Genomic DNA, 60,948 nt, shown 5'->3' on the forward strand with positions numbered 1-60,948 from the left:
TCGGAGTCATGTGAGGGTAGATTTTTCTCTCCCCAATAAATATTTTTAAATTGTTTTGTACAACTGTTTGCACAGACTCTTTAAAGAAAAGGTTAAGGTGCCCTGATAATTCTCAGAGAGAATCTCGAGGAGTGGCCTATTGAAACCCCCCTGTGGGGTATACTTGTTCTATCCTTGAGGGCCTTGTGGCCCAGGTCCTTTCTAAGATGGAAGGGTCGCCCAAGTGCTCTGCTATCTCATTCGTGCTCTTCTTATCTCTCCATACAGTTATCTAACTTTAGAATTAAGAAGACTTATCTAAGATATTTGAACTATTTTAACAATCGCTCTGGGTGATTCTGACGCTAGGAATTTGTAGACCACATTTTCTCAAAATCACTAAATCCAAGGTCCCTTCTCATTCTCTGTTTTACTAAACCATTTGGTATTGTTTACTCTGTTTATCTTGAAATTCTCTGCTCTCAGGGTTCAAAAAATTGTCTCAGTGTTCATGATGCCCAAGTTTACATCCCTGGCCTCAACTTCTAGCCCGTAGTACTAATTGCCAGTTCCGCTAGAGCATAACATTATCATTTCAACATCAACATATGGCAACAAGACTCAATCATAAACTTTGTCTTCTTTCTCCAACCCCACAAACTACACAACAATTCCCTCTCCGAACACTGATGAAATTGGAAGCCTTTTCCACATTTCTTTTTATAGAGAGGCAATTTTGTAGCTAGCTTGTCCAAGAAAAGAGTCTGGGATACCATAAACATAGGTTATAAAATAAACTCTAGGCTAATACACTATTTGTTCTGAGTTTGAGAAGAGGATAAGTGTAATTTCTTACCCAAAAAGTAGAATTGCAGAACTTCTCCAGCATGATTCCTGGAGCACTTCTGGATCAAAGACTCTCCTATGACTGTGTTGTTTCTTGTTTACCTCTTTCCTGAGAGAAGGTGGAAGGTGAATAGCAATGTGTCATCTCCCATTCTGATATTCCAATTAAAGGCAGGTCTCCTGACCTTTCATCCCAACAATTTAATCGTTAACCTTGCTCGAATGTATGTTTACATGATCCTAGGAGATGGACATGTGACTGAGGAGACCCAGGCACCGGTAGACTAACCAGTTCCCACAAGTACCAGAAAACTCTGTAGGTGTGAGCATATCTTAAAAGAACCAATGAAAGATGTCAGCAGAGCTGGCTGACAAATCAGGAATGGAGGAGCCTTCACTTTCCTGGGGGCACATGACTTAAAGAGAGAAGCATCAATAGAGAGACACGCACCCTCAGTGTGCAGTTTCACTTCCATTTAAGGCCTTAGAGTCAGTAGAAATGTGACTACTCCTCTAGATTTTTAATTAAGAACATAGAACTTGAAGCCTGGTTAAAAATAGTGTAAACTCTGAAAAAGTAAGGTTATAAAATAGCATATTCAATGAGAACCTACACATATATAATTATGCATTTATGCAACAAAATGTTAACCTTAGCTGTAGGATTGTGGGTGATTTTTATTTTCCTTTTTGCTTGTCTATATTTTCTGATTTTTCCATAATTATCAGGTATTTTTTATCTAATATTTTAAAGCAAAATTTTTGTATTACAGTAAAAAATGTGTGATGTAAAATTTGTCATCCTAACCATTTCTAAGTGTAGAGTTCAGTAGTGCTAAGCATATGTACATTGCTGCACAACCAATCTCCAGAACTCTTCATCTTGCAAAACTGAAACTCTATACCCATTAGACAACAACGCCTTAGTACCCCCATCCCCTAGTAAAGCAAATGTTCTTTAAAAATCATGGCACCCTAAATTAACAGCAGCCAGACATACTGGCCAACATATTAAAGGGCAAACATCATCTTTTGGAGGATCACGTGGAACCATGTTGGTCATCAACACACACACACACACACACACACACACAGGTCTTTGTTTTGTGGGTATATACAGATAGTATCTACAGAGATTAATTAACAATAAAGTAATGTATATTTTAGCGTATACATACATATATATATATTCTAATGTATACTTTAATGTCTGGCCTAAGGTTAACTATATATTTGTTTACCTTAAATTTACAAATAATAAAAATATTTACCAATAATACCAGGGAATATATTCTGGATTACTAACTTCTGAAAGATATAAGAATTTTACTAGGACATTCATTCAGTTAACATCTTATCAGAAGACAACCATAAGATGGACTTCCACACTTTCTTGTGTGTCTGTAAGAGTGTTAAAATGATTTAGGCCTTGGGATGAGGTCAGACCCAGGGGCCGATAGAGACATGATATTAGTATACTGGCGTTGGTACAAACCTCTGATCACACTAACAGAAGCAAGCTGGAAAGATGATGTAATCACAGATTTTTTTAAGTCCATCAGTGAAGACACAAAGAATCCTAAGTGAACTAAACTGGGGTTAGTTTGGCTCGTGGGCCAAATCCAACTGACCCTTGGTTTTGGGAGACCCTGGTTTTTACATTTTTAACTATAAAATGTGTGAAACATTATTCAGCATGAACAATCTTTCAATAAGAACTGTTCAATCTTGCCTCAGCCCACAAAACATTTACTATTTGAGTCTTTAAAGGAAACCTTTGCTAATCCCTGAATTATGCTCTAGAAATGACAAGACCTTTATAAGACAGAAGAGAGCCGCAGTGGCTTTCATTTCTGCCTGAAACAGAACAAGGAGGGGAAATCGACCATAAATGGGGTTCAGAAGAAACCAGCGTAACTTCTAACCAACTTTTCCAGGCCATGTGTGGGGCTGGCATAACAGCTTAGAATCTAGAGGAGCAACAGAAACAGACTGTACTACCCCCAACTCTTTTGGTCACACTGGTCTTCACCAAGTACTGAGATTAATACTACAAAATGGGAGGGAACAGTTAGGAGAGCTGGGAGAAAACCTCTAGGCACTCGAAGCTTTCCCCTGTGGGAGACCAGAAGGGTTGACACAAATCCCTCCAATGTCGTTCCACCTTCGCAGAGAGTAAGGCAGCCCTGGTCATTCTTGAAATGGCTAAGGGAAGCAGCAGGCAGATGGGCTGATTGAAATCCCCCAAGAGAAAAGAAAGCAGGGGTTAGAACTGACAACAAAGAGATCGCCACAACAACCCAGAGAATTTCGCCAAGCTTTTCCCACCTGAGTCCTACCATCAGAATCAAGAGAAATATGTAGCCTGAAGGTGCAACTTGTCCTTCACTTAAATCCCATCGGTCTACAGCTCATCTTTCCTGGTTCACCTGGTGAGTGTACAGAGAGGGATTGAGATTGCTAGCTCTTACAAGCCAAACCATTTATTCAGATTTGCATTTTTCCAAATAGTTTCCCCCTCTGGTGTCAGTAATGTGGGATTTGGGTTGTCTAACGATTGGTGATGATTTCTGTCAGTTGACATTCAACAGGAATCCATTCTGCGGCACGTGGTAGTCAACAGGAAAAAATACCTTTGTTAACATTGTTTGTTTGTTTTTGTCTGTTTATTATGAAGATTCTGGTGTTTTCTGGCATTATGACTGTAAGTTTGAGAAGTTAATATCATGTGCTTCTGATCAGCGATAGAATGCCCAGTGTATATTTGTTTTGTATGTACACCAATATAGGTTTCTGTAATTCTAAAAATTAGAGCCTTCTTTCTCCCTCTAAACCTCTAGTTTTTTTCTATGATTACCCATTAATTGTCAATATAAAAAAAATGGAATTCCTGTACTAGGGATGATAAAAATATACAGTAGGTCCCGATAGGAACTTTTTATTTTAATAAAGGACAATAATATATTAGGGGAGCCTTAAAACACACAGGAGCAAAATCTTTAACACACATGGGTCAGCTTTTTTGATTAGCGTACTAAAGTCTCTAAACTAATCCAAGGAACATCAAAAAAGACAGGAACATGAGGCAAGCAGTAGTCCAATTGTTTTCTCATATAATTATGTTTTATGATTTGTCTAGATCCACCCAGGGTATTTGTCCTCTATAATTAGATCTACTAAATTTGGACAGATTTGTTTATCATAAACAACTTTTCCTAGTTCCTTAATATGCACACTTTAAACTTATGTAATCAAATGGACTTTCCATACTAACCACATAAATGTACAAATGCATAAATAAAACCCAGTCCTCATTAGTCTTAAGGATCCCTCACAGTTTCCCCACCCTCTAAGGCCTGAGGCAAGGGCTGGGCTTCAGTCTATAATTTCTAAGTTTCTCTCTTATGGGCTACTTAAACCCCTGAGTTCCCCTTGTAACACTCCTGTATTAGCGAACAGGAAAAAGGACAAGTCCTATAGACTAGTAATCCACCACCGCCTATCACAGAAAATGGATGAATCATTAAATAAAACAGTGGAAACGCTTAGGCACTCCAAGAATAACTGGACTCATTAGCTGGAGTCGCCCTCCAAAATCGAAGGGCATTAGAACTCCTTAGAGCCTCAGCTGGGGGAACATGCCTATATCTTAAGGAACAGTGTTGCTTCTATGTTAACAAATCAGGACAAGTCCAACAGAACATTCAGAGCATCCTTGAATCTGCATCTAGGATCAAGACCTCAGCCTCATTCTGGGATTCAAATTCATGGCTCATGTCTTTACTTCTTCCCTTTGCAGCTCCACTATTAATCATACTAGTGTTATTACTATTCAGACTAATGATAATCAGCTTACTAACTAAATTGATATCTTCTAGAATAGAGGCTATAAAGCTACAAATGATCGTCATGAACAACTATCAACCCCTGGGACCCCAAGCTCCAGACACCTACCATGGAACGATGGATGGACACTTCCCTCCACATCCTCCAATCAACAGTTAGCAAGCAGATGGAACCCAAAGAAATCTCAACGTCCCTTTACAGCAGGAAGCAGCCAGAGCGGTCATCACCCCAATGTCCCCAAAGATTTGGATTCCTAATGCTTGAGGGGGGAAAATGTTATGTAGATGTTAGGAAAGGGAGGAGGAGGAGGGATGGAGGGGGTCCGTAGTGCCCACAGAAAAAGCTCATAACTAGCTTTGATTAACTGTCTCCGGCCACGTATTTGATTTTACAACAACAGATGACAAGAGGTGGTCTGGAGCAAGATAAGGATCTGACTCAACAGACCTCCATCCATCTTAGGAGGTCATGCCCTCCCATGAAAGAGCATGCACCACCTTTCCCGCCAAATCAATACGTAACTCCCTCACTCCCCCCAGCAAACTATAAGTCCTCGAGACAAGAACTCTCTCGCCTTTTTTTTTTTGCGCCAGCTCTCTCGCCCACATGCTCTCTCTCTCTCTCTCCCTCTCTCTCTTGCTCCCTCTCCCTCCCTCTCTCACACACTCTCTCTCTCTCCGACCTCAGTTAGGCCCATTCTCTTCCCTGAGAATGTATCACTAATACCAGGGACCTAGGCTTCTCTCTCTCTCTCTCTCTCTCTCTCTCTCTCTCTCACTCTTTCTCTCTCCCCCTCTCCTCCACCTCAACTAAGCCTGTTCTCTTCCCTGACAATGTATCACTAATAAACCTTGCTTGCATATTAAAACACACACACACACACACACACACACACACAAGATAGAAAAAGAGTGGAATACAAAAGTGGGAACAAAGAACAAGAGCAACAAATATAAAACAGTAACAAATATTGTAGATATCAATCCAATTATATCAATAATCACTTTAAACATCAGTGGTCTAAATATATCAATTAAAAGACAGAGACAGATTATGTCACAGAAATGGCATAATTTCTGTGGAATTTACAACAAATTGAACAGCTATAATTTCACAAAGGACTCCCTGCACAGCAAGACTAAGAGACGTGCAACTGAAATCATCCAAAGGTGGGCAAATTTGGCGAGCCGGGGAGGAGGGAAGCAGGAAGTGCGCAGATGGGGGCCGCGTGGGCACAGGAAGCAGACCACAGCTTGGAGCTCTAAGCTCCCTGCAGTATGGAACTACCACAGTCATGGGAAAGGGAAGAATTTGGACTGCTGGCGCTCCCACATTCCCACCTGAGGGATCAGCATATAACATGGCTGAACCCAACACTCATGGCAGAGACCTTGGAGCAAAGACTGAGGGAAGAAGGGTGAGAATGGTGGTTTAAGCCCTCACTGCCAAGCAGAGGATGGATGGCTTAGGCATGGAGCCTAGCCGACCCTTCCCACCCTCCCAGAGCTCGCCTTATGCCCACCCTCCCAGTGCTAGAAGTGGAACAGTAGCAGTGTCAGATCAAAAGAACAGAATATTTGCAGTTCTGAGAACTGTGGCCCTGCAGCCACAGACTCAAAGCCCAATGAATGCTCGCAAAAGGGAAGGAACCGTAGGTGCAAGATTAACTGTGCTGGTAATCTCCACTATTGCTCAGAGCCACTTCTCACAAGCCTCCCCACCCCTGCCCACACCTATCTGGGTGGATCCCTGCAGGGGTAAACAAAGCTCTGAAACTGGTGCAAGAAGAGCTTTGGACTCAGAAGCTCTCCACATCTCCCCACAGAGGTGGTGCCCTGAGACCAATGCAACCTGCTCACAGAGGAGAAGACCACCTTCCAGGGAACCTCCCCATCGTGTGAGAAGCAGGAACAGTGCAAGAGAAAATATAATGCTACCGCATGAGAGAGAATAAAAGGCTGCAGCAGGAGAGAAAATAAAACATTCCACCAATACCTACTGGAAAGCAAAAGAAAGACCTCTTCTTATCAACCCGTTGCAGAACCCACTCATGTAGATGCCCAGGAAGAGAAATAATGGTTCATTAATTGCCATGAATAACTAAGGTAACAAGGCAGCTCAGAAAGAAAACAAAAAGTCTCCAGAAAATGAATTTAAATACATGGAAATATGTGACTCAAATGACAGAGAATTCAAGATTGCAGTTCTGAAAAAAGTCAAAGAGATGCAAGAAAATACAGACAGGCAGTTTAATGAACTCAGAAACACAATCAAAGGACAAAATGAACATTTTACCAAAAAGATTGATATTTTTAAAAAAGAACCAAATAGAATTTCTGGAGATTAAGAACTCAATAAAAGAAATGAAGAATGAAATATCCAGCGTAGGTAATAGCGCTGACCAGGTGGAGGAATGGATCAATGACATTGAAGATAGAAATCTGGAAATGACACAGATGGAAGAAGAGAGAGACTTGAGAGTTAAAAGAAATGAAAGAACTCTATAAGAACTTTCTGACTCCATCAGAAAGATCAATATAAAAATAATGGGCATACCAGAAGGAGAAGAAAGGGAGAAGGGAACAGAGAGTATATTCAAACAAATAGTCGACAAGAACTTCCCAGACTTGTGGAAAGAACTGGATCCTCGAAATCCAAAAAGCAAATAGAACACCTAATTACCTCAATCCCAACAGGCCTTCTCCAAGGCACATTGTATTAAAGCTGTCAAAAATTAACAACAAAGAAAGAATCCTCAAGGCAGCCAGGGAAAAGAAGACAGTAACCTACAAAGGAAAGTCCATTAGATTATCATCAGATTTTTCAGCAGAAACTCTACAAGACAGGAGAGAGTGGAATCAGATATTCAAACTATTAAAAGAGAGAAATTATGAGCCAAGAATAACATATCCAGCAAAGACATCCTTTAGATATGAAAGAGGAATAAAGACCTTTCCAGACATACAGAAGCTGAAGGAATTTTCTAACACACAACCTGCACTACAAGAAATACTGAAGGAGGCTATTCGACTTGAAACAAAAAAGAAAAAGAATACAAAACCATGAGTAGTATTATGAACAGACAGAAAGAAGAAGGAAATGGCAACCCCTACACCAAACAGGACACTATACACTTAAATATAACATACAGGATAAGGAAGAGAAAAAAAAAACTTAAAAAAAAAAGAGGAAAAAGACAACTTGCTATCACAGCATAGAAATCAACTCACAGCATAAAGAGGGATAATTTGTAACAACAAAAACATAAAAGGGGAGAGAATAAAGGTCTGAACTGGCAAAGGGGGATGGAGAAAGGAAGCATGATGAAGAAAATGGAATACTCTAAATACGAAGCTTTCTTTTACATAAACTTAATGGTAACCACTCAAAAAATCCAGAACTGAAATATATAACATAAAAAAGGAAGAAACAGAGGGGAAAAAATCATAGAATACAACCACACTGAAATAACAGACGGCAACAAAAAGGCAAAGAAACACCAGAGATGCCGTCCTACCAGAAAGCCAAAGATAGAATGCTAGGAAATCCTCATATATCAATAATCACCCTAAATGTAAGTGGATTAAACTCATCAATAAAAAGGTACAGAGTAGTAGATTGGATAGAAAAAACTAAACCCAACCATATGCTGACTCCAAGAGACACATCTCAGTGACAAAGACAAATATAAACTCAAAGTTAAAGGGTGGAAATTGACACTCCAATTAAATGGTATCCAGGGAAAATCAGGTGTAGCTATACTTATATCAGTTGAAACAGACTTCAGGATAAAACAGGTAACAAGAGAAAAAGATGGACTTTTCATAATGATAAAGGGGACTATACAACAAGAAGACATAACGGTCATCAATATTTATGCCCCCAATCAGGGAGCACCAAAACATACAAAGCAACTATTAACAGAACTAAAGGGAGAAATCGACCAAAACACAATTATAGTAGAGAACCTATATACATCATTGACAGCTATGGATAGATTATCCAAACAAAAAAATAAATAAATATCAGCCCTAAATGACACTTCAGATGAAATGGACATAATTGAAATTTATAGAGCACTTCACCCATAAACATCAGACTATACATTCTTTTCTAGTGTACATGGAACATTCTCAAGGATAGACCACATATTGGGACATAAAACTAGCCTCAGCAAATTTAAGAAGATTGAAATCAAACCAAGAAAATTTTCTGACCACAAGACTTTGAAATTGGATATCAACTGCAAAAAGAAAGCAGGAAAGGCCAAAAATATGTGGAGATTAAACAACATACTTTTAAAGAATGATTGGGTCAAAGAAGAAATAAGAGGAGAGATCAAAAGATACATAGAAACGAATGAGAATGAAAATACATCCCACCAAAATTTGGGGGATGCAGCAAAAGCAGTGTTAAGAGGGAAATTTATATCATTACAGGCCTATTTCAAGAAAGAAGAAAAATACCAGATAAACAGCCTCACATTACACCTTAAATAACCAGAAAAAGAAGAACAAATGAAGCCCAAAGTCAGCAGAAAGAAGGAAATAATAAAAATCAGAGTATAATTAAATGAAATAGAGAACAAAAAGACAATAGAAAAAATTAATATGATAAAGAGCTAGTTCTTTGAAAAGATTAATAAAATTGACAAACCCTTGGCTAGACTCACTAAGATAAAAAGAGAAAAGACACAAATAAAATCAGAAATGAAAGAGGGGAAGTTACCACAGATGCCACAGAAATACAAAGGATCATCCAAAAATACTGTGAAAGACTATAAGCCACCAAATTCAACAACCTAGAAGAAATGGACAAGTTCTTAGGAACACATAGACTTCCTAGGCTGAATCATGAAGAACTAGAAAATATAAATAGACCAATCAACAGTAAGGAATTGAATCAGTCATCTAAAATCTTCCCAAAAGCAAAAGTCCAGGACCAGATGGCTTCACTAGTGAATTCTACCAAACATTCAAAGAGGATCTAATACCTGTCCTACTCTAACTCTTCCAAAAAATTGAAGAAAAGACAATACTTCCTAATTCGTTTTATGAGGCCAACATTACCCTGATACCAAAACATGGTAAGGATAACACACAAAAAGAAAATTACAGACCAATATCTCTGATGAATACAGATGCAAAAATCCTAAACAAAATTCTAGCAAATCGAATACAACAATGCATTAAAAAGATTATCCATCACGACCAAATAGGGTTCATCCCAGGGGCACAAGAATGAATCAATATATGCAAATCCATCAATGTGATACACCACATAAACAAATTAAAGGACAAAAATCACATGATTATATCAATAGATGCAGAAAAAGCGTTTGACAAGATACAAAATCCATTTATGATTACAACACTTAACAAAATGAGTATAGAAGGAAAATACCTTAACATAATAAAGGACATATATGACAAACCCTCAGCTAATATCATAAATAATGGTGACTGAAGCCCTTTGCTCTATGTTCAGGAATAAGACATAGCTGTCCCCTATCACCACTGCTTTTCAACATAGTATTGGAAGTCCTAGCCAGAGCAATCAGGCAAGAGAAAGAAATAAAAGGCATCCAAATTGGGAATGAAGAAGTTAAATTGTCACTTTTTGCAGATGACATGATGCTATATATAGAAAACTGCAAAGACTCCACCAAAAAGTTATTAGAGAAAAAAAAAAAGAGAGAGAAACAAAAAGTTATTAGAAACAATAAACAAATACAGTAAAATTGCTGCTACAAAATCAATGTACAAAAGTCCATTGCATTCCTATATACTAACAATGAAATCTCAGAAAAAGAAATTAAGAAAAAAAAAAAACCTTTTGCAATTGCAACAAAAAGAATAAAATACCTAGGAATAAACTTAACCAAGGATGTGAAAGACCTTTACACTGAAAACTATAAGATATTTTTAACAGAAATTGAAGAAGACACAAAGAAATGGAAAGACATTCCATGTTCACGGATTGGAAGAATCAACATAGTTAAAATGGCCATATTACTCAAAGCAATATACAGATTTAATTCAATCCCCATCAAAATCCCAATGGCATTATTTAAATAAACAAAACAGAAAATCATCAAATTTGTATAGAACCACAAAAGACCTTGAATAGCCAAAGCAATCCTAAGAAAAAAGAACAATGCTGGAGGTATCACACTCCCTGACTTCAGCTTGTATTACAGAGCAACAATAATCAAAACTGCATGGTACTGGCAGAAAAACAGACACACAGACCAACAGAATAGAACTGAAAACCCAGAAATAAACCCACATAAATATGGACAGATAATTTTCAACAAAGAAGCCAAAAACATACAATGGAGAAAAGAGAGCCTCTTCAATAAATGGTGCTGGGAGAATTGAAAGCCACGTGCAAAAGAATGAAACTAGACTGCTCTGTCATCGTGTACCAAAATTAACTCAAAATGAACCAAAGACCTAAACATAAGACCTGAAACAATAAACTGCATAGAAAAAAACATAAGTATTAAACTTATGGACCTTGGGCTCAAAGAGGATTTTATGAATTTGACTTCAAAGGCAGGAGAAATAAAGGTTAAAATAAATAAATGGAACTATATCAAACTCTAAACCTTCTGCACAGCAAAAGAAACCATTGACAAAATAAAGAGGCAACCAACGGAATGGGAGAAGAGTTTTACAAACAGTGCCTCCGATAAGGGGCTAATATCCAAGATGTAGAAGGAACTCATACAACCCAACAACAAAAAAACGACCAATCCAAGTAAAAAATGGGTAGAGGACCTACATAGACATTTCTCCAAGGAGGACATACAGATGGCCAATAGACATATGAAAAAATGCTCAATATCACTAATCACCAGAGAAATGCAAATAAAAACCACAATGAGATATCAGCTCACCCCAGTCAGAATGGCTATCATCAACAAGACAAATAATAACAAGCGTTGGAGAGGCTGTGGAGAAACAGGAACCCTCATCCACTGTTGGTGGGAATGCAGACTGGTGCAGCTGCTATAGAAGGCAGTGTGGAGGTTCCTCAAAAAATTAAAAATAGATTTACCATATGACCTAGGAATCCCTCTCTTGGGTATCTACCTCCAAAACCTGAAAACATTTATCCATAAAGATATATGTACTCTGATGTTCATTGCAGCTTTATTTATGGTGGCCAAGACATGGAAACAAAGTGTCCTTCAATAGATGATTGGATAAAGAAGATGTGGTATATATACGCAATGGAATACTATTCTGCTATAAGAGAAAATAGTGTCATTTGGGACAACATGGGTGGATCTTGAGATTGTTATGCTAAGCAAAATAAGTCAGACAGAAAAAGTAGAGAACCATATGATTTCAGTGACATGTGGTATATAAAACTGAAAACAACAAAAGAACAAGACAAATGAAGAAACAAAAACTCATAGACACAGACAATAGTTTAGTGGTTACCAGAGGGTAAGGAGGGAAGGGGGTCGCAGATGAGAGTAAAAGGGATCAAATATATGGTGATGGAAGGAGAACTAACTCTGGGTGGTGAACACACAACATGATATATAGATGATGTATTACAGAATTGTACACTTGAAACCTATGTAACTTTACTAACAATTGCCATCCCAATAAACTTTAATTAAAAAAAGAAAAGAAAAAATAACGATAATGTGGTATTGATGAAAGGATAGACAAATAGATCAGTGGACCAGAACAAAGAGCCCAGAAATAGACCTATATAAATATAGTTAACTGATCTTTAACAAAAGATCAAAGGCAATACAGTGGAGAAAAAATAGGCTTTTTAATATATGGTGTTGGAACAACTGGACATCCACATGTAAAAAAAATGAATCTAGATACAGATCTTTTACCCCTCACAAATATTAATAATTCAAAATGGATCATACACCTAAATGTAAAACACAAAACTATAAAACTAGAAGATAACAGAGGAGAAAAATCTATACAACCTTGAGTTTGGCAATTACTTTTTAGATATAACACCAAAGGCACAATCCATGAAAGAAAAAAATAATTGATAAGCTGGACTTCATTAAAATTTAAAACAAGACACTGTCAAGAGAATGAAAACTGAAACCACATATCAGAGAAAATACTTGCAAAAGACGTATCTGATAAATATACAAAAGACACTGAAAACTCAACAGTGAGAAAATGAATGATCCAATTAAAAAGTGAGTCAAAGACTTTAATAGACAGCTCACCAAAAAAGATACACAGAAGCAAGTAAGCATATAAAAGCTGTTCCATTTCTTGTCATTAGGGCTATGCAAATGAAAACAATGAGATATCACCACACACATATTAGAATGGCCAAAATCCACAACATTGACACAGCAAATACTAACAAAGATGGGGAACAACAGGAACTCTCCTTCATTGCTGGCAGGAGTGCAAAAATGATACAGCCATTTTGGAAGAAAGTTTGGCAGTTTCTTACAAAACTCAACGTATTTTTACCATACGATCTACTAAGCACACTTCTTGGTGTTTACACAAAGGAGTTGCAGCCTTATTCATAATTGCCCAAACTTGGAAATTAAATTAGGTTGCCTTGTTTGTTCTTTTTGATGTGATTATTACATTGGCAGTGGGTATAGTGTATCCTGAACTCAGCAAGGCCTTTACTTGTTTGAACAACTATATATCTAAAGGACTTAAATGAATGCTGTAACCTGAGGAAGATCTCTACTGGCAATCCAAAAGGGTCAGCAGTGGCTTCAGCACCTTCAACAATTTCATCAGTGACTTACAGGCATTACGGAAGCTCACATTTAGTTAATGGATCTTTATTACATGTTAATCTCACACATTAAATAATGAAAGCATTTCTATGTTAGGCACTCTAAAAATTCCGTCTCATTTAATCCTCACAAGAGTCCAATGAGGTAACTACTTTTATTACAATTTTACCAATAGGAAAACTGAGGTCCAGAAAAGTTAAGAAAATTGTCCTACATCCAACAACTTACAAAGATAATGCTCCATATCTGTATGACAGAAACATCAACAGATGTCCTCCCACGTCTTTATGTGGTAGGGAAAAAGAATGTATGCTCCAGGGAGTTCTGATTAAAGAGCTCAAAAATTTTATGATTTGATGTATATATTTATACAAAAGACAAAATAGTGTGATGATTCCCTTTACCTAAGGATACACCACAGAATTTCCTCAAACCATAAGCTCTCCTAGTGCCATGAAAATGTGATCTGAATGTCAAATATATGCAAGTTTTCAGGGATGCTCCTATGCCATTTGATGAGGCTTTCTGTGAACTCTGCCCTTTTAAGTGTTATCATCGCTATTTAAAGACTGCACTAAGAAAGACTGCAAGATGTAAGGAGTCTGGAAAGCTGGAGGCTGGCCTCAGCTCTGCCGGTCTTATGTGAAACGATTTCCCCCAAATCTCTTCTTACTGGTCTCCAAAAAAAATCTCTTCTTAATGGCTCAGTGTCTGTGTGCTATAAATAATTGACTGCATAGAAATAATTCAGTAGGAAGGAAATATTTGATCACAATGACTCAGGAGAAAATATGCTGTATCATTTCTACTTAGTAAGCAAATGTTAATAAGTGGTTGCATTTCAATAACTTTAAAAGTCTACAAAGGTTCAATGTTCAAGATAACCAAAGAGTTGTATACTTTTAGTTAATGGTTACAGATAAACTTAAAAAAGTTTTTCTCTCTTGTGTAATACCTTCATCCAGATTTAGGTGGTAACAGTAAAAAGGTTGTTTTACCCTTACATTTTTTTTTCCTCATTAAACTTTGTTTTAATGAGTCTCAAAATTCTGTGGCAGATTTTTGGTCAAGTTGTTTTTATTAAAAAAGTATTGATTTTAAAAACTAACTTAAAAACTGCCACACTCAAAAAACCAAAATGATCCACAAACATTCTCCTTTCCTTCTGAAGGTTTTGCGATGCATTATTATTAATCAATCTTTTACTATTAAACTAACATGGCCAGTTGACACAGATAGGTCTGAGACTGTTCTTCCACCACTGATTAAGACTGGGGTGGCAGGTATTGGGGATTATATTCATTTAGGCTTCTGAGCTTTCTGGACAGACTCGGTGACTTTGCCAGCTCCAGCTGCCTTCTTGTCCACAACTTTGATGACACCAACAACTGTCTGTCTCATGTTGTGAACAGCAAAACAGCCCAGAGGAGGATAGTTGGAGAAGCTCTCAACACACATGGGCTTGCCAGGAACCATATCAATGATGGCAGCATCACCAGATTTCAAAACCTTCCGGCCATCTTCCAGCTTTTTCCCAGAACGATGATCAATCTTCTCTTTTAGTTCAGGAAATTTGCAAGCAATGTGAGCTGTGTGACAACCCACAGGTGCATATCCAGCACTGATTTGGCCTGGATGGTTCCGGATAATCATCTGAGCCATGAAGCCAGCTGCTTCCATTGGTGGGTCATTTTTGCTGTCACCAACCACAAGGCCTTTATGTACATCTTTGACAGACACATTCCTGACACTGAAACCCACATTGTCCTCAGGAAGAGCTTCACTTAAAGCTTCCTGGGGCATTCCACAGACTTTACTTTAGTTGTAACGTTGACTGGAACAAAGGTGACAACTATGCCGAGTTTGAGAACACCAGTGTCCACTCGGCCCACAGGGACAGTACCAATACCACCAACTGTGTAGATGTCCTGGAGGGGGAAACACAAGGGCCTGTCAGTGGGATGAGTTGGTGGCAGGATGCAATCCAGAGCTTCAAGTAGCGTAGTTCCACTGGCACTGCCATCCTTACGGGTGACTTTCCCTCCCTTGAACCAAGGCACGTTAGCACTTCTGGCTGTGGGGTGTCTCAGTGGAATGTATTTTGTTAACACCAACAATAAGTTGTTTCACACCCAGCGTGTCAGCCAGAAGGCCTTGGTCACAGGTCCGCCCGTTCCTGGAGAGGCCTGCTTCAAATTCACCAACACCAGCAGCAACAATCCGAACAGCACAGTCTTGTGAGATGTTCCTGTAAACATGTATTTAAAAACAATTTTTTAAATTAAATTTATTGGGGTGACATTGGTTAGTAAAACTATATAGGTTTCAAGTGTATATTTCTATAATACATCATCCATATATTTCATTGCGAGTTCACCACTCAGTCAGTTCTCCTTCCATCACCATATATTTGACTCCCTTTACCCTCTTCTACCACCCCCACTCTCCCCTTACCTTCTGGTAACACTAAACTGTTGTCTGTGTCTATGAGTTTTTGTGTGTTTTTGTTTCTTGCTTCCAGTTTTATATCTCACATATGAGTGAAATCATATGGCTCTCAACTTTTTCTGTCTTATTTCATTTAGCCTGTAATCATGTTTTTCATAAAGTCTCTGTGTTCTGAGACATCAGTGATGGTCACGTAAAACTTGCTGGTCCCAAATTTCCACAGGGAGGTATCAATGGTGATAGAACGCTCACGTTCAGCTTTCAGTTTATCCAAGACCGAGGAGGCATACTCGAAGGAGGCCTTTCCCTTATCAGCAGCCTCCTTTTCAAAATGCTCAATGGTTCTTTTGCTGATCCCACCACATGTGTAGATGAGATGGCCAGTAGTGGTAGACTTGTCTGAATCTGCCTGCCAATGATGATGGCGTTGATATGAGTCTTTTCTTTTCCCGCTTTGGCTTAGGTTTAGAGGCGGTTTTCATGACACCTGTGTTCTGGCGGCAAACCCCTTGTGAAAAATCTTCCTTTATACATTGGGCCTATTAATTCATGCTCCTATAGAAAAAACTAAAAACTATAAATATGAAGTAATAATTACTCCCAAATGCCCCCACCAAAGATAATCCATATATATTTGTGTGTACTTCTAAAACAAACAATAAAAAATGTTTTTAGAGTAAACAGTGACCAAAAAGAATGTAAAATAATTAACACTAATTTTTAAATATTTTTTTATTTGTTGTAAACCTATTCTCCCTTTAATTATTAAAACCTGAAATACAACAAAATTCTTCTGGAAGAATAAACAAAAAATTGCAGAGAATAGATTTACATAATGAATGAATTCATTGAATTAGGTTTAAAGCCTACCAAAAAAGAGTCAACTACTAAAAGTTTTATGTAATTTTTAAAAAAGAGCATACTGTATACTTAAAAAAAATAGTATAAGTTATCAATGGCACAGAACAATTTTCCTAACTGAGTCAAAGGATAAGCTTTTTTTTTTTTTTTATTAGTTTCAGGTGCACAAGACAAAGTAATACTTAGACGTTTATCATTTATATCCCTCACACTGTGTGAACCCCCTCCCCCATCCACTATCCCTCTGACATCGCACACAGCCATTACATTTCCACTGTCTCTATTCCTAATGCTGTACTCTGCTTCTTGTAAGTATATACATACATATATACATATATATATATATATATATGTAAAATTATAGTTGGCATTCATTATTGTTCAGCTTTAGCTTCAGGTGTACAGTGCAGTGATCAGGCATCTACATCACCCCTGAGATGGTCTCCCAAATGGGACAAGTGTCCATCAGATACCCTACAAAATCTTTATAACGTTATTGATTACATTCCCCAAATTGATTTTCAAAACCCTGTGGCCATCTTGTGGTTACTGACTGTTTTCTAATCCCCTCACCTTTCCCCTTATCCCCACCCCCCCTCCCATCTAGCAACCCTCAGTTTTTCCTCTATGTCTCTGAGACTGTTTCTGATTAGTACATTCACTTATTCTTTTCTTTAGATTCCACATATAAGTGAGATCATATGGTATTTATCTTTCTCTATCTGACTTATTTCACTTAACATAATGTTCTCTAGGTCCATCCATGTTGTTGCAAATGGTAAGATTTCTTTCTTCTTTATGGCTGCGTAATACTCCATTGTATAAATGTACCACAGTTTCTTAATCCAGTCGTCTACTGATGGGCATTTCAGTTGTTTCCATGTCTTGGCTATTGCGTATAGTGCTGCAATAAACATAGGAGCGCATAAAGATTTTTGAATTAGAGTTTTGGATTTTTCCGGATAAAAGGATAAACTTTTAACTTTTTTTTTTTAACTAGAGAGAGTGGGATGAACTGTTCAATGTTTTTTGGACAGCAGCATATCAGCATAGAAAAAAGTAATTGATTTAGGGCTTTACTTCACATCGTCTCATAAAATATGTTCTTGATAGGTCATAAAACAACAGAAGAAAATGGATTAGCATAAAAAGAATGAGCTGGAGAGAAAACTACTCTTCTGAGTCCTGGGATGCGGGGTGAGAAGGGTGATGTCAGAAAACAGGGAAATACCTAAATAATTTCCTTTAATTTTTCAAGTACACACACAGGAAATACATCTGACAGAAATAACATGGGGGCAATATAAATAGTAATTGTCACATGGAAAAACACATAGCCTTGCCAACAATTAAATACAAATAGATTTTTAAAATTTCTAGGATACACAAGAAATTGTTCATAGTGGTTGCTTTCAGGAGGACTGAAAAAAAACAAGATAAAATATAGTCATGTGCCTAATAACAACATCTTGGTCAATAACGAACAGTGTCTACCATGGTGGTCCCATAAGATTATAATGGAGCTGAAAAATTCCTATTACCTAGTGATGTCATAATTGTACTAGCATTGCAGTGCAATGTATTATTCATGTTTGTGGTGATGCTGGTGTGTAAACAAACCTACCACACAGGCAGTCACAGAAAAGTATATGGCACATACAATTATGTACAATACCCAACACTTGGTAAGGATCATAAATCATCATGGTTTATGTATTTACTATACTGTACTGGTTTATGTATTTACTGTACTATACTTTTTACTGTTATTTTAGAATGCACCCTACTTATAAAAGAAAGTTTGCTGTAAAACAGTATGCCATGTTCCAGCAGCAGCAGCCTCACACATCTTGTGTTTACTGAGTCTCTTGATGGCATCATTTTCTCTGGTGCTGATTTAATTTCATGTTGTTTTGTACAGTAATATGCTGTACCGGTTCGTAGCCCAGGAGCAATAAAATATGCCATATAGTCCAAGCGTGATACCATCTAAATTTGTGCAAGCGCACTCTACAGTGTTTGCACAGTGATGAACTCGCTTAACAATGCAGTTCTCTGTATGTATCCCTGGTAAGTGGTGCATGACTGTGTGTGTAAGATGTTGAATCAATAGAATACTGGTTTCCCATAAGCAGCCACCAAACAACTTGTTGATCAAAACAACCTGTTGATAAGACAAAGCAGAGTGTATTCTTATTACAGTCAGAGAAATCAATACCTTGACATATGTTGACATTTTTACTATGAAGTTGTTTAAATTCATAGTACCAAATACATTCTTATAATTTATGGTTATTATTGTACACAATTTTGTGAATAGAAAACATGAAAATGGTCAAATTAGTAGGCCTAAGGAACTTTGCTGAACATTACCCAGACTGTAAACTATGCATTTCTCTGTGTCTCTACATATAGGCACACATGTATGTAGAAATTTTGGGAGAGTGATTTTATTAGCACTTAGCGAACATATTTGAGAGGGATTACCAAGTGGTATTTGCAAAAAAAGTTTGAAGAGGCCCATATTTTATTTAAAGAAAAAAATCTATAATTTCAATCATATAACTTCAAATTTAAATTATTTTACTGTGGGGGTTGCACGCATAGAGCAGCAAATAGTGCTGGGCATATGGATACGGGCTAAGTGAATAAAATGTGCTATTCTCATAATCATGACTTTTGACGTGAGACAGAACTGTTTCCCTTTGACCAATAAAGAAGGGAAGGGTCTTTTTGGCATCTTGTGAGTGAATCCTTGTGAAATGGGTTGAAAAATCTCCAAATAGAATTGTATATTTATAGGTGCCCTATCTTCACATTCTAATTGACTTTTGAGCAAATTCAAGGTATAAAGTTCATTCTGTAAGACAAATGTCTGAAGTTGGCTGAACTCTGACCAGCTGAATTAAGCTGTAAGTTTAGAGGCATTTGAATTCAGTCAAACCATGTTACTTACCAGTGAGACTTTTTCTAAAGATAGAATTCCCCTTTCAACTATCATACTGTACATACAGAGATTTGGAAGTTTCTTAAACCTACTAAGGAAGTTGCTACCAAACTTCTTCTTAGCAGTTGCTGGAAGGGAAACTAACTCGTTCCCCAATTACATTAGGAACCTTGTCCTAAAACTTAGATAGGCTTGAATGAAAACATATATTGATTCAGTTCTCAGGACTGATTTATTCCAATGGCTATGCTCCATTTCCCTCTTATTCTTTTGGCTTTGCTCTCATTTGAAATCAGTTTTACTCTCAAACAAACAGGTGGTAAGATGGCTGCAGCAGTTTCAAGACTCATATTCACACATCATAACACAGAGCAAAGAGAGAAAGGATCATTTTCAGAAGGTCTAGAAATAAAAGCCACCAGGGAATTTCTCCTGGCATTTTAACAGCCCCAATTCCTCCATCAATTCCTGACAAGGAGAATAAGTTTACCCTTAGATTAATCAGGCCCATCCCTGAAACTGTGGGTGAGGTTGACTTTCCCTAAAGCACATAGGCTACAATAAAGGAAAAGTGATTTCTACAACAAAATTAGACTTGGGAGAAGAAGAGAGATGAAGTTTGGGCAGGAAACCAATAATGTCCATTAGGAATAAAGTCTTAGTTTTGTTCCAGTCCAGATTCAGGGTAATATGGGAAACGTTTATATTTACTGCCTTATTGTAAAAAGGCTTGGAAGTGGCTGACCAAAATACAAAAATATAACAAGATAAAGCACGAATGAAGGTAAAAAGGATAGAAAAAGATGATGAAACAAAATTCATTCAATATGGTCTTGTCCACCTGCTACACGGGGTATGCAAATCTGACTTTTGAGTTTCCTAGCTGTCAATGAAAGGAGGAAAACTTAACCAGTAACTGTATCAGAAAGCATTTTTCAGGAGCAGCTGCAGAAAGGAAAAGAGTTAGGCAGACAAAAAGTCTTATGACAATGACATAATTCCACATACCTAAAATGTCACGTCGATGTCTCTGAGTGGACGATGGTCCGGGGGTAAGGTGTCTGACTCGGGGAGCTGGAAGAAGATGCGTGGAGGTGGAGGCAGAGCAGACATGCTTTATTTACAGGCTTCCTGGGATACAGCCAGGAGTTCCCACTGCTGCACGCAGCTGGACTTTTTCAGATTACAACCTGTAGCCAGCAGCAGCCTCATAACTCACAGCAGTCTGCTGCACAGCCGCCCACAGCAGCCCAGCTCAGCGGTCACCCTTGGGCACGGGCCCCAGAGCCCCATGTCTCAACAGCCCTGTACAAACAGCCCACTGTCCCTGCCATGTCAGTTACCCCCGTACCCTAAAATGGCAGGACCCTTTTATGCCATACAGAGACAAAGGTGGCACACAGCCAAGGTGCTTACATAAACGTATACACAAACAACATCTTCAGGATGGATGGCGCTTGCGCCTTATTGGACTGGCGGGCCCCACCAGTCAAGGTCACCAGCTGGCCGGGAGGGAAGCCTGATTAACTCTATTTTCCCCACATGAAATATAAACAAATCAATTATTTAGAAGACCAGCTACTCCTCAAATACTTAAGAAAAAAATGTCTCCTCTAGGGCCTCAATAACACACTTATATAAATGTTTTATACGACTGTTTTCTCTTATATTTCCAGTATCGACCAATGACACAATGCCAATGTGGTTTGATTTTTTAAAAGTTCTATGAGGGACCAGAACAATGCAATCCAAACATACAACTATTTGTGATTTTCCCAAGCATAAAGTCTAGCATCTATACAGGAATGGATGGAATGAGTATTCTTCAGATGCCCTAGTCACAACTCTTGGTTGCAGGGAACAGAAATCCACTCAAACTACTGTAGTCAGTTTATTGAAAGATGTAAACCAGATAGTAAATAATATTTAGCTTCCACCATTGTCTTCAACCACTTTCCAGCAAACCTTCCGTCCTTAACCACATCATAGGCAAATCCTACAGCTTTTTGGTCTCTTGCAGGTATTAAAAGATCCAGGTTAATGTAATCTAATTTAAAACACTGTCACATTCATTGGAAAAAAAGCAGCTTTATTGAGATATAAATTCCATATAATTCACCCACCAAAAGTGTACAGTTCAATGGTTTTTTAGCATATTCATAGAGTTGTGCAATTTTGGAACATTTTTATCACCAAAAAACAAACTCACATCCAATTTAAAGCCCCTCCCCTTTCTTAGCTCAGGGACCGGCTATTGCACGGGAGAAAACTTGTCATTCCTTTTATCATTGTCCGTGGTATTCAACTTCTCCCCCCTAATTCCAGGATAAGCGCAGGGAAGTAAGGACGAAGAAAAGAGAAAAAGATCATTTCACTGAGCTGGTCAGATGACCAAATTTTCTCAGTTTACCTGGCTCTGAGGAGTTTCCCAGGATATGAAACTTTCAATGCTGAACTCAGGAAAATTCTAAACAATCTGGGATGGTTGGTCACCCTGTGAGCTGGTGCTGGGTTGTCTTTTCACCTTCTTGATGGTATTCTTTGGAACGCAAGTTTTCAATTTTAATCAAGTCCGATTTACTTTTTATTTTTGTCACTGTGCTTTTGGTATCATATCTAAGGCTTTACTTAACCCAAGGTCACAGATTTACTCCTGTTTTCTTCTAAGAGTTTTCTTTCTTTTATTTAGGTCTATGATCCATTTGAGTTAATTTTTGTATGTGATGTGAGGTAAGGTCCAACTTCATCTTTTTATCCAGTTGTCGCAGCACCATTTGTTAATAATACAATTCTTTCCCCAGTGAACTGTCGTGGCATCCTTGTCAAGAATCAATTGACTATAGTTTAAGAGTTTTTTTCTGGACTTTCAACTCTATTGCATTGAGCCATATATTAATCTTTATGCTAGTACCACATTGTCTTACTAGCTTTGTGTAAGTTTTGAAATCAGGAAGTGTGAGTCCTTCAACTTGGTTCTTTTTCAAGATTGTTTAGCTATTCTGGGTCCCTTATATTTCCAGATGAATTTTAGGATCAGCTTGTCAATTTCTGTTTAAAAAGGCAGTTGGGATTTTGGTAGGGATTGCATTGAATCAATTGGGGAGAATTGCTATCTTAATATTGTCTTCCAATTTACAAACAGGGGATATTTATTTGTTAGGTCTTTTAAAATTAAACAATGCTTTGTGGTTTTCGGTGTACAGTCTTGCATTTCTTTGGTTAAATTTATTCCTAAGTACTTTATCCTTTTGATGCTAATATAAATGCAGTTTTTCTTAATTGCATTTTAGGATTGTTAATTGCTAGTATATAACATTTCAACTGATTTTTGTATATTGATTTTATGTTATAACCTTGCTGAACTCATTTTTGTATCTATTTCTTAGAATTTTCTATATACAAGATCATGTCACCTGCAAATAGAGAGCATTTTCTTTCTTTTTCTTTCCTAATAGCACTGGCTAGGACCTCCAGTACAACGTTGAATAGAAGTGTAAGAGTGGACATCATGTCTTGTGTCTAATCTTAGGGAGAAAGTTTTAAGTCTGATGACAGCTTTGTGGGTTTTTTTGTGTTTTTTTTTTTTTGTTAGATACTCTTTATCAGATTAAGGAAGTTCCAAGTTTGTTGAGTGCTCTTATTATGAAAGGGTGATGGATTTTGTCAAATGCCTTTTCTGTGTTGAGATGATCATGTGATTTTTGTGCTTAATCAACATGATGCTGCGTTCATTACTAGTTGTTAAACCAGCTTTGCATTCTTAGTATAAATCCGAATTGGTCATAATGTGTAATCTTTTTTGTGTTGTTGGATTCAATTGACAAAGTGAAGAGTGGGTCTGGAGGGGTAAACAAAAGATATTTAGCATAATTACTGAAGAGGGTGATCTTTTTCCACTACCACAGTAATTGATACAATGAGTATACAATTTGATGGGTGTAATGAGAAATATATAAAATGAAGACATGGTCCCCTAGCCTCAAAATACTTATAGTATTATTGAGAAGAAACTTATACATGAAATAATCAGTAAATATTTTAAAGCAGGACTACAGTGTAGAAAAATAAACTACACTTTAGGAATTATCTTATTATCTTATAATTCTTTTCTATTCTTAGGAATTATCTTATAATTCTTTTCTATTTATATAGTGGAGGGCAAAAAGTGTTGGCTTCAATGCTCAGTGCCGGGCTTCCTGGAAGGGCTTTGAAACTACCAAAGACAGGTATTAGAAAGCTAACCTAGAAGAAAAGAATTAACCCTTAATGGGTACTTACTATGTACTTGGTAGTATACTGCATCATTTAGTCAGAAACCACGGTTTAGTTATTATTCCTAATTTACAAATGAGGAAATTAAAGTTCAAAAAGTTAACTTTCTCATGCTTACACTGGGAGCCAGGAAATGACAGGTGTACCTGATTTGCCCAGGGATATTGCTCTCTATACCACATCCATATACCAGAAGCATCTTAAAGCAGAAGATTGGAGGGTAGTAGCCTAGCATTTGAGTCTCATAAACGTTAACTTGTTAAATTTTGAGCAATTCACAGCACTTCTCAGATCCCTAGGCTATTTCAATAAAATACAGATAATAAAATAGAGATGGCCTATCCTTGTCTCTACAAAATCATATAGTGAAGTCGAAGCATGGGAGGGGTTTAGATCAAAATGCTAAATACAGTTATGTGTGCATGTGTGTGATACTTACATATCTGCATCTGTATTCCAAAGCCAATCATGAAAACTATTTTTTGAAATATTTACTACTTTTAGTAATAGTGTGAATAAGCAAGAAATCACTGAGGTTATTGTTGGTTTTTAAATAGTTTGCCTCTCGGGGCGGCTGGATGGCTCAGTTGGTTAGAGTGCGAGCGCTCAACAAGGTTGCTGGTTTAATAACCTCATGGGATGGTGGGCTGCATCCCCTGCAACTAAAGATTGAGAACAACGACTGGAGTTGGAGCTGAGCTGTGCCCCCCCACAACTAGATTGAAGGACAATGACTTGGAGCTGAGGGGCCCTGGAGAAACACACTGTTCCCCAATATTGTCCAATAAAATTTAAAAAAAAAAAGTTTGCCTTTCATTTTTTATAAACTACTTAGCAAACATTCTACATTGAAACTGTACCTGGAAAAGTGAGGAAAGAAACGAAGATTTAAAGGTGAGGGAAGGGACACATTTAAATAACGGTACGGCTCTTAGTATATACATTCATTAGTACCCAAATCTGTGCATGCTATTCATAGAGGCTCCATTACTAGCTTCCTGACCAAGGGTAAACTCTTTAGATTATGCTTCAGTTACTCTCCTAAAATAGAAAAAACCAGTTCTAGTACCAGTGTGCTGTTAGTATAAAACGATATTATAAATATGCAAGTGACAGATAAAGCTAGTGATGAACTTCACCCTTTGAGACCTGCTCACAGGAAAAGCGTCTTTCATCACTAGACTCCATTCTTCCTACCTATAGCCTCAGATGAAAGAAACAGCTATTCTGATTAACTTCCCTAACCGCCACAATCCTTACTATAGAGGTCTTTGTAAATTGTCAGATGAACCTTATGGTCAAGCCATTTCTCTACCTGGGAACAGAGGTAGAGAAAACTTGGTAAACACCAGAGATAACTTCCGCCTTTATCAAGGCTGGGCACTTTTACATCCTGCTTCCCAAGTCTGGGAATTTTTATGCTGTACCATATTACTCTGTCTCCTTAGCATCTTGCCCAAGGCAACATACGCAATGAACACACAATAAAAAGAGAAAATAAAGGAAAAAACAAAACAAAAATCTTCCCTTTCATATTCAGCTAGACTGTATTCAGGGTAAAAATAAGAGACTCTATCATAATAGAATGGAAATTTTTATTTTACAAATGAAACAGCAAAATACTTCTATGAAACTGACCCAGAAGTCACACTTTGAATTAATGCCTTGCAGTTGAATTTTCTCAGTTCATCAATTAAGACAGACTAAGCCTCTGTCTGAGGAAGAAGCATAGATGAGATTTAACCATGATGATGGAGACAGCTGGCGAGATTAAGCAAAGGGAGTCATTGTAGCTCTGTTTCAAGTTCGTTTTCTTCTTGGAAACATCCTCCACGGCCATGTGAGACTTAAAACAAAGACTGTTACTGTCCTGGCCAGAGAAGAAGGTTAAAGTTGTGTCACAGAGAATTGTAGATTACTCCTCTGCCTCCATCCTGGGACATGCATCTATCTCAGAGAGGTTTGGCTACACCAGAATATTCTTTGCAATAGCATTCAAAGTCCTTACTTGGGTCACATCTGTTACCTTCAGAGAATATTCTGAGCTAGAAAGAGAGGCTCCCATGGCAACAGAGAAATTTCTGCAATAGAAATAATAAAGGAACAGATAATTATTTAAGTTGTTCAATGAGCCCTCCTACTGGCACTTCGTTTTACAGGCTATTTCCTGGCGAAGAACAAGGGTAAGTCAAGGACCCTGGACTACCTACCATATTTCATAATTTTTATTAAGTAATTACTTGAAACATCTAATAACCAAATCTACCAGATAGTATAATTGATTTTATATTTAGAAATGTAAGTTCTCAGGCTCTTACTTCTTTTATATCTCATTTTCCCCAGCATATAATCAACTACTAACTATTAAATTATTGGAGTTCTCTCAAGTATAATAAAAACCCATAATAGTTCCAATTCCTTAATGGTAATATAATTTCAAAATAGCTGAAAACAGAGAACAAAGGTGGGGAAAGAGTAAGTACTAAAGGTAGGAGGGATAAAAATGACTATGACTCTTCCATCCTCACACCATAGTTATTAACTTTGCTAAAGGAAAACACAGGTGAATGAGCACACATACAAACCTGACTTATTTGAAGCTTAGCTGCTGAGTTAGAGTTTATTATTAACTGGTCTAAGTCCAGCAATGACTTACTGATACAATGGTTCATCTACATTCAGAAGAGCCTGCTTAATTAAAGCAAGATAAGAACCACTTTGCAGTTGAAAACTGCAAAAATAACTGCACTACTTACATACGAATCACAACATTCCATTCATTTATCATGCCATTAACTGAGGTTTTCCTACTTGGGGAAGTAAAAAATTAATGTCATCCCTTCTTGTATAAGTCAAATACATTTTTTACCGAAACTTCATTCCTGAATCTCTAGCAGACCGAGCAGAACAGTGGAATTCTGTGGCACCCGAACCCTCAAGGACCCTTTGTAGATTTCTGTCTGTTATACCACCCCCTGTTGGAAAAAAAAAGTAATACATCAAGTAGAATAGAATTTGGCATAAAATTTTATGAATAATAATGACTGCTTGCTTTACCTTGAACCCCCATACTGAAACTTCTTATTAATTCAAGAATTATTCTTTCACTACTAAGCTAGAATGAGATTAGAAAAGAATGATAAGATGTAACTACAGATTCTGGAAAACAACTGATAAGGTCATAGAACCTATGATGGAATTTTCTATGTCCATTGGTTTATATAACAACGTTATACATTACTGACTTTAAATATAAAAAGATTACTTTAGGGCAAGGAAAATCTGAGTGCTCTTCTATCACTGACTCCCCTTCAATTAAAGAAAAATCAAATTAAAACAAAAGCAGGACAGGCTTGAGGGCAAAGCTTCAAAAGCACATCCTCAGAGATGTGTATGAAAGAGAGAATCTCCCAGTCTCTCTCTCTGGCACAGCATCCAACCACCACACTGACAACATTGGAAATGGGAATAATGCAAAGTGTTATACAGTTTATTCATTATAATATCAATTTTTTGTTTTATGTCACAGAATATCAATTATTCTGTAGAATAATTGAATATAATTATTCTGCAGAATAACTGAAAGAATATCTACTTTATTAAAACTGCACAATCAAGTACTTTATGATGAACAATCTCTTAAATATTTATAAAGAATCATATTCCTAACTGATACTAGATAATAAATATAAAATTAGTTTATTCATCTTTATATCCTCTCCTAATATATAGGAGTATTCAAGAAATATTTTTTAATCTTTGATAAAATATGTACTTTGTATCTCAAGCTATTCAAGTTGCTGAAGTAACTCGACTTTACACATTCTTTTGGACTCATTAATAACTTTTTTTTCTTTTCTTAGTGGTACAGAACATTACTAAGCCCTAAGAAGTAGAAAGAACACAGACCGAGAAGTCAGATTTAGATTGGAATTCTGGCTTCACCCCTGTAGTTCTTCACAGCTATGGATTTTAGATAAAATTATTCAATTTTTTTCACCAGTAAAAGAGGGTAACTGCCTACCCCTCGAGCTTGTTGTAAAAATTAAAGGACAAATATGTTATTTCCTTCTAAAAAATAACAAAATATCTGGCTACTGAAACCATGTTGCTTAGTTATCAGCAACTTTAGGACATAGTTAATACATTTTCCAAAACACAGACTAACACATCTTTACAGTTGGAACCTGAGAGGACAACTAATTCAACATCATCTCTTTAAAGATGAAGAAACTGGAACTTAAATATGTTGTAAACTTCATTTTGAAAGTCCCTAGAGGGAAACTACTATGATCTTTAAAGTTCCCAATGATGAATAACTCATTAGGCATTCAGGTTGACTTACCCAGGAATTTTTACTCATTGGTACTTATTTACATGAAATTATAATAATTTGTTTATAGATCTATTCTATGAGGTCCTCAATTAAAAAGATTACTTCATAGTCATTTCTGTGTTTTCACATCCACCCCAGAACCTGGCATATAATTATCATTTACTTGGTAAGGTTTGTTAAATAATCACAAAAATTTTCATATATAACAATTTCTCACTGTTGAAGAGTAGTTTCTTGTGTAACTCTGCATCGCAAGTAATGCTTTGCACATAGCAGATAACTTAATAATTACATAATAATCAAAGGCAATCTTATTAACAATTGTGTAAGTCTGGCTATTAGTTGTCAAGACTAAATACATTTAGTCTTAAATGGAAATGCATCAGACTCAGTTAAATCTCTTGAATATTCCCTGATTAATCTATAAAGGGTCTCAATTAGACAGATAACATATGCTTTCTACCTGCTAATGTATCAGGGACTTGGTTCCTAAATTTCTGACTATCCCTCTATCTGGCCTCTTCTTAAGAGTTGGCCTTTATCTGGCTCTTACCATTTTGACCCCTGGTCAGTGTTGGCATCACTGGTTAGTGATACAACAGACACTGTATGCCTTATGATGTGATATTAGGTTGGTACAAAAGTAATTGTGGTTTTTGCAATTATTTTTAACCTTTTAAACCGCTTTTACTTTTGCACCAACCTAATATGATATATACAGAATCACCCAAGAAGTATTCTTACCAAAAATAATTAACCAGAATCTAATCAAGCTTTATGCTCTACCTACCAGTTTATAGGAAATACAGAGGCTAGGAAATACAAGCTAAACATAATCAAAAGGAAACAATTTGATAAATCCACAAAGTAAGACATTTAACAGGGTAAGTGGCCCAAACTTTTTAAATGTCATTTTCTTAAAAGCAAGAGAAAGGAAAACTTCTATATTAAAAAATGTTAAAATCACAAACAAGTGCAATACTTATTTTCTGATGGGATCCTGGTTTAAACATATCAACTATAAAAAAACATTCCGGGACAACTAGAGAAATGAGGTTAGTCGTGGAGTAGATGATATTAAAAAATTAGTATCTATTTTGATTGATGTGATAATGGTATTGTGGTTACAGTAAAATGCCCTTATTTTTTTAAAGATGCATAAAAACAAAATGTCATGCCTTTAACTTTAAAATACCTCAGGATGAAAAAAAATGAACAAATATGGCAAAATGTTAAATGTATGGAATGAGTATATGCTATTTTCTACCTTTTTAAATGCTTGCGAGAATAAGAAAAAATTAAGATGGCCCTTATATGCATCTCCCTCTGATTTTAGGTCGCCTTATCTAGTTCTTTAAAAATTGTTCGTTTCTAATGAGCTATTATGTACTTAATTGACCTTATAGTTATCATCAGGAGTATATGATCCAATTTTTCTGGCTATAAGGAATAATTTGGTGATCGGAGATTTTCAGGAACTGAGTATTATATTTATTCACAGGTATTACCTAAACGTTTGCTTACTCCTTGTTAACAATTTGGACATTCGGCCCTCACGCAGTGTAGCAGCATGAGCCTTGGTATGCTTTATCAGAAATGAACATCCACATTCATAAAATTCTGCACTATGGGAGAGCAAACATGGAGAAAACCCAATTCCAATCTACCTCTTCATCTGCTCTTCTGTGAGCTAATCCCTGCTGGAATGTTCTCCTTATTTAAAGTTTTAAATTCCGGCAGAGATCTCCCAATCTTAAACATTTTAATCTAACTATATATTCTTTCCCCAAACATCATGTCCTAATACTTTCTTCCATACTGCCCTGCCTCTTTTGTTTTTCCTCCATTACAGTTTGGTGTTATATTAGTGAATAGATAGATAAATAAATACCTGGCATTACCACAATTCTGCCTTTTGCCTGAAAAAAGAAAAAAAAACAAGTAAATTTTAATATCTTTCTCTTAAATGGTATAATAAAGCAGTGAGAACAGAAACATTAATATGTTAAATTTTAAAAATTACTACTAGTGCTTAATTTTCAATAGATATTTTCTGTTTTTTTGGGATCCTGGGTTAAGTTGTTCAGCGTAGTAACTTTTTCTATCCAGAAAGGTTATTTTATTGTATTACTTTGAAGATTTGTACTGTTATGAACACAAAGAATAGGAAACTACAATATAAATACTGAATAAGCACACCATCTTAAGAAAAGTCATTACTGAAAAATAACACTAATCTGAGTTTTTGGTATGCGATGGGATGTAAATAGTGAATTTAAACAAGATTTCAGCAGAAAAGAAAGTGCATGGCATTGACTGTAAATTACTGGGGGGGAAATCTACTCAAATTTTGTATCCTCAACTAAATCTCCTAGCTTATTATGCCAACTAAACAAAACCATAGGTCCATTTAACTGGGTTTTAAGTAATAAAACTAAACTATGTGAAATGATTTAATTTATGATATTCCTAGTAGATAGATACTGAAATTTCCTTATTTTTATGCCAATATTGATCACATTTCCTAAATAAATTTTGGTGATATACCACTGAAAGTCAAAAGGAAATCACCCTATTACAAATGCATACTTACTGGAACTAGTAGTAGCAGGTAGGTAACAATGACAGAATAAAAATTACGTATTATATTAGGCTCACTAATTTGTGGAATAAAATCTGTACATTATACATAAATTGAATTTTTTCACATGTGGATTCCGAGACGAATTTTTCATACCGGACCAGCCAATCCTGCCAACCCAACACAGTTCCAAGTTATTTGCCTCTGTTCAGCCTGTGTATGCACCCAGCCTACATTCTAACCAACTCAGGTTAGCCAGACATTCTTCTATTGAATGCTACTGAACACTGAAAAAAAATTCAATCAAGAACCACCCACAATTTAGTTTCTTTTCCCATAAAATAATGAAACATTCAACTAGTGTATTCAACAAATATACTCGATGTTGAAAAAATATTTCTACATCATGTCTAGTTAGGACAAATCAGAAAACTGAAAGATTGGCTTAGTGTGGGGAGGAGGAAATGGGGAGAAGAGAATAAGAGGTTTTGTGTCCAATGTGAGAAGAGGGGCAGAAGGGTAAAGAAGAAAGAGGATACAAGATGACAGAGGAGAACAGAAACCAAAAGAAGGGAATAAAGTAAAAACTGGCTAACACCAGAAATAACAACTGCAAAAAAGGGACAAGAAGCAGAAAGTGTCAAAAGTAGTGACAGCATAAAAGCAGTGAAAAGGGAAAGCAATAACAGTAGGGAAGAGAATAGAGATGGTCATGAGTAGATAGATAAACTACCTTTCTCCTTACTTTAAAGACAATTTATAGATACTTTCCTGAGCTCTAAGTAATTATCACTGTAAAGTTAAGGTGAGCATTCAATATGATTTCCTGTTGAGGGTCTTTATGCAGCAAAGCAACAAATTCTAAAGCAGCTCCAAAGATCTAGATATATTATAGAAGCCATCTGTGAAAAGGATTCCAAATTTTTGTAGTTAAAAGAAAGTGAGGGCAAGGAATGATTTGCTGGTGCAAAAAGGGAAACAGACCCATAAAAGACTTAAGAGGGATCATAGAAAAAATGATGTGACAGCTACAAAATTGCTTTAGCTGCATATTTCAATATCAAGATGTTAAAAAAACTCTTTTGTAGAGAATGAGTCAACAACAAATTGTGCTCTACATCGAACAAAATTAGAACTTCCAGGCAAATATTTAAGTAACAGACTCAGTAAAATGATCACAAGTGACCGCAAACCCTAAATTCTGGCACATTTGTCCCTGAAAAGGCAAACAATTTTCATGATAGCTGAGTTACATGTCATTTTGGAAAAGTAGCCCGAAGTTACCAAAAAAAAAAAATTATATGCATATATTCTGTGAAAATCTGTAGACTGCCATTTTCTAGATGATTCAGAGAACCCACTCCTGAGCAGTTTTTTAACCCTGATCAAACTGATCTATCATAAAGTGTTTGTCAAATGTCACTTTATTCACTCATCCATCCATCTAACAAATACAGGGGGTGCCAAAAAAATGTATACACATTTTAAGAAAGGAAAAAACTATTAAAATTATAATACTCAATATACCGTGTTTCCCCAAAAATAAGACATTGCTGGACAATCAGCTCTAATGCGTCCTTTAGAGCAAAACTTAATATAAGACTCGGTCTTATTTTACTATAAGACCGGGTCTTAGATAATAAAATGTAAGACCCAGTCTTATTTTACTATAATATAAGTAAATTATAAAATTATTTTACTACAAGTAAATTATAAAATAATATAAAATAAGACCCGGTCTTATTTTACTATAAGACCGGGTCTTATATTAATTTTTGCTCCAAATGATGCATTAGAGCTGAACAAAAGACGAATACAAGTCACGTTTGACTTCTGCAATTACAAGAAGTGCTCAAAGTGGTTACCATCAGCATCCAGACACTTCTGATTATCGCAAACTACTGCTTGAACAACACTGACCAAAGTGTCCACTTGTATACATTTTTTTGGCACCCCCGATATTTAGGCACTATTCTAGGTATGGGAAATGTTGTGGATGAAGGGATCCAGAATATGCCACTGTGGCATAAAAATTATTTTGAGCTGAAGACATTTGAGTTCCTGAAATTCCTTACCTGCCTGCAAGCAGTGCTTCCCAAAAGAACTAAAAAAAAAAACACACACACAAAAAATACCTCAATTGTCATAAATCCCTTCCCTGGGAACAACTTGTCAGCACCACACACCCAAAGAGACATTGTCATAAAACTATCATCTCTCATCTATTCTCCTAAAGGTCCATTTACCTTTCCAAAAAGTCATTTGTTTTCCCATAAGTGCCCTTTCTCCTTCCTCTTCTAAGTTCCTAACTGTCCTTTGCCCTATTACTCTTAGATGGTATATAAGCCCCAAATTCTAAGCACCTCTTTGAGTTATATATACTTCTTTGTGAACTCTCAACCATAAATACATACAGGTGTGACAATTAAGTTCATGAACTTGTTGCAAAGATGTTGCTAACCGTTTTTGATACCACAGGGATTATTCATTATGAATTTGTACCAACTGGACAGTTAACCAAGTTTACTATTTGCAAGTGCTGAAAAGGCTGCGTGAAAAAGTTAGACCTGAACTTTTCGCCAACAATTCATGGCTTTTGCATCACATGACACTGTCTGTGACAGAGTTTTTAGCCAGAAACAAATAACTGTGTTAGAACACCCTCCCTACTCACCTGATCTGGCCCCCAATGACTTCTTTCTTTACCCGAAGATAAAGGAAATACTAAAAGGAAGACATTTTGATGACATTCAGGACATCAAGGGTAATACGACAACAGCTCTGATGGCCATTCCAGAAAAAGAACTCCAAAATTGCTTTGAAGAGTGGACTAGGCACTGGCATCAGTGCACAGCTTCCAAAGGGGAGTGCTTCGAAGGTGACCATAGTGATATTCAGCAATGAGGTCTGTAGCAATTCATCTAAGATGAGTTCGCGAACTTAATTGTCAAAGCTTGTACGTGATTAAAATCTGCTTTTTTTCTTGCTAATCTGTCTTTTGTCAGTTTAATTTGTAGGCCCTAAAATACTGAATCTAAGAGGGTAAAGAAAAGGTTTTCCTCCCTGACATGGTGAACAAGAGAAAGTCCCTACTCTCATGGTGCTTACATGTTCAGGGCAGACAGATGACAGACAGGTATATTTATATAATAAAATTTCAGTTAGCAGTAAGTACAATGGAAAAAAAATAAAGCAAAGCAATAGAGAGTAAAAGAGGGGGGCTATTTCATAAAATTTAATAATTGTTAGGGAAACAAGTGGAATAAGACTGTTCAGTATTCTCAAACGTACTGAAGGATGTAGCATTAAACAAAATATTATCTAGAAAGCTGGAATAATTTTAGGAGGGAAAAAAAAGAAACATTTAACTGTTTCTTCCAAGTGAAAGCTTTATAAAACACAGATAAATGACACTTTAAGGAGATGAATTCTATCACTTTTTTGGGGGGCCTTCCATAAAAAATTATTTAGATTATTTAGAAAGTTACTCACTAAAGTTATCAAAGTGATTTAATCTGATCTTAAGAGCCTTGGTTACTAAAAACGCTCATGTGAAAGAAATAAGACATATATTACTGCATACTTCCCTTTTCCTATAGAGTAACCATAAAGTCAGTAATATTTAGTTTCACAACCTAGCTGGACAACAGAATATCAGGAGTAACCACAACAGAGTATTAGGAAGAAAAGAAAGAAACTGTGTACCTGATCTATGAGTCGCTTTATGAGAGGCAGCCCTTCTAGTGCAGAACTGTCACATCCACTGGTCAATACTCGTTCAAATCCCAAAGTTAAGAGAGTCTCTAGAGCTGCCATTGGATCATGAACCATGTCAAAGGCTGAAATAAATAAAACTGAGTTTTGAACAGATATCTCTAACATAGTGCTTTCCAAAATGTAGTATACACATTGATCTGCTGGACCTGTCTTGTACTGGCTTGCAAGAGCCAATTGTTAAATATGCAGGAATTTTGCAAGCATGATTGTTCATCCATTGGCAGCTTGAAATCAATCAAGGTGGAAGGATCTAAACCACAGAAATCAACAAATGCTACAAATAGGGCTCTTTTCTCCCCCAAGAGTCAGTTTATGAGCACACCAGTCTGCATACCACCGGTGGTAGACATGACCATTTTAGATGGTACACATTTCAATTGGTGCATTTACTTAAATGCAGATTAGAAGTGAAAACTTTCCATTTTTCATTAGTTGTACAAGTTTCTCGAATTTAAAATAAGATTTTAAGAAAAGTATTAATGTGGACAGGTAGCACTCAGATATAAAATTGTAAAAATGATAGGCAAGTGACTCATTTTAGGAAAGTCTGCTCTAAGGCTTCAGAAAAACTGGACAAACATTACACTCACCAGTTCTAGAAAAGGCCTTGGTTCACATTCTCGTTAATGACTAGTATTTTCTACTAATCTATTTTCCCCACATACTTACAGGCTCATAGTATAAGGACTGTTGTTTACAACAGGCTATATGAGGTTTCAATTCCATGCTACTTTCTAAGAGACTTCTCTCCTCATAGAGGAAAGTGGCACTAGGAATTTCAAACAGAGAAGCTACTGCTTTGGTTCTCGGCACTGCTACGTGATCTGGAAGTTCCAACCTATGGTGGATTCAGTGTTAGACCCTTCCTTTCACCCTGTAGTGTATGGAGGCAGCTAAATCTACTACAGAGGATTTTCCTTGTTTGGTGGCAGCACCTTCTCATCAGGGATTACAATGTCATATTATCTCATTAAATACATGAGTGGAAAAAATGTGTAACCCAGGCCAAAACAAAATCTTGAAAACATGAAAATATTTTTGTTAAATTTGTTGAATAGTTTAATAAACTTATATAAAATAGGTTAGCGTAAGTACCTGCAGATGTGACTGAAAAGTCAGTCTTGTGATTGCAAAGGAAAAGAACAGAAATTTAAAACGATTTTCTTAGTTTAAGAACAAAATATACATTCAATATGATGGGTTTATTTAGAATTATTTAGCATGTCAAATTTTAACTATATTTTTTTCACGTGTTTATTAATTTAAGTTACTTTTCATATTTAAAAATGTTTCTTGTTGGCTAGCCTCAAGATTTTGATTTTCAAGACCTCTAACATCTTTTATATTACTAGTTTATAGGCATTGCCATAAAGTCAACAAAACATTTTCTGGTAGTATTTATTATCCATTAAAAAAAGGGTAACAAATGCTTTATCTTTAATTTATATAAACGGATTCAAGTGCTGGTGTCTACTCTTATCCTAATCTTTGAATACTTACTCAAAAGGTCAGAAAAACACTCAACAATTTTTCAAGCATACCATCAAATCAAAGGGAAAAAAAAGACTGAAGACTTCCTTGTTTTCATGTGCAATAAATAGCAATTCCCACTGAAGTTAATGCCCACTGTTTCTTCATTTTACCAATGCTTGGCAAAAGTGTATGGAAATTAGAACTACCTGAATTTATAGATAAGATGTAGTTTTTATATGAAATTATTTGTACTTTATAGAAATCCTGGTATAGATGAGCTATCAATAATGTAAAGCAATTCTGTGCACTGCAGTGAACGGCTATCTGTTCACTGACTGTCTAGCATCTATTTCTTCTTTCCTCCTCCCTAATAGTATCCAATTCTTCTTCAGATATCCACCTCCTCTCTGCCCATGAATCTTTTATTCTTCTGGGAAAGTTGACCTCACTTGTAGCTCTAGGAATGGTCTATCTAGCTTAAGCCAAGTAGTAAAGTTCATTTCACAGGCCCCAGTGATTTATTCTTTTTGGAACCGCATATGACCTAAGACAATGAATCTCAGGATTCTTGCTTGAAATGTTGTGACAAGTACACGCACTCGTAGGCAATGCTTACTCTCTCGCTCTATTATATCCCACCATTACCACCATCTGTTTTTAACAATTTTCCCCAACTGAGGTGTCATATATTCTAGAAACTGTGCATTTCTAAATTTACAACTGTTAGTCACAAGAGCAGTATAAACAAACCAATTGGTAATGCTGTGACACCACAGAATTGTGTTCCAAACAAAAAACAAAAAACGGTTGTGGCATTTGATGAAATTAAAAAACTGACACCGTTCAAGAAAACTTCTAAAATGGAAATGACTTACCTCGGTGGAAAGTGACTGGCAGAGGACGGCAAAGAGCTATAAAAAGAGAGTCACATAACAACATCAATGAGGAGATTATCACTGATTATACAGAATTCTCCATGTTATATGGGACTGTTTTATACCTTCCTCTCCAGAGTGAAGACAGTGAACTAAAATAATAATAAAATGGCAGTCTCAAAAGTCCTGTGTTCCCATCTCTGATTTTCATATTTTAAAAAATGGTCATCCACTCCTTAGAGGCACCAAATAAAAATTATACATCTGGCAACTATAATGGCAGCATTACGTCTATTACTTACTCCTCCGAGAATCTTCAAGAAATACTTTGGGCTAATAATATAGATTGTTTGCTTCTGTTCTCTCCACATCTCCCCATCCTCATGAAATGCAATAGCTTTTGTGGTTTTCGGTGCAGTAATTAAAGGAATCAAGGTAAACTTCCCTTAAATCCTACAGGAACAGTAGCGGCACCTGATCTATGGCAACTGAGGAGAGTCAGGAAGGCTATGCCATACACACCCCTACCCAGTCATCTAAACAACTACTGTTTAAAATAGGTTAGTGCTAGTGCCTGCAGGTGTGACTGAAAAGTCAGTTTTGTGGTAGTGTTTTTCTATGTCAGGAATATTAAACGCAATCATCATAGAGGCTTTTTGGTGTCAGATACAAATTCTTACCCATAAGGGACATGCACAGCTCTTTGTCAATGTGTCCATCTTCAGTCAATGCCCCAAATACCAAACCATCAGCACCATAAAGTTTGGCAAGACCAATGTCGGCCTTCATCACCTCAACTTCACGATCTGAATATAAAAAATCACCTCCGCGTGGCCGAATCATCACAAAAACTGGGATCTGGACACACTGTTTCACCACTTGAAGGATACCTACAGGAACAGGAAGCAGACTAATTAAAATGCAGACACGAGTGAAAAGCTCAAGGAAGTCAATAAAATAACTGGTCTTTTACATTTGCTCTTATGTATCACTTCTACAAGACACAGAAGAGTTGACTGAAGAAAGTAGAGAAAAGTGGACCTAGAAGGAAGGAGGACACTAAGAAAAAAGTGTATAAGGTAGAAGTTAAATAATAAGAAAATCAAAGCTAAAAAAAGAGCAATTTAGAAAATAGAAGGAAGTTACTGCATTTGGTTTTTGGGTTTTTTTTTTTTAAGTCCAATATTTTATTAGAATGCAGACATAAAAAAAAAAAATCCCCTCTGTCAGGAATATAAATTGAGGTTTTTCAGCCTGGTACAAGCTGAATCAAAAAATAAAAAATGCACTAGTGTATTAACATTTTTTTCACTCATTTGCCATAGTGACAGTGCAAACACAAATTTGGTCTAACTGTACAGACTGTCTGCACCTTAAAAGCATTTGTCAGTTGACTCAACAAAAATCCTTTTACTGGTATGTGACATTTGAAAATGTAATAACTACCAGGTTCAATGTTCTGTCAGTGTATTCCCTAGTATTTGGGTTCTCCTTTCTAATTGGTTACAGCTCTATTTAAAACCTACTATAGTGATAATTACTTAGTGCTGAAGTTTATGATCCTTTAAAGGACAAAGACATTTAGCAAAGCCCTTTTTTGAAAGAGGTATGTAAAAGGGAGCAAAGTTCTACTTATTTGTGATTTTATGCAGAAATCTATGAATAAAAGTACTTAAATATAGCACAATTTGTGGCTAGCTCAGAAACCCTCAATAGTTTAAGATCTATGGCAAACACCATAAATGTTAACCCAATATTAATTTACTTCTTTTTCCTTGCTAAAAGAACTCCAATTATAGGTGGGTTACCAATATGCCCAATACGAAGCAATGAAACATGACTGCTAAAAACAGATTGCACTCAAATTATAGATATGTTCTAAGGATTTCCTAGGGTGGTTAAGGAATGCCCTCCTTTAGGGAGAAGATTCCAAAGGGCTACTGCATATATAAACCTTTTATACTAAATAATGTTATCATCAACCTCAGAGTAACATATAGGAGTCAAAATTTCATATAAGGACTTTTGCTTTTGACCAAGAATAACAGATTGAATTCACCCTTCCACCTTGTTGTTTATTATTAACTATAATAAACAACAAAAAAACTCAGACAAAATATGTGAAACAGGGCCGGTCCGGTGGCTCAGGTGGTTAGAGCTCCACGCTCCTAATTCCGAAGGCTGCCAATTTGATTCCCACATGGGCCAGTGGGCTCTCAACCACAAGGTTGCCAGTTCAATTCCTCGAGTCCTGCAAGGGATGCTGGGCAGCGCCCCCTACAACTAAGATTGAACACAGCACCTTGAGCTGAGCTGCCTCCCGGATGGCTCAGTTGGTTGGAGCACGTCCTCTCAATCACAAGGTTGCCAGTTCAATTCCTCAAGTCCCGCAAGAGATGGTGGGCTCCGCCCCCTGCAACTAAGATTGAACACGGCACCTTGAGCTGAGCTGCCGCTGAGCTCCCGAATGGCTCAGTTGGTTGAAGTGCGTCCTCTCAACCACAAGGTTGCCGGTTCAACTCCCGCAAGGGATGGTGGGCTGTGCCCCCTGCAACTAGCAACGGCAACTGGACCTGGAGCTGAGCTGCACCCTCCACAACTAAGATTGAAAGGACAACCACTCGACTTGGAAAAAAGTCCTGGAAGTACACACTGTTCCCCAATAAAGTCCTGTTCCCTTTCCCCAATAAAATCTTTAAAAAAAAAAAAATATGTGAAACAATGGTTTATAAGACACTGGATGTCAAGCAACAAAGGACAATGATGCCTGAAAGACGGGAAACAAACAAGGTGAGCTCTATAATTGACCCAGATTACGACCTTGAAAGTTTTCCAGGCCACAGCATAGGGAGAAAGAACCCAGGTGGAGGCCAGAGTATTCTCTGAGTTGAGGAGACAAAGCTGAGAGTCTAGAATTCACAGAAGAGAGTGCCAGGGAGGACAGAAAGAAAACTCTTGTGATCTGCAGAGAACCCCCTTCTAATATTCGGCTGAATATTGATCAGTGCATGCATGCAAGGGAACTATGCAAAGCCAGGAAAAGATCCACTGAAAAGGATTACAAGAAATAATGCCTATCATTCGTACCAGGCCAGGAATAACACCAATTTCCACCAGCCAGACAGGAAAACTTCAAGATTCATGGAGCACTGGGTAAAGTACACAGAAGGGTCTTGCCTCAATAGTAGGGAATAATTAGCTATAGACGGACTACTGTTCCAGACCCGCTTAACAAATTTTAAAAGCTAGACCCAAAAGGAACAAACTGTTGCCAAGCAACCTAACTGCTCAATAATATTTACAGGAATACAGAAATATCCAGTATGTGACAAAGTAAATTCATGTCTTGCATTCAATAAAAAAACTATCAGGCAGGAAAATAAGATACATCACGAGGAGATAAAGCACTCAAATGAAACCAACCTACACTGATACAGATGTTAGAATTAGGAGTCAAGTCATTAAAAAAGTTATTATAATTTATTCCATATGCTCAGGAAAGTTAAGAAGCTACATGGGAGATATAACAACAGACTGAAGAGACGAAAACTACAATGTGTGAGATAAAAAATGAACTAGGTAGGATTAACAGTAATTAGATATTGTGAGAAAAGATTACTAAACTTGAAAACAAAGCAATACAATTTAGGCAAAATGAAACACAGAAAAAGGAGATTTTAAAAAAGGCAATTCATCAGTGAATTGTAGAACAAATATATTCAAACAGTGAATCAAGAATAGAATATTCAGATGTAAGTATAATTGAAGTCTCTGAAGAAGGGAGTAGAGGACATTAAATGCTGAAAATTCTCCAAATCTGATAAAAAGTATAAATGCATAGGTCTAAGAAAAATGAAGAAAACTACACTCAAGTACATCATAATAAAATTGCTCAAAACCAAGAATCAAGAATAAAATCTTAATAGCAACCAGAGAAAATAGACACATTACACAGAAAAGAACATAGGTATGGATGATAACAGATTTGGAATAAATTACAATATAAGCAAGATGACAGTGCAAAACCATTCTAAAACTACTAAAAGAAAAAAAACTATCAACCTAGAATAGTATACTCAGCAAAAATATCTTTCAAAAATGAAGATGTTTTCAGACATACAAAAGCTGAAAAGAATTCTTCACCAGCACCCTTGTACTACAAAAAAATGTTATTATAAAAGAATTACCTCAAGAAGAAGGAAAATAAAACCAGATGTAAATATAGATCTACACAAAGGAATTAAGAGCCCCAGAAATGGTAACTGTACATGGGTAAATATGTGATTGTTTTCTTATTATGACAATCTCTTTAAAAGATAACTGACTCTTTAAACAAAAATCATTCACAGAGCTGCAAGAATTGGTGTGAACTTCATAGGCGGGTTAAACAAGTGTGAAGTGATCAGCCCCAGATTTGATATGTGACTCAAAAATCTAGAAAAATGGCAGAATAACCTACTTCTGTCCTGTCAGTTTGGTTTCACTATAGTGATAATGTCAGCGGACATCATAAACAACGAAGAAGAAAGACAAAAACACAGGGGAGGGAAATCCTGAGATTCTTTTTCTAGGGATGTAATACCTGTGTGCAAATAAAATGCCTTAGTGGAAATAATAATAATAAATAATAATAAAAGGTAGTGTGAAGTTTCTAACACATGTAGAAGTAAAACATATGACAACGGCAAAGACCAGGAGGATAGAAATGAAGACAAAAGGTATTAAAACTGAGGATGTCAAAATGGAAAAATTATAAGAAAACCCTGGTCCTTGATATTACTGCACAGCAACTGAACCAATACTAACAGCAACTACCTATCTCTCAACTTTTTGATGTATGAGGAAAAAACATCTATTTGATCATATCCTTGACAGATAAATTTATTTAGCACAGTCAACATGTTAGTAACATTAGTAAAGGATCCCAATGAAACACATTATCAATTGTCTCCAGGCAATCCCCAAAATGGACACGTACCCATGCTGGGTGTGGTTCCTCCTTCCAATAAACCAGAACATAATTCAATCCGACCAGCACCTGTGATAAAAAAGCATTGTTCAGCACAATAAATTTTTAAAAATTTAAAAAGACATATCAAATATATGAAATGTTTGGATTTTGATTCAAAGAACTGCAAAATAAAACAGTACAAGCTAATAGTAGAAATCTGAAAACTAACTGGGTATTTTTGATATTAAGAAATTATTATTATCACTAAGATATGTTAGTGATATTGTCGTTTTTTGTTTGTTTAGGAGTCCTTTTAGAGATACATACTGAAATATTTGAGGATGAAATAATATGACGTCTGGAATTTGCTTCAAAATAATCTAGGGATGGGGGAAGGAAGGTAAGAATACAGATTAGGAAACTTCTCAGCAGACTACGGCCCACAGGTTCAGAGCGCAAAAGAAGCCTCGAGGTAAAAATAATGTTAAAAAAAAAAGATAATGATAGAAGTCCTAATGATGAAAACGTCAACAAATCTCTACAATCACCTTTAAATAAATGGTTTTAAAAAAATTAAATCTTTGCTAAATTCAATAAAAAAATGGAAGTTGGTGAGTAAGCACTATTATGGACACTTGATTCAAAATGTGACCTACTAAGGGAGTAAGACTAGAAGATCATAATTTTCTAGTAGGTTTTCTAGTTGGTTGGTTGTTTTCAAAAGGATTACTAGAATCCTTCCAGATCACAAAGGCTCCCAAGCTCAGTTCACAGGATTCATTATCAGACTCTTAAAAAGACTGCCAATAGCCGTTCATTCTCTAATTTCTCTTACCTCCTCTTTCTGCGTTTATAGCTGATTCCACTGAATCCACACACACTTCCATAAGAAATCCATTTGTTGCTCCTAAATACATGAAAAACAATGCAATTTCATGACGGTACTACCAATCCAGACCAACCTACCACAAACATTTTACGTGTTGCTGTCAAAATCCAAATGTCCAATAATAGGGAAGTAGATCAGTATGCTAGGGCTAATAAATAGTGAATGCAATAAAATACCACATTAATTATTAAACTGATGTCTCTGGACTGTGAAATAACAGACATATGTATAAGAAATTATACTGAGAAAAATACGTGTGTACACTGAATGCCAAATTAACCTTCCTAAAACAGACCTCATCACCACATTCCAGGCAAGATTCTTTCAATGCTTCTCAATGCCTACAGAATATGCTTCAACTTCCTTATAAGGGATGTATGTTCAAGAGCAGGGACGGGCTTCAAATCCTGGCCCCGCCACTTACTTGTATGATTCTGGACAAGTTCCTTAACCTATGTCTTCTATAAAACAGTGTAGGTTTTAGTACCTACCTCAGAGTAATGAGGCTAGAAATAATTCATGTGAAGTGGATACTACCCACTAAGTGTGTAAAAAGTATGTTTCATCGATTAACTACACATTATTTTCTCTCTATGCCTCCAGTTCTAATCCCCATCTCTGTTCTTGCTTATGCCATCTCCTCCACCCACAATGTCCTCAGCTCCATCTGTGAATGCTAAACTCTGCCAGACTCATATCAAATCACATTTCCATGTTTCCTTTCTCCCAAAGTAGGAAATTGTATCTCCCTTTTTTGAACTCATGTAACTCTTTATAAGTTATATGTTCCTCTTTAAAAATACTAATTGTATCTCCTCAAAACACTAATTTTCTATTTCTTATTATTACTTATGTAGATAGGTGTCTGATCACTCTTACTTGACGTAAAGCTCATAAATAAGCTTTTTATGTGAAAAATACTGACAGCAACCAGTGTCGACCAAGGTACACAACAGTCAGGCAAAGATTTACTAAAGGCTGAATAATTACAAATCCATAAAAAGTCATGTAAAAAATTGGTGTGAGTTTTGAGTTTTTTCTGTAAGTTAAGCACCTATTTTTTATTAAATTAAGAATATTAAATGCATATGTCATGCAATATCTGAAACAATATTTACCACATACCAATAGGGATTACAACTAGGTGCTGGGGTGTGGAATGATTTTTAATCTCTTTTTACTTTTCTATATTGCTTGATTTTTTCCCTACCCAATATTCCTTTTATCAGTTTTTTAAAAAACAATTTTTAATTTGAAAAACAAAAATCATCTAACATCAAATTGCAACTGTCTCATTTATTTAAAATAAGACTATCAGTCTCAAACTGTGAAAGAGTTAAGTGCCATTCCATGCTCTTCACCACTAACGCTGCATTGATTCCATGAGTTTCCTAACGGCCACCCATACCAGCTGTCAGGTCAATCTAACTGGACAATGCTGCAGGGGTACCACTTGCCTCATGCAAGAAAGGGCCTTGGTTAGGAGAAGGTGGGGATGCACACAAAAGGCTACAGAAGGAAGGGCAAGGCAGTTGTCCTAAGAAAGAAGTTATTTGTAGGAATCAAGACATTTGTTGGGAGCAGTACTTCTCAAAATGTGATAGGCTAGTTAGCTCTGAGGGCCTCTTAGATCCTTTCAGAGTCTGTGCAGTGAAAATTATTTTTATAATAACATTAAGACTTTGTCTTTTTCACTCTCATTCTCACAAGTGCAGTTTACCTGATACCGTGTTGCCCGGAAAATAAGACCTAGCCGGGTCTTCAGCTCTAATGAGTCTTTTGAAGCAAAAATTAATATAAGACCCGGTATTATATTAGACCTGGTCTTATATTATATTGTATTATATTAGACCTGGTCTTATATAATATTACATAAGACCCAGTATTATATTACATCCAGTCTTATATTAATTATACTAAAATAAGACCAGGTCTTACATTAAGTTTTGCTCCAAAAGACACATTAGAGCTGATGGTCCGGCTAGGTCTTATTTTCGGGGAAACAGGGTATGTCACAGTGAATACAGAAATAGGTATGAGAATACAAGGTATGAGAATTCCATTAAGCCAATTATTAAAGAGATCTGCAAAAATACAAAACATTGGCATGAGGAAAATAGTTATTTTTCGTAAAAAATGTTATTTGCGCTAACATGTAATGGGCTTATTACGTTACTTTCCAGTTAACAAATACTTTAAAAATTTGTTTTAATTTTTAATACAGTCCATATCAATAGATTTAACCTATATAAATAAAAGGTCTTTGAGATTCTTAATGATTTTTAAGAGGGTGAAGGGGCCCTGAGACCAAAACGTTTGAGGACCGATCGTTTGGAGGAGCCGAGTTTACCGACGAGGGATCTGCCAAATTCTCTAACTCCTGTCATTCCATCCTATCCTGGCGCGACAGGAAAGAACTGGGGACTTGTGGCACCACAAGCTGTGTGGTTTTTGGAACAATTTCCACCCCCGCTGTAGCAGCGACAAGTTATTGAGCAGTCACCACACGTTAGGCATTGTGCTCAGCACTCGACATTTAACTACCACAGCGATGCCATGAGGTGGGTACTGGGATCCTCGTGTGGCTCCGGGTAAAGGAGAGGCTGAGAAAAGTTTAACCAACTTGAACACAGTCGCACGACCATACGTGATGGCGCCAGGATTCAAACCCACACTTCAGGCTCCAGAGTCCCGCCACTCTAGTTACGTGCCACTTCTCAGCTCCCCCGCCCGCCCCCTTTCCACGTGTTTAAAGCAGGAACGACAGAACGTGCCGCGCAGGGGGGTTAGAAGGAAATCGCAATGAACCCACCGGCCAGAACCCCCGCCGGCCAATCCGTGGGCGTGAGGTCTACCGACCGCCCCCTCCCCGCCCCCTTCCGCACCGGCCTTCCCAGACGGTATCCGCGCCCGTTTCCGCTCCGAGGAGCCCGCCTGCCTCTTCATGCTCCACACGTTCCTCCCTCGCGCGTCTTCGGTTTCCACTCAAGAGTCCCGGTTCCGTCGCGCGCGACCAGAAAAGCGCATCCTTCCAGCTGAGCGCGCTCCTGCGCGTCCCCGACATCCGCGCCCCAGCAGCCTTCGCGAAAGCCGAGTCCTTAGCGCAGGCGCAGTCACTGCTCGCCCGCTCCTGAGGAGGGTCTCTCTGAGTAACCCGGAAGTGCTTCTCCTTTTGGTGGCAGTGACAGGACGTCGGAGAGTGCTGGAGTTTGCAGTGGCAGCGGTGCACTGTCCCCAGCATGCAAAGATTACTTTTTCCGCCCTTGAAGGCCTTGATGGGAAGCCCGTGTCTCCGACTCCTGGTTCCTCGGGCGGCGCCTAGGACACAGGTACCGCACCGCGGCGGACTCGGAGTCGCGGAAGCGTGCACAGGGAGAAAGAGCCTGGAGCTCCTTTCGTAGCTCCTTGGCGTTCAAAACGCATTTCCTTGTCGTATCCAGAGCCCCTGAGTTCTGAACCACTTACTAGCTGTGTGATATTAGCCAAGTTAGGTGACCTTTCTGTGCCTTAATTTTCCCACGTATAAAAATGGGGATAACAACAATGGTTCATAAGATTGCTGGGAGGATTAAATTTAATATACATCAAGCACTTAGCACATCATAAAAGCTCAGCAAATTTTACCCAGATATTTGATTTTTGCTAAAAGCCCCCAGTTACTCAGGTTAGAGATTATAACCGCTGTCTACAAAGAGGGAAATTGAGGCTTAATATAAGTTGTCTGAAGTTACTTCGTTAATTAGAAGCAGGAAACCAAATACGGGTCTTCGGACTCTGGGATAGAGTCAGAAGAGGGTGTGCATCCATTCAACTGGTAATTACTGTGATTATCGTGTTAGGAACCGGGAAGCGAAAGATAAATACCTAAAAGCTACTGCCCTGGAGGAAGCTACAATTTACTCATTTATAATTCATTTGTCAAATCTTTATTAAGATCTTGTTATGTATGGGAACTGTTTGAAACGAAGCCCGAGGGAAAGAACCAGACTGACCACTGCTGTCCCACAGCTCATAGTTTTGTGGGAGATAGAGAGGAACCTGAAGTGTGTTAAGGATTGATAAAGGAGGTAAAATGTGCCTAGAGTAGCCAGTTGCAGACCTGGAGTAGTCTGGGAAAACTTCCCAGAGGAGGTGACATCTAAGCTGAGATCTACAGTAGGTATTGTTACTGAACTCAGGTTCAGCTGCTTGCTGCTTGAGCAATGATTAAGAGACGGGTTGGTGGAAAGAAAAAAGGTTTATTCAAAATGCTAGCATTCCCGGAACATGGTGGACTATTGTCTCAAAGGCCATCTTCCCCCTTCCTAGACCGGTCAGAAGGTTTTATAGGTACACAAGAAGAACAAAGGAAAAGGGGGAGTTAATCCTGAGACTTATCCAGGAGAACATCTCCTGGGGTCCGGTTTGTTGTGATGGTTATCTCAAACCCGGGGTGATTCCTGTGCCATCTGACAGAAAATCACAGTCCAGAATTGCAGCGTGGTTGCAATTTCTACCACATCTGTAGTTACTTCTTCCACTGAAGTCTTGAATCCTTCAATGTCATCCATGAGGGTTGGAATCAAACTTCTAAACTGTTAATGTTGGTATTTTCACTTCTTCCCATTAATCACGAATGTCCTAAATGGGATCTAGAATGGTGAGTACTTTCCAAAAGGTTTGCAATTTGCTCAATGCAGGGTTGACACAAACCTTCAATTTATGAAAAATGCAGTGTCTGCAACGTACAATAATTGAAGTGCAATAAAACAAGGTATGCCTGTATTATCAATCGGGACAAGTAGTGTCCAAGTCAGAGAGAAATATGTTTAAAGATCCGCAGAAGAAATAAAATAATCCGTATCTTGGTGTAGAGTAAGTCTGGGGGAGGAATGCCAGAGACCAGAAGGCTCATGTAGGATGGGGATGAATTGGAGTGAGGCCAAGACTGGAGGCAGGAAAACCAGTTGGGAGGAAGGTGCAGGATGCGGAAATCCATTTAAAAGATGACGATTGGCCAGGGCAGTAGTGGCAATGTGGCCATACAGGGTACTCGACTCCAGAGTGGCACTGAGTGTGAGTAGCTGTGGAGTGAGGTCTCTCCCTCTTCCTCCAGTTGTAATTTATCTGTCTTAATCCTTAGTGTGGTTGCAGCTGTGGGATCAGGAGCGCCTTAAGGCCAGGGCAATACAGCACCATCTCTGACGTAGCTTTACAGTCTGGAAGGGGTACAGAGTCCCTTCCTTCAAAGGCTGCTGAGCGAGTAGTGGGCCGATGGCTGCTGGTCTGCAGTGGAACAGTGGCTGGAGCTGTTATACTTGGTGGAGTAACGAGGTGAGTAATTTGCTCATAGTGTGTCAGCTGTTTGGGTCATCACTAGAGGCACAGGATGACCGAGGGGGAAGGGACCCTCAGAATCATGTAGTCTTGCTCCCTCGTTTTACATGTGCAGAAACAGACCTAAAGAGGGATGTGTCTAATGGTCTGCTCTGCCATAAAACGGTTTAGGGTAATAGAAGCCCTTCACAAAGACTGGTTTAGGTCTTAACTGTTAGCTATGCACTATATCCATATCCCCCTACAATCAGCTCAAATTTGTCTCAAAATTTTTTGTATAGTTTGCTTGAATTAAACCGAAATAAGTTCCATACATCACAATTGGTTCATATGCCTCTTAGGTCTCTTTAAACCTTTAAAGAGATTATCAATTTAGATTCTATTCTCTCCCCTCCCCCCTGCCCCTTTACAGTTTTGTTGAAGAACCCCAAATTATTTGTCCTATGGAGTTTCCCACAGTATGGATTTTGCTGATTGCATATTTGTGCTGGTATTTTACATGTTCCATTGTCCCCTGTGTTTCCTATAAACTGATTGTTGCTTGATCAGATGCAGGTTGGAGCCAGGGGGCAAAATACTTCATAGATGATTATAACTTCCATAAATATCTGTTGTCTATTAGAGATGTCAACCACGATTGATGTTGCAAAACTATAATAGCTCAACTCTAAAGAGAAACTGTCCCTCATCGACAATTTGGTTATCCTAAGATACAGTATATATTGGAAAGGCAGGATAAATACTTGATTGTTTCCTTTTACCAGTTTTCAAAATAATGAATTGGTTCCCAAGCATCCTCCACAGGTGACCAATAAAGTGTTTGAGTTTTTAAGTATCATTATGAGCTCATAAGTTTTAAACATACTTGATATGTTTCAGTCCATGTTTTAGTCCATTGCAGTGCCGATGATTTGTTTAAATTGTCCCATCTTTAGTCGCTGGGAACCTCTCAAATTGGCTCCAGAGTTGTTTTGACAGGACGCTAGTAACCTTTGATTCTATGCTTTCTGGATGATAAGATGTTCCAGGCTCTTGTACATTTCCTGCCTCAGGCCTGAAATCAGCCTTTTACTTTAGGAATCCTAACTCCTTTATGGTGAATATACTTTGTGGTTTTAAAAAAGTGTGTGTTCTCAAATTTCTTTCCACATTCCCTGCACCCTTATTTCAAAATACCTTATGTGTTATATAGGCTGTACGGGAAACTGACAAATTTGAGTTTTATTGTCTTTAAATTCACTCAAGAACCTCAACTGTCTTATACCTATATCGAGTCTCTTTCCCCTGTGTAAATAATGTTGGTTATGCATTTAGGGCAAATTTCTTTGATCTAAGGGTGATTTCACTGTTTCTGTCAAAATTCTAAGCCATAAGAAGAGAAGAAGATGTCAGAAAGGAAACAATGAATCGATGTGTTTACCTTTAGAGGGGTTAAGCTCAGATCCACTTGTTGCTATAAACCATTTATGAGTAATCCAGCATATCTCTCTCCCACCGCCTCACTCACTCAGATTTCTTTCCTATCCTAAGGTTGACAGAGTCTGGCCTCTCAATGGTAGATTGGCATTTAATAAAGGAGATGAAGCCACCTACAAGCCAAGAGGAATGGGAAGCAGAATTCCAAAAATACCAGCAATTTCCAGAATTTAAAATGTGAGTATTATAGAAAATCAGGTAAACATCCCCTGAGGCCCACTCGATCTTTTGCTTATTTACACATTTCAGAATGGTTAGAGTCCATTATTTCTTGATAGGTGGCTCAGTTACGTTTAGTGAGCTCCACTCTAAACCTCTAATTCCAAAGCGATCCTGAGGTCACTGATGAGGAAGGAGGCAGACCTATCAAGCTTCACGACAGAATGTTCCTGCATTCCGTTGGGAAATAAAAATCAGACAGGTGTGTCCTCTTGTTTTTGACTTCCCTTTTCACCCAGCTTGAATCGTGATATGACATTGGCAGAATTCAAGTTCATCTGGTACATGGAATACTCACACCGAATGTGGGGTCGCCTTGTAGGCCTCGCATACATCCTGCCTGCTGCCTACTTTTGGAGAAAGGGCTGGCTCAGCCGCAACATGAAAGGACGTGTTCTTGCCCTCTGTGGTTTAGTCTGCTTCCAGGTGAGATTTATTTAAGTTTGGAAAAGCAGAGACGCTCCCAAGAGCTTCCTAGTTGGCATTGTGTTTAAGGAAGTAATCTTCTAACAGAGTAGGTGAGAGCATGGATTTTTAGTGTCATGTGCCTGGCTTTAAGACCCAGCTCTGCCACTTAGTAGGACAAGTTGTAGCCTCTGTAGGCTATGCTTTCCTTACCTGTAAAGAGGGATAGTAATAGTGCCTACCATTTTGGTTGCTTGAATAGTAATTGAGAGCATGCGTATAAAGTACTTAGTTTAGTGCCTAGAATCAGTAAGCACTCAGTAAATAAATTTTTGTGTCACAAGAATTAGTTTCTTTCCCATCATGACTCTCCTCCTGGGTTCTCATCTTCTCCCTTTTTGCTCTATGGAGAAGTGGGATCCCTATGCTAGAATGGCTACAGAAGCAAATAAGAAAATTCCAAAAGACAGAAACATTTTGTGGAATAAGGGATCTTAAAATACAGATGTAGCTGAGAGATATTCAAGTACTTTATAAATGGTTAAAATCACATAAGTTGAACTGAATTTAAGGAAAAGAGCTTTGAATGACTCTCACGGTTAAGGGATTAGGTGAGACTGAGAGCCAAGAAAAGGAATATTAAGAAGACACATGAGTATTTGGATCACGGTATACAGGTCCGAAAGGAGAGTATCAGAGCACCATAGAAATACAAAATTTGATCAGGAGAAAGTAGATTGGTTAATTTAACTTAGAAGTGGTGAGAATGTGAACTAAGTAGAAGGAATTAAGGGAGAAGATGGAAGAGATAAAATAGAGGCAATAGAAACAGATAATAAAGAGTAAGACTTTAATAAAAGTTGAATAGAAACTAGGGTAGGGCAGGTGAAACAAAATGAAGTTTGTTTTAGAATGGGAAAAACAACCCCATTAAAGACAGACTCTCAGGGAGGCAGAGATTTAAAGATGGCAAATAGGGAATGGAAAGAAGAAAGTGAGCTGGCACTGTGTACTCCATCTTCAATGTCCTGTGCAGTTGAAATGAAGATAATTAGAAAATCCAGGGTAGTCAGAAAGGGGGAAGAAATGCCCAAAGAGATTTCCTAAGGAGTATGATTCTCTTGGCTTCTGAGGGTGGGGGGTGAAAGGGCTGTATCTTACCTGATATAATTGGAACTGGCAATTGTTTGGGTTAATTGAAAACGTCAGTTAAAGCAGGGAATCATAGAATAATAATACATACCTTAAACATGTACTTTCATTACCATTTTTTTTAATTGAAAAGCTAAGTAAGACCTGTCCTTTGAGTCCTCTGATTAGAGTTCAACCTCAGATTTCTTGCACCCTCATAAAGTATCATTTTGTTTCATTTTCCCTAAAGAGAACTTAGATACTTGCAAAGCAATCTGACTGCAAAGTCTTACAGATTTTTTCACTTTTCTCCACAAAACTTAAAATTGTCTATTCCCACCTAAATTGACACTAGTTGTTTTTAAGCAGTTATCTTTGTCAAGCTTTTCCAGAACATTCAATATGGTTTTTATAAAAACAACTCTCTTTTCATTCTCATATTTCACTGGTTTACACAATGTTAAATCATATCAAGTATACATATGTAAGGTTTTGCCTACAGATTAGCTTTTGTGTACTTCTCTATATTTGGCTTATACTTCAGTAAAATGTTAATCTAATCAGTGGTTAAATATTCATGGTGCTGTATGTGGAAATGGAGATCGGTCCTGATTCCTGGGATACTGAGGATATGGGAAGGCATGGAAAGGAGGGGTCAGGTAGGGAGCACTGATAATTGATAACTCACTTTCTCAGAGAGTAAAGGTGAGTGGACAGTTTCAACCTTGTTTACTTGCCTCTTCTTTTGGTTCTAGGGTCTGTTGGGATGGTACATGGTGAAAAGTGGATTAGAAGAAAAGCCAGATTCCCATGACATCCCTCGGGTCAGTCAGTACCGCCTCGCTGCCCACCTGGGATCAGCCCTTGTTCTGTACTGCGCCAGCCTGTGGACCTCGCTCTCACTGCTGCTTTCCCCACACAAGGTAAGTCATTGTGTATCGTCACCACATCTGCACAGATGCTGACAGGGTCAGAGAAATGGAAATTCGGGCTCTAATGGGAAGTTACCAATCAAAATGCACACATTCCTTTACCATATTTCCCCGAAAATAAGACCTAGCTGGACCATCAACTCTAATGCGTCTTTTGGAGCAAAAATTAATAAAAGTCCTGGTCTTATTTTAATATAAGACCCAGTATAATATAATATATGATATGATATGATATGATATATGACATGATATATAATAGATTATATTATAACATAATATAATGTTCGGTCTTATATTAATTTTTGCTCCAAAAGATGCATTAGAGCTGATGGTCCAGCTAGGTCTTATTTTCGGGGAAACATGGTAATAACATCTACTGATTTACCAGAATCTAGATAAAACCAAAGTTTAGAGGAACCGTGAACTTTGCAACTGCGAAGTAAAATGTGCACTTATTCTTTTAAGCTGGAGCAACTCAAAGGAGAATTAGCATAGGAGCCAAGTGTTTTGCAGCATTGTCTATTGGGAAAGGTGAAACATGAATTTTAGAGAAAGGGGGAAGGAGTACCAGCAGGAAGAGATGCCCCACCCAGTCTGCTTCTGAGTCCCGAGGGGTGGTGGATGGCGCAGTGAGCAGGGCCAGACGAGAGCGGCCTGTTGGGTTGTCTGTTCTTCAGATGGGGAACCTAGCATCCATCAAGCCGAACAATACAATAAACCTTAGTCATCTCACCTGAAAGTATTTTCTCTGTATGCCGATTAAGGTTGTTTCTACTTATCTTAAAAATGAGCATTGTGTTAGGTATTGAAGTCATGATTGACCTGGATAACTTGTTCATGGGTGAAGTTTGAGATGATAATAGGACTTTTAAGTCGAATCATGCAGCACAAGTACCTCGGGGCCAGTGGCCCATATCCCAGTAAGAACAGAAGGTGTTGACGGCACTCATCCCCACAGGGAAGCCAGATGGAGTCGAAACATTGGTGTATAGTAGACAGTGTACATCTGAATAATTCTTGTTCTCCTGACTTTCAAAGCCGAGCTTCTAAAATGAGTTGCCTGTATCTTATCGATAGCTGTAGATCCTGACAACCTGTTTGTTTTTTACAATTCTTGTCATCTGGCTTCCCCATCCACCCCTCTTACCTACACACCCACATATTCACCTACATACCGTGTTTCCCCGAAAATAAGACCGGGTCTTATATTAATTTTTGCTCCAAAAGACGCATTTGGGCTTATGTTCAGGGGATGTCACTCTGAAAAATCATTGTAGGGCTTATTTTCCAGTTAGGTCTTATTTTCGGGGAAACACGATACTTACACATACACCCACACACCCCTAAATGCTCTGTAATGAAGTGGTAGTCTTAGAGGTTACTAATGACTTATTAATTATCAATTAATTGTATTTCCCTTTCAAAATTTTATTTAGGAATGCCCTTCTAGCTACTGGATGGGATGCTGCCTGGTTCATGAATCTCTTAATTAGATCTCAAAAAAATTTTTATTTATATTCCACTAATTACAGAAAGGATTTGAGATGATAGTCAAACATATAGTCGGACTATGCTGTCCAACACAGTAGCTGACTAGCTCCATGTGGCTATTTAAATTTTAATTAATCAAAATTAAATAAAATCAACTTTACTTAAACAAACTTGCTATTAAACTAAATAAAACTAACTTTTCGTTTAATTTTCAGTTGCTTTAGCCTTGTTTCAACCCTCATTAGCCACATATTGGGCAGCACAGCCAATAGAAAGTTCTGTTTGGAAGCACTGGTATATTGTCCTACGAAATCTTAGAAGTGATACCTTGTTCTTCATGTACTGGAGTATAAATCATATGAGGGCAGCATTCTGACTTAATTCCTTTGTATCTTTTTGGTTACCAGTTTATAAAGTTCTTAACAAATATTTATTGATTCCCGATTAATATCAGCTGTTGGCTGTAGTAAAAATAAAAACAAATTTTGACTTTACCAAAAACACTAAATGCAAGACTCTCCTCTACTCTAGGCATTTTTGGCGATTTTGATTCTGACTATATTTTCTACACTAAACATCACACACAAGATGAGAATCCCGTCCTCTATTTTAAGCCACATCATGTTAACCATCGTGAAGCATTTTCTCCCTGAACAGTGCAAATCATTCAGTTATTAAAAAGATACATATTGAGTACCTACATGCCAAGTCCTAGGCTAGAAGTACTGTAATAAGCAAGACAGATAGCAGTTCCTGCTTCACAAAACTTACAAGACAGCAGAGAAAACAGATAGTAAATGTATAAATTTAATAAAATACGATGCGTGTCAGAACAGACTATCTGCTGGGAGTACGTGACCTAGTCTAGGGCTCAGAGCGGTCTGACGGCATGGTCGTTTGGGGTTAGCCTCGGAGATCTGGGCTGCCTCTCGTAGCTCCTGCAGAACAGTTAATCGGAGTGATTTTCTTTTCTTATTTAGTTGCCTGAAACCCGTCAACTCCTACGGTTGAGACGATTTGCTCATGGAACAGCAGGCTTGGTGTTCCTCACAGCTCTCTCAGGTAGGACTGTTCTCATCAAAGATGGCCTGTTTTCATTCCACTCTCAGGCGGGATCCCTTGCCTAATGCTTTCCCCTTTTTTCCTATATCTTCACATTTCCCTTTCACACTTGCCCCTCTCATACCCATCATCTTCACCCTGTTTTCTGTTCCTTCCTCCCTTCTAAAAATCCTGCTCTCCAGACAGTTAAACAAAAATATTAAGCATCTACCTGGATCCAGACTGCCTAGGCTCAAATCTTGGCTTTACCACCTATGAACTCTATGACCTTTTACAAGCCTTGGAACTTCTTTGGGCCTCAGTGACCTCATCTGTGAAATGGGGGTGATGATAATAGTATGAGTAATATATGTGAAGTGCTTAAAACAGTACCTGGCATGGAGCAAAAGCTATATAAGTGTTAGCTGTTATTATTATGTAAACATTATTGTTACATTACACCAAGATGGGTCAGACAAAAGGCCTGCCCTCAAAGATGGTCTAAGGTGGAGAGTTCATTGGAGCCAAGAGACCAACGCAGATCTTTCTCATTCTTTAAATCATACTTCTACCTCTCTCATTCTGGAACTGTGCTATCTAATACAATAATCACTAGTCTCATGTGACTATTTAAACTTAAATTATTTAAAAATAAGTAAAATTTAGTTCCTTAGTCACACTAGCCATTTTTCAAGGGCTCAATAGGATGGCAAATACAGAACATTTTTATCATCTCGGAAAGTTCTGTTGGACAACACTGATTTAAAATAAAACCATCAAACAAGTGATGTACCCAACCTTCCCCCCTCTTTTTTGGTGGAAGAGCATGAATTTTGACTTTATAAATGGCATTTACAAAAATAAGGAATATGATCTAAACATCCCTTAATCTTCTTTGATCATACGTAATGGATGAGTCATCCATTGATTCAAGAATACCCTCTTTATGTGTTTATCCAGGATTTAGTTTATAACTTTTTTTATTGTTCATTCAATAAATATTTTTTGAGCATTTGGGGAAAACAGATAAACAATAAAAACATGTCAATTAGTTTTCAGTGCTGTGAATAAAAATAAAGCACAATAAGGGATAGAGGTGGGGTGGAGGAGTGCTGTCTTATGTCGGGTCACTGGGGGGCGCTCTTTGATAAAGTGACGTTTGAATAGAGACCTGAAGAAGTGATGGAGTAAATTATGCAGATAGCTGGGAGAAGAGCACTTCCAGAATAGATCAGTAGTTCTCAGTGGGAAGTAAGGAGGGCATCAGTCACTAAGGGAAGTTTTCCAGACTAACATGCCTCTCTCTAGAGCTTCTCATCCACTCCTCCAGGGGAGGCATGTCAGAAACTCGGGGTGGGAGTAAGTGAGGATGTGCTTGTTTTTCTTTTAGGTTCTTGTGGTGATTGTGATGTGTATCCCCTGTTTTAGAACCCTTACAGTAAATCTATTTATTATTCTCTATTTCTTTTATCTAAATCTGGCATAATAAATTTTTTCTGTCAGAATAGTGCTTGTTCTCATTTTAATAACTACTATTTACCTTGGCATACAGGGGCTTTTGTGGCAGGACTGGATGCTGGGCTTGTTTACAACTCCTTCCCCAAGATGGGAGAATCTTGGATCCCAGAGGATCTCTTTACCTTTTCCCCCATCCTGAGGAATGTTTTTGAGAATCCCACCATGGTGCAGTTTGATCACCGGATTCTGGTAAGTCTGGCTGGTAGTTCCTGGCTACGAAGCACAGGGTGCCCTACAGGCTTGGGGTGTCCAAAGCATGGATGGCAACAGTGAGAGGGCAGAGTGGCGATTAGATTTCCTTTTCCTTTTAGATGAAATTTAGTACCAGTCCTCTGTGTGATGTTTTTGTCCTAATTGCCCACAGCCCCTCCGGCCAAATGTTGGCTCACAGGAAGGATACTGCCAGCTTCTTAAAGTTTGAATATGCCTCTTGTCATCTGGCAAATGATAACTGCCCTCCATCCTGCACACACATAGGAGAGTCATTTTAGCAGAAATGAAGCTTAGTAGAGAGGCAAGTGCAGACAGACTGGTTGCTGAACACGTAGCTGACCCAGAACCCCAAGGAGCCAAGGGCATCATAAATACTTTTTGTTTTATCTAAACTAGTGCTTATGAAGGGCCTGCTCTGGGTTGTGTGAAAATGGGCCTGGTAGCCTAGCCATGATAAATCAGAGCGGGGGAAGATCAGCAACAAGGAGGCCGGTGAGAAACAGTAGCTCTTTTGCTGTAATGCAGGTGGGAGTGGAACTCAGAAGAGTGAGGAATCTGAGGTTGTAAGGAATAGAAGATTGGCTGTAGAGATGAAGGTGAAGAAAAGATCAAAGGAGATCCCCGAGTTTCTTCTGTGGCGTGCTTAAAACACGACCAACAAAAATGGGACTATTGGAATGAGTGTCGAGCCACATATGGGAGGATGTCATCAGGTGGAGGCATGTTGAGTATGAGAGCATAGTGGTACATCCTAAGAGAGAGGCCGAGAGGACACAGATGTCCAAGGGGAATGCGGGGGCTTGCGCACGTTAGCTTGTGGGGACTCAGTCCCCAGCACCACACATTTTGGAATTAAAAAAAGTCTAGTTGAAATTGTCATCATGGACAGTTCTGAAAAGGAAAGAAATGAAATAGATGCAGAAATATGATAGAAAAACATTCTCTTTGACCTCATGGAAGGGGTAAGAGGATCCTATTCCCGCTCCCAGACCCCTGTTCTGAAGGGCGGGAATGAAAATGAGACTTAAGATCTGTTTTAGCACTAGCTGGCAGCACCACCACTTCTGCTACTCACAGCCCAGGAAAACAATAACCTCAGGTGCTGGGGTCAGCCCTGCTTTAAAAACACAGGATTAGAGATAAAATTAGGGCTAAGGATGCAAAGAACGATTTAAAACGTGAGGGCCACACCTGGGTGACACCGACATGGGAAGGTGGATGAGATCACAAAGAGTGTGTGTATAGAAAGTGATAGGTGCAGAAACTTGGGGCACCCTGGGGAACACCAACATTTAAGTGGCAAGCAGAAGAGGAGTGGGAAAGACTGAGAAGCAGTAATCGGGGACCTGCAGGTGGTTCTCTGCCTGCGACAAGAAAGTGCTTCGTGGTTCTGGAGGAGATATAGTGAGGTGAGCACACATCAGGAGATGGGCCATTTCTTTCTGGCACTTGATGAGACTCTCCTCCTTGCAGGGAATCACTTCAGTTACTGCCATTACAGTGCTCTACCTCCTGTCCCGGAGAATTCCCCTTCCTCGAAGGACCAAGATGGCAGCAGTGACTCTGCTAGCTTTGGCGTATACACAGGTATAAACCACCTCTTTTTGGTCTCAAGTTGTCCCCAAAACAAAGTTGAAAAGGAAAGGTAACACACTAGCAGAAAATATTTTCAGTACTTATAATAGACTCAAAGATTAACAACCAGAAAATAAGGATATCAATACACAGTTCTCACAAGAGGAATGATGACTGGACAATGAATATGAAAAGCTGCTTAGTCTCACTCATGATCGGGAAGAGCAAATGAAAACAGTGCATGCCATTTTGGGCTTGTCAGATTGGAAAAAATGAAACAAAAAAAGATAATCAGGTACTGGCACAGGTATAGGAAAATGGGCGCCTTCATATATTCCTGGTGAGAGCATGAGTTAGTGTAGTGTTTTTCAGAGGGCAGTATCTTTTGAGATGTTAAATGTATAATCCTTGGGCCCAGCAAATTGACTTATTAGTACCTCCCCGAGAGATATTCTACTGCACAAAGCTATGTATCTACAAAGCTATGTATCTACAAGGAAATTCATTTTAGAATTGCTGTGATGGTGAAAAATTGGAAAACAACCTAAATAGTTAAATAAACAACTATGGTAAATTTATACTGTGGAATTCTGTGCAGCAGTTTAAAATAACAAGATTTGAAGACCTATATTGTTAAGTGAAAAAAAAAGCAAGTGACAAACATATTTTTTAAAAGCACAACACTGTATGTTTCTCTAAAATTTTTATACAGAAGTACAAGTGTGTAGACACTGGTAACAGTAACAACTTTCGAGGAGGGGAACTGGGATAGGGTGAAAGATAATTAAGGGAAATTTTAGGTTTTTCTGTTTTGTTTGAATTTCCTTCATGTAAGTATATTTACTTGTGAAATTAAAACTATTTTCTAATGTTCTGATCGGAGAATGTGGAGGTTTGTGTATGTGGTTGTTTGTGTATGTGGCTGAAACCCAGTTGTTTCAGCTCCAAATCTGTGGCTATTTTGCTTACTGCTCTCTTTCCTCTGTAACAGGTGGGTCTGGGCATTAGCACTCTGCTGATGTACGTTCCAACTCCTTTGGCTGCCACTCACCAGTCCGGCTCCTTGGCTCTGCTCAGTGTTGCCCTTTGGCTCATGAACGAACTCCGAAGAGTCCCAAAATAATTCTAAGAGGCTCAGTTTCGTAGGACTGAAACTGTGCTTTTGAGAGCTCATCAGAGAGCACAGAACTTGGGTTCTTCTAAGAGGACGACCTTGGCATGTCAAGTGGTTTCCAAAGTGTCAAGGTTTTACAAATTCTTTGCCTATTTTTGAGATAGTCACTAGATCACGAATATCATTAACTGTGGTTACGCTAACGGTTCCTTTTCAAATCTGTTACTTTTCATGTTGAAAATCAGGTTTAATAAAAAGAAGGAAACATTTTCAGATCTGCTATTTGCTGCTTCTTAATAGGCTCTGTCTCAGTTTTCTAATGTTGGGAAGCTCTTGGTTCTACACACATCGTCGCTGTCTCCTTGACCTCCGGAGTCCTGAATTCTGCCTAAGTAGAAATCTGTTACGACCTTAACTTCATGTCCATCAGGTGAAGATTCAAAGGAAGGATTGGCATACCCTAAAGAAGCCAGATAAGCTTCAGCAAGAAACTAGTATTCTGAATTTCTAAAATGGGGACAGGGCAGATTGTGACAAGCTTGATGTCTGTGTGCAGCACAATGGTTTCTAGGGACTCAGCAGAGAAGGTAATCACTAGTAACCCACTTGGATTCATCAAGCACTAACTTATAGTGCTGTTACATCGTTAGGTCAGATGAATGGAATAGATAGTATAAATTCGTTCCTGACAGGGTTTCCTAACAGCCTCGGTGACGAGAAAAATGTGGCCCTGATGGTGGACACGGACATATATTCAGATATTGAAACAAATTGTTGATTAATGAATTGGTGTGATTTTGGTCTCTGTTGGTATTTCATAGGACTCTGTCTTACTCGAGTTTTTTAAAAGTCAGTGTTTGGATGAAGGCATCAGATCAGATTTGAGGGTGGAGCAACCCAACATTGCTAATAGATGACAGTCACAGCTCAAAACAGTCCAGAGTGACACAATCAAGATGAAATTAAACAGATTATAAATATAACACCCTCACTTAAATGGTTATATAAGTTTGGGGTACAGAAACCTGGCTTCATATTTCATATAAAAAAGGGAATTCAGTTCGCCACAGGCTCAACACAAACCAACAATGTGATGACACCAGTAAAAATTAGTGGTGTTTGAGATTTTGTCGATAGAAGTTGTATAGCCATCGTCAGAATACCTCAATGCAAGTGCTGCATTTCATTCTGGGTACCAGATTTAAGAAGGATCTTGACCCCTAAGTATGTATCCAGAAGAAGGGACTGGAATGGTGAGTCCAGAACCCCTGTCACAGGGAATACCTGCAGGAATAAGGGGTATTTAGCTGGAGGAGAACATTGGCGAGAGAGTAAAATTCCTGTCCTTGACAAGTTCAAGCCCTCTCATGAAGAAGGAATGAGCTTCCTTTGTGCTGCAAAGCTGGAGCAATGGGTGAAAGTTGCAAAAAGCTATTATAGTTCTTAGTTTTGTAGAAGGCAAGAGTAAGTTGAACCACATCAATGCCCACGATGGGGAGGGCAGGTGCCCAGCTAATGGGCTAAACCACTGCTGAGCTCTGGCCTACTGCTGCTCTGCAAGTCCAGGGTTGTCAGATCTGACTTCTTAAAGAAGCCAAACACCTAACTTTTTATGGCAAAGCGCTCAACTGTTGGCAACTAATTTCAAAATTTTTAGAACATTATGCAGGTGGCA

General features: G+C 37.9%; 3 protein-coding genes and 1 pseudogene across 6 annotated transcripts in view; 1 reads left to right on the plus strand and 3 right to left on the minus strand.

Moving 5' to 3' along the window:
- Positions 1–1,086, minus strand: part of ABCC2 (ATP binding cassette subfamily C member 2) — a 56,826-nt gene extending 55,740 nt beyond the window's left edge. Inside the window, exon 1 of the mRNA XM_033130367.1 lies at positions 836–1,086. Coding sequence (XP_032986258.1) covers positions 836–868 — 33 coding nt within the window. The 5' untranslated portion in view covers positions 869–1,086. The remainder of the gene's footprint in view (positions 1–835) is intronic.
- Positions 1,087–14,731: 13,645 nt separating this feature from the next.
- LOC117035845 (elongation factor 1-alpha 1-like) lies at positions 14,732–20,900 on the minus strand (annotated as a pseudogene).
- Positions 20,901–25,538: 4,638 nt separating this feature from the next.
- Positions 25,539–45,944, minus strand: CUTC (cutC copper transporter). 4 transcript variants are annotated; one of them, XR_004425311.1, is made up of 11 exons: positions 45,728–45,943; positions 42,789–42,860; positions 41,981–42,040; positions 37,683–37,892; positions 37,003–37,038; positions 34,583–34,716; positions 32,953–32,981; positions 30,890–30,894; positions 30,188–30,215; positions 26,830–26,935; positions 25,563–26,041 (listed from the first exon to the last, which is right to left on the minus strand). XR_004425311.1 is itself a non-coding variant. In XM_033130562.1 (10 exons), exons 1-10 carry the CDS (start codon positions 45,786–45,788, stop codon positions 25,927–25,929), a joined length of 750 nt encoding a protein of 249 aa, XP_032986453.1. In that variant the 5' UTR covers positions 45,789–45,944; the 3' UTR covers positions 25,564–25,926. The 4 variants fall into 4 exon arrangements, 3 of the variants coding, with proteins under 3 accessions (XP_032986452.1, XP_032986453.1, XP_032986455.1); XM_033130562.1 differs by lacking the exon at positions 26,830–26,935 and having other exon boundaries at positions 25,564–26,041; positions 45,728–45,944; XM_033130561.1 differs by lacking the exons at positions 30,890–30,894; positions 32,953–32,981 and having other exon boundaries at positions 25,539–26,041; positions 45,728–45,938.
- On the plus strand, positions 45,940–59,760 carry LOC117036017 (cytochrome c oxidase assembly protein COX15 homolog). Its single transcript, XM_033130560.1, has 9 exons — positions 45,940–46,171; positions 47,965–48,155; positions 49,689–49,811; positions 50,093–50,279; positions 52,145–52,312; positions 54,793–54,874; positions 56,406–56,560; positions 58,058–58,171; positions 59,151–59,760. Exons 1-9 carry the CDS (start codon positions 46,082–46,084, stop codon positions 59,280–59,282), a joined length of 1,242 nt encoding a protein of 413 aa, XP_032986451.1. The 5' UTR covers positions 45,940–46,081; the 3' UTR covers positions 59,283–59,760.
- The last annotated feature ends 1,188 nt before the right edge of the window (positions 59,761–60,948 follow it).

Source organism: Rhinolophus ferrumequinum, chromosome 16 (genome assembly GCF_004115265.2).
Source record: "Rhinolophus ferrumequinum isolate MPI-CBG mRhiFer1 chromosome 16, mRhiFer1_v1.p, whole genome shotgun sequence".
In the NCBI taxonomy this organism is placed as follows: domain Eukaryota; kingdom Metazoa; phylum Chordata; class Mammalia; order Chiroptera; family Rhinolophidae; genus Rhinolophus; species Rhinolophus ferrumequinum.

What these genes read in the sequence shown, in the direction of transcription:
- CUTC (XM_033130561.1), bottom strand. Translation starts at nt 45,788, where the DNA reads ATGAAGAGGCAGGCGGGCTCCTCGGAGCGGAAACGGGCGCGGATACCG. An exon ending in TATAAACGCAGAAAGAGGAG is followed by an intron (nt 42,041 to 42,788) that starts GTAAGAGAAATT and finishes TTTTTATCACAG; the next exon opens with GTGCTGGTCGGATTGAATTA. An exon ending in GCTGTGCATGTCCCTTATGG is followed by an intron (nt 37,039 to 37,682) that starts GTAAGAATTTGT and finishes CTCTTTTTATAG; the next exon opens with CTCTTTGCCGTCCTCTGCCA.
- LOC117036017 (XM_033130560.1), top strand. Translation starts at nt 46,082, where the DNA reads ATGCAAAGATTACTTTTTCCGCCCTTGAAGGCCTTGATGGGAAGCCCG. An exon ending in ATACTTGGTGGAGTAACGAG is followed by an intron (nt 48,156 to 49,688) that starts GTGAGTAATTTG and finishes TCCTATCCTAAG; the next exon opens with GTTGACAGAGTCTGGCCTCT. An exon ending in AGTTTGATCACCGGATTCTG is followed by an intron (nt 56,561 to 58,057) that starts GTAAGTCTGGCT and finishes TCCTCCTTGCAG; the next exon opens with GGAATCACTTCAGTTACTGC.